A 72,089-nucleotide genomic window follows, 5' to 3' on the forward strand; every position below is an offset into this window, starting at 1 on the left:
TGTGTGTGTGTGTGTGTGTGTGTGTGTGTGTACACATGTATATTTTTAAACTTTTATTACAATATTAATGGTTATACATCGTTCTAATCAATTCTAGAAAAGGCTTCAATTAGCCACCTATATATGTTTTTGTGTTTGAGTCTATCAGTTTTCTGCAGGGAATCATGACCAAGCCTAACAGTGAACTTTGAGTCTCCATGAAGATGATGGGGCCCCATAACAAGGATTCCATGTGTACAATAATAATACCACTAAGCTGACAAACATCACCAAAAGATCATCCTTGGACTACAATCTACTCAGAACAATTTTTAGATGACCAACTGAGATGATCCAGTTTCATAAACTTCTTGAACAAGGACTTGAGATAATCCCTGAATTTAGGCATTATGTAGAAACTGGCCAACATATGATATAGCTACCTTTCCTAAGACTTGACAATTAACCCAAATTTTGTCTTTTCAGAATCCCTTAAAGATGCCTTCATTCACAAACAGCAGGAAGCAATTTTAAGAACATGACACCCTTATTTCCAAAGAGGTGGTTTGGGGCAGGTGGTTTTTGGTCTTTTAGTGGGGGTTTTGGGTTTAGGATAGTTGTTACTGTTTAGGAGGTTTGGTTACAAGTTCTTTTTGTTAGAGTTTAAGAAAAGACCTAAACAATGGAGATTATATTTAAGTTTCTTGTTTGAAAAAAAAAGATATAGAAATGATAGAATAAAGGGTAGATTAGTGAATCTACTATGAAAAGAAAAGAGATATAGATATGATATAGATAAAAAGGTAGATTAATGAATCTATTTTTAAAAGACAATTTCTAGTTTTAAATACTTTACATGGAATTGGATTTTTTATATTGTATACAAATTATATATATTGAGATTAATATTGTTAGAAAATGCTATACACATATTTCTAATCTTGTTCAAGATATTGTACTTGTACAGTTTATTTAACAATGTATGGCATTTGATAATCCTTGAATAATATTATTACTAACTGTTAGGAAATAAAGAAATGAAAGTTAGTAGTTAGACATTACAAATAAACTTGTAGTCATATTAGGTATCCTTTCAAGGTCAAGCAGATATATTTTAGATAGACAGGTCCTCTTCAAACCCTTCAGAGATCTACAGAATATGACATTTAAAATGTCTTAATAACTTAGATTTTTTATGACTATGAGACATGTTTGTTTCTGGCAGCACAAATCTACTTTAGAAAAAATATGAGTATTGAAGAAACTACATATGGGGTTAAATTTCTTTGTGGCAAAATTTAGCCACTGGGCAACAAAGTGCCCTTGAATTGACTGCTGACAATATGCTAACCAAAATGGAAAGGCAAGACACAATACAAAGGTCTACTGAAACTTTTTAAAACAAGTTTGATTGAGGCTTTAGCAACAGGTGTCCTCTGAGGCCAAGAGGAAGCCACCCACAAGCCAAGAAGAATGGACAGCTGAATTCCAAAAACACCAACAATTTCCAGAATTTAAAATCCTGAATCATGACAGGACAATGGTGCAATTCAGGTTTATTGGGTTCATGGAAGACTCACACTGAATGTGAGATTGAGCTGTAGGCCTTGTGTACATCCTACTTTACAGATGAGTCTGTCAGATATTCTAAGCCTGTAGGCTGAAGATGATGCACCAATGGTGCAGAGAAACCTCAGGTGACTGTCCAGGAAGCTTATTGTTTCTGTCAACTCACATTTTGGAAGAACTTATTTGCAATTCCTTTTTTATTAGGTAATATTATTTCCTTCTTGGGTCTCTGAGGGAGCTGAAGATTACATAGTTATAGTTATAGTTATAGATATAGTTATAGTTATAGTTTTCCTTCTTAAAATTTTCAGAAAAGAAACTCACTAAAGAGGTGGAATGTGTATAAATTTGTAGCAATATGTTAAAATAGAAAGTGAATTAGGTAAATTTTGGACTTACCAAAATAAGGTAGATACGGAATATTTTCTCTGAGTTTGTCAAATGCAAATGGCCTAGACAATGTTGATGTATTTTATTGCTTGTATATATTGTATATAGTTATTGTACTTACTGCATATAATTTTTCTTATGCTAGTTATGACATTTTTAATATTTTTATTTTTATTAGAAAAAAGGGGGAAATTGGTGATATTTTATTTGTATGTTAAAAATAAAGTTTACCTGGAGATAAGAGAACATAGATAGTCAGCCATAAACAAAACTCAGGCAGTGGTAATACATGTCCTTAATCTGATAACATGGCAGGCAGAGTCTCTGTGTGTCAAAGGACACAGCCAAGCTTAGTGATACATGCCTTTAATCCCAGTACCAACCATAGAGACTTGGAGGTCTGTATAGACAGGCAGTGATGAGAAGGTGAAGTGTCTGGACTAAGAGCCTTTGAGAAGGTAGAACAGCAAGGCAATAAAACGCAGGTTAGGCAGGAATAAGCTGGTTCTCTGGTGAAGATATGGTTGTGTGGTGAGCTAAGTTTAGCTGGTGGCTATTCCTATTTCTCTGATCTCTAAGGCTTTCTCCCCTGTATTTGACTCTGTGATTCCTATTTGATAATACTCTAGAAATTCATACACATTTACATGAATAAAATGTAATTTGTAATATATTTATACAACTGCACCGAATTAGTGATAATTTTCTAGGTGTAAATAATGATAACTTATAAAAATACGTAAATGTTCTCATGATTTTAATTCTGATATTGAGGAAATATTTATATTTATTGTATTCAAGTTTTATGTAAAGATGTTCTATATGATCAGTATTGACAGTATCTATAATTGTATTTTATAACTACATTATATAGGCCATAAAGTAACAGAAGCTTCAAAGATAGTTTGCAAACAGAGATTTTTTAAAAATTTTTCTACTCACTCCACATACAACCCACAGATCCCCTCTCCTTGATCCTTACACTCCCAGCCCACTCTTCCAATCTACCCCACATCCCTACATCCCCCAAACCAAGGTCTCACATGGGGAGTCAGCAAAGCCCAGCACACTGAGCCTAGGCAGCTCCAAGCCCCTTTCCACTGCGCCAAGGCTGTGAAAGGCATCATACTACAGACATCAGATTCCCAGAACCCTGCCCATGCACCAGGTCAGATCCCATGCCCCCTGCCTGGGTGCCCCCCAAAATTCAAGATAACAACTGTCTTTTCTATCCAGAGGGCCTAGTGCAGTCCCATAGGGGCTCCACAGCCACTTCTGCACAGTATCATCTTGAGTGTGGTAACCCAGACTCAAAAGGACAAACATAGATATACTCACTGATAAGTGGATAGTAGATGTGAGGAAAGGGATGGGCAGACTGCAATCCAGAACTCCAGAGAGGCTAGCTAACAGAGAAAGACTCTAGGATGGACACATGGATGACCCTGTGAAAGAGGAGGATCTACATAAGCAGAATGGATGTGGGGGGTGGCAGAGGGCAAGAAATGGGGGATGAGAACATAGGGAAATGGGAGGGTCAAGCTGGAACAGAGGAAGAGTGGGAGGGCAGCGATAGATGAGGACATCATGGGGATAGGAAGAGGCAGGATTCTGGGGAGGCTCTCAGGAATCCAGAAGGATGACCCCCACCTTGGTCTGCTGGCAGTGGCCTAGAGGTTGCCTGGACTGGTCTACTCTGGTAACCCCTTTAGCAAAAAAGCTAGCTGTCATCATAGAGCCTTTGACCAGTGAATGATGGAGGCAAATGCCAGGATTGATGGGAGAGAGGAGGGATTCTGCAGGTGAGGGACATTGAGATCAGATGCATTTGTTTACATTTTAAAAATTTTATTTTATAATTTAATTTAATTTTTTATACCAGCCATGGATTCCCCTGTCCTCCCCTCTACCCCAGCCTTTCCCTCAGCCCACCCCCTATTCCCATTTCCTCCAGAGTAAAGACTCTCCTGGGTATTCAGCTCAACTTGGTAGACTCAGTCCAGGCAGGTCCAGTCCCCTCCTCCCAGGCTGAGCAAAGTGCATAAGCCCCAGGTTCCAAACATCAAGCTGATGCACTAAGGACAGTTTCTGGCCCACTGCTGGGGTGCCTTCCAAATAATTCAAGCTAATCAACTGTCTCACTTATCCAGAAGGCCCGTTCCATTTGGGGGATCCTCAGCTATTGGTTCATAATTCATGTGTTTCCATTACTTTGGCTATTTGTCCCTGTGCTTTTTCCAATCTTGGTCTCAATAATTCTCACTCATACAATCCCTCCTCTTTCTCACCAAATGGACTCCTGGAGGTCCACCTGGGGCCTGGCCATGGATATTTGCATCCACTTCCCCCAGTCATTGGATGATAGTTCTAGCACAACAGTTAGGGTGTTTGGCCATCCAATCATCAGAGTGGGTCAGTTCAGGCTTTCTCTCCACCATTGCCAGTAGTCTACAGTGGAGGTATCATTGTGGATTTCTGGGGACCTCTCTAGCACTTTGTTTCTTCCTATCATCAGGGAAATGAAAATCAAAATGACTCTTAGATACCAACTTACACCTGTCAGAATGGCTGAAGACAGCTTATGCTGGAGAGGATGTAGAGCAAGGGGAACTCTCCTCCACTGCTGGTGGGAATGCAAGCTTGTACAGCCACTTTGGAAATCAATATGGCCCTTTTTTAGAAAATTGGGAATCAATCTCTCCCAAGACCCAGCTATACTACTCTTGGGCATATATCCAAGGAATGCTCAATCATTCCACAAGGGCATTTGCTCAGCTATGTTCATATCAGCATTGTTAGTAATAGCCAGAACCTGGAAACAACCTAGATGCCCTTCAACTGATGATTGGATAAATAAAATGTGGTACATATACACAATGGAGTACTACTCAGCAGAGAAAAACAATGACATCATGAGGTTTGCAGGCAAATGGATGGATCTAGAAAAATCCTCCTTAGTGAGGTAACCCAGACTCAGAAAGACAAACATGGTATGTACTCACTCATAGGAGGTTACTAGATGTAAAACAAAGATGACTAGACTGCTACTCACAACTCCAGGGAGGCTACCTAGAAAACAAGACCCTAAGAAAGACACAGGGATCGCCCGATGACAGAGAAATGAATGAGATCTACATCAACAACCTGCACATGTGTGGGTGTAATGAAGGCAAGGTTTGAGGGAAAGAGAGTTTAGGGAAGCAGGAGATCAAAGCTGGAGCAATCACAGAGAGGGAGAAGAAGGAATAAGAGACCATGATATATGAAGACCAGATGTGTTTTTTAATAGGAACAAAAAATAGAACAGTCATATGACAAAATTCATTTTTATATTCAAACAAGTATTATTGAAGTCGATTAGTGCTGCCAGGAGCAGACATGTGTCATAGTCATAAAAAGAATCTATGATATTAACACACATTAAATGTCATATTAAGTAGAACTTTGAAGTGTTTGAAGATGACCTATGTATCTAAAATACCTCTTCTTCACTTTGAAATCATACCTAACATGGTTCAGTTTGTAAAGTTGCCTCCTTCCAACACTTGTAATTCTAGAGGTTTACATGATTGAAGGGGACATAACTCCTGTAAGTTGTTACCTAAATCTCTTTCTCTGTTATAGAGAAGTATATTATAATGTCATCCACAGACATGGTTCTGCTGTCGCAGATAGCAATGGAAATGTTCTGAACTCAGCCTTGCATTGTTGTATTATCATGGATGAATTCTCTGAGATAAGGGAAAGAGCTCTAGACCTAATTGTCAAACACATGACTAGGACTAACTTCATGGTTCTTTTCCATGAAGTAATACCTCAAACAATACTGCATTTTTGGATGTATATTCTATGTAGTATTGTATACTAATTTGTTTTTTTTTTTCTGTAAAGTGGCCAGAAGATTATCTCTATCCTCCACATCCCCCTTAACTTTCTTCTAGTCTGGCATGATCACACCAAGAAATTTCAAATACAAATATTTGGGGGGCATAGCCCCCAAGATCATTGGACTTTCTGTTATCTTATGCTGGTCCCTAAAACTAGTAATTAATGGATTCATTCTCCTGCTGTAGAAAGACATTTGGGATGGAAGGAACTGCATAGGGTTTAGAGATTCCCTATGTTGTGCTGTACCACTCACAAATAAAAGCATTAAAGAGCTACAATGAAATACCCACTCAAATGAACACCTGCCCACACCCAATTTCAGTATCTTTCAATTTACTTTTATACAGTTAGAATAGCTATGCTGTAGCCATGGAGCTTTGCTTAGGGTATTACACTGTCACTAACAAGTATATTTTTATGCCCTTATCCACTGTAGAATAAGAAATTGGCAGAGTTGAAGATAGAAGAATAACTAATTTGATATACTCTCACATAGCTAACTTACTGCTGCTTTGCCTAACATTACCTTTTTAGATCTTCTTTCTAAGTGTCATAATAAAGGTAAATTTACCTACTTACATATAAACATTTGAAACTTATAGGATAGGATCTGAATACAAGGAGAGAATTTGATTTTTCTTTCTTTCTGAGTTGGTGGTACATTTTTAATATTATTCATTAAAAGTCCATCAACTTTGTGATTTCTCCCATCACTGTAATTGAATAGTCCATTTTATGTATGAAAACAAATCTGATATGGATTTATCTGTTTATGCATATAAAGCAGGGCTTCCTCTCCTTGATATAATAAAGAGAGCAGCAATAAAAATGGATTTGGATATATATCTGTGGAAGAATATAGGGTTCTCCTGTTACAGACACAGAAGTCAAATAGCTGTGTCAAATACCAGTTGTTTTTTAGTTTTCTTAGAGGATTCCAAACTGATTTCCACAATTGCACTACAAACTGGCTTCCAAACTATTGATTAATCCAGCAGTGCAGTGATTCCAAACTAAATATTAAGAAAGGAAATTTAGAGACTAATCTCCCTGATGAACATAAATGAAAAAAGTCTAAAACATGTTGACATATAAAATTCAAGATAACATTAAAAACATCATTCATTTCCATTGATTATATTTTTTCACTAAGTGGTAAGGTAAGATGCTCTTTTTCAGACCATGTTGAGGACTATTCCTACAAACTTTGCAAACAAACCTGATTGTATCTAGTACAGCTAAAAGCAAGATATTTGAGAAGTTTTGGCTGAAGAACTTTCCTGGTACTGGTGCAGCCTAGAGCTGTTGTGAATGGACCAGCCATGGTTTCAATTTTCTTTGCCACTCAGGGTGCCCTAGAGAATGAGAGTGGAAAAAAGCCACCTTTATTGAGAGCTAGCTCTCTTGTACATCAGCAGGACAAAGGGAAGCCTAGCAAGGATAAGTTGAAATGTGAAATAGTCCTCTTAAAATGTGATAAACTCATGTAGTCTTCTAATTAAACAAAATTCCCAATTTAACATTGGTCAAAAGTTAAAGGACAAGACACCAACTCCTTCACTTTCTGTACTGACATTGTGAGGGGGATGGTAAACACCTGGATACCACAATAAAACATATTGTTTACATACTTAAAATCAGATTTTGAGATTTTATTCCTTATCCAGGCCAAACTGAGTCTAGGAACCACAGAGCAACAATTTACAAGAATAAATTGTGCAAAACTGGGAAAACCCAGAGAAGTGAGGCAACTCATGTTGAGCAGCCACCAATTTTGGTTATACAAAAGAGCAACACAGCCTTTTAAGATGGAGGATAGAGTATAAAAAGCCAGAAAGGTAGACACCAGGACCAGGATGCTCTGGGTGGCTTTGGACTCAAAACAGATTCTACTGGAACCACACGTGCTACAGATGGGTTGAATCCTCTGTGTCTGTACAGAATGACAATCATAGAGCCAATGGACCAGGCCATGAGCAAAGAAAAGAAGATTTCAGGGCACACCACCAGTGCTAAATAGAGTAAGTCACTGATTCCATCTCTCGCTACAGTGGAAACATCCAAAATCTCTTTTTCTTGTCAGATTTTTACTATTCCTTTTAATAAGTGGGTACACAAAGAAAATGACATTTATCAGCAGGTACAAAACCCAGAAGAGGGCAATGGAGCAGCTAATGTACTTTGAAGCTTTGACTATTTTATCATTACAGCAGCATTCCTTGTGGTGGTGACTTGGGAGACACTTAAGAGGCAGGTGGTGCTAATTGACACACTCCGGCCACCTCTTTGAATGTACAAAATTAATCTACACGAAGAATCGTTTAAAAACTGCTTCAACCCAAAAGCTGCCATTGTATTTGGCACTCCTGTAGAGAGAATGATCAAAGTGTTGGCTGCCATTAAGTGCCTGTGAATCAAATTGGTGGGCTTTAATTTGCTTTCTGCATAGTGAACTCAATAGTAGTAAAGAGAAAAAAAAATTCCCAGAATTCCAGCTGTTGTTTGTGACAATAAAATGATTTTGATGGTTATATTCCAGAAGTCTATTCTGTGATTGGGTATGATTTTCTTTAGACAATGGCCAAATCCATTTCTCTGATCAAAATGAACGAAAGTATTAGTACTCCAAAGACATACAGAGAAACTAAGTCAGAATGTTCCTTAGAGCTCAGGAGTAATATCTCAGCCTAGACAACATAACTAGAATTTCTCAAAGCTAATGCTAGGAAAAATTATTACTTACTATGCATTCTACTCTAAGATGTCTAAAAGCCTCAGCATACACACATGTATGTGTGATATGCCTTCATAGTCATAGAATATGGGTGAGGATATTTGGCCTATGAGAACCAATGGAAAGTGAGGAGAGCCAATACTATCAAGCAAAATATAAGACAATAAAAATATATTGATATTTTTGAGACTTGGTATAAAAGAAGATGATTTTAATAACCATAACCAAAATTAAAAACATCAATTGTTAAAGCATATCTTATCTAAAATTAAAAAATGATTAATGAAAAATTTATCATATCATTCAGAATATATCTATAGCTATACAAAAATAATTATTAAGAACATAAAATATATTCTCATCAAGGGTCAAGTGAATGCTTTTATCTTGTCAAGAACTAGCTCTTATGAAAAGTCACACCACAAAGACACACTCACATACAATCTCAGGTTAGGGCTATTAGAGCATTGGGGACATCCAATGCGTTGAAATCACACAAAATGCTCAACAGAATAATAATAGGCGAAATAAGTCAGCAGAAATAACAAAAAAGATGATAACTATCTGAAGAGTGATAGCTAATTAGTAAATGTTTAGTGTCTCTATTGAAACTATGTCTGGGATAAACAGGTACCAGACAGAAGTCTAGAGTGGAAATGGTAGGAAATGGCAGTCCCATCACATCAGTGTAGTGGGAGGAGACTCTAAAGATGCAATATTATTCCTGCAGGAGAAAGTGTCTGTAGCCCTCTTAAGTAGGGTGAGATCCTCTTGAAGAGGTAGGCAGAATCAGCTGTGAAACAATACCAGGCTGGATCAAAAAGCCTCAGGAAGGGAAAAAATGCTCCACTTACTGATTTGCTATGCAAAGACAGTTATCTGGACAATCAACAGGACAATCAGGAACTGCTAGTGAATCTTGAAATTGAAGAAGTTAAAACAAAGTCCAGAGATGAGCTTTGACCTTAGGATAGCAGCAGTTTTCCTTTATCAATGGATTGGGGCAGGGCAACTCCTGAGAAAATGGATATATCAGAAAAATAAAAAGAATTCTAGTTAATATATTCTGAGAAAGATCAGTAGTGTACATTGTCTCTCAATGTGGTTTCTTAGCTTATCATTTTTTTAAAATATGTGATTATGTGGGAATGACTGTGTCTAGTCACAAAAGGTATTATGAGACCCATGAAAAGATAAAAAGAGCCTCCATGTGAGGCCAGTGAAGATGAGAAAATACACATAATAAGAGCACAGAAGAAGAAATATGTCTGGATCACATATGCTTGATATGGATGGACAGATGCTTTAAAAAAAGTGGGATTGGTTCGATCAAAAGACGAAATAGACAAAAAGAATAAAAGAAACCTGCTACTTTTATCTAATTAAAAATTAGTAATCAAAATATGAAAGATAATTAAAATGAAAAATAGTAAAGGAAAATATAGTTGACAACACCAAAGTTAGGTATACTTCTGGGTAAACCAAGAACCTCACAAACTGGCAATGCCTGTAAATGTCACTACAAACACTCAGGGAAACTGGTCACATCTGCTTATGGGGAACAAATACAACAAAAACACCTACATGCCTACAATAATACTAGTCCAAAGTATGACAACAAAAATAAATGTCTTTGTATCATAAAAGAAGTGTGGTGGTTATAATTCACTAATAGTCTTGGATACTTCAACCTGCAGACCACCCACATTAGCCCAATTACGGTTCTTGATCAATTAATCAATACAGACACAGGATAGAATTCTGCATATAAGTAGGTCCTTGAAATATTACAGTATTGTTTTATGCTTCATCTGTTGGGTTTTAAGTGATTTTTCCCTTGTGACATTCCCATGAGATGTATGGGCATGAATTTTTTTGCCTTATTTGAAAATGTACAATTCTCAAAGAAAAAAAGAAACTGAGTTTAGTTTAAGGGGATGAAGGCTGGATTCTGCTCATGAAACTCATGGAATCACAGTTTGAGACTGATATTGCAACAAACATGTTCCAGTTTCTGTCAACACTGATGCTCACTGAGAGATGAGATCACTGAAATGCTCACCAGAACAGTATCACAGACATGTTTTTTGTTGACGTTTTTGCTGCTTCTTCTGACGATCACACACAGAGGAAATAGGCATTTTTTTTAAATTTTTAACTTCTTTATTAATTCTTTCTGAGTTTCACATAATTCACCCCAATTCTGTACACATCCTCCATTTTGCACTCTTGCCCATGAAGTACCCTCCCACAAAAGAAACAAAACAAGCAAGGAAGCAAGCAAGCAGACAAACCAAAAAGAATAAACAAACAAAAACATTTCTTAGCTTCTTTTTTCCCAACTCTCCAACACCTTTTAATTCATCCTGGTGGCATTGTTGACCCCAATGTGTCATATATTATATCCTTTCTTCCTGCACTTCCGAGGGATGCATGCTTTTTATATTTCCATTCTGAAGTTTACATGAAACGAAGGTAATTCAGATAAAATAATAATAATGAAGAGAGATTCTACACATCATGTTAGCTGAGGTGAATATCACATTGTCTTATTACCACAACCCTTCAGGACATTCACAGATGGGCTGCATTATCCTGGTGTTATCCAAAGTCACCCATGGTGGTGAACTTATATTACATTAAGAAAAAAATCAGAGACATGGTTAGGAAAAGTTCAATCTTTCTAATTTATCTTTTACTATGAAATTATTCTTATGCCTTCTTTGTCTATTCCATGGATCTGTTTCTATCCCCAATCCCTTACCAGGCAGGAAAATTTACTCTGGGCTTTCTTCTTTGCTGACTCTGCCACTCAGACTGAAATACAAGGCGTTCACTTAGCTACTTGTCTCTACAGGATGGTGGGTTCATTGGCAGATCTAGTCCCATAAATAAGCATCACTGTGGGAGAGTTAAAACAAAGCAGATGTAGAGGCCTGTGACTCTGTGACCTCACCTCCCTCCAGAACTGTAATTTTCATTTCAACTGTGGTGGCAATGACAGTGAAGGAGCTGGCTTTGGGAACCTAGATCATTTATGAAAAATTTCTGGTTGTTAATTAGCAAAGACACTTTAGAGATCCTAGTGATTTTATCCAAAACAATAAAGTGTTTTGAAGAGGCACTGAGTTTTCATGATCCCTGAAGGCTGACCAGGGCACCTGGGGAAAGAGCTAGAAACTTTGAGTTCAGATTCATGAGAAAGTTAGAGAAGTCTCTATGTCTCTGGATTGCACACTTCACTGACTTCTTCCAACACAAACCAACATAGTTAACTTTTAGAATATTTATGATTTATTACTTAAAACATTGGAGTGTTTTATACATGCATATGTCTGTAGTCAAATGACTATCTCCTTCCAGTTCCTTTTTTATCCACATGACACAATTCCTTTTGATTTTCATGTGTTCCCGAACACAAGGGAAAAAGACTCAAAATTTAAAAATCATCAAGTCTACTTAGTGACAGTACTATGTGTCTAGTAGAGGGGCATCTATGGAATCATGAGAAGTCCCTAAAAATTAGAAATCTGACACACTCTCTCTCAGAAACCGTCTGTGACCCTTAGCTCTTCAGCTAAGAGTGAGACTTCCTGAACACCTTCAGTCTACTGGGATTTTTATAGATTAATTTGTACAGTTTTTGTGCATAGGGTCCTATCAAGTAAATTAACATGTGTAAGAGCTTTGTTCTATCTGGACAAAACCAGTTTCCTCATAATTACCTATCACCAGAAAGGCTTTATCCTGCTTTCTGCCTCTTCTTTCATTATGATCCTTAATTCTTTGGCATAGGAGGTTTTATATAGATATCCTATGTTTAGGTGGACACTTAAGCATATCTTATTCTCAGTACCTTGCATAATGTGGGTCTCTGTGTCAATCCACACAGACTGTAAAAAGCTTCTCTAATGAGTGTTGAGAAATATACTGATCGATCATCATAACGATAAGAGTTTAGTGGCCAGTTTATTACTATGTCCTTTAAGCTAAATAATAGTCTTTCTTAGGTTCTTCCCACATGATGAGCCACTCTGATTCTATCTTAGTATTGGTGGCCATCTTGTTACAATGTCAAAATATATCAAAATACATTCATTTCTGTTTACTGTAAAACACAACTCTTTGGTTTCTGGAATTTGACTTGTTACAAACTCTGACTTTATTTTTTACCTCCATCCTTTTCCAAACATCAAGATGTTCTGCCAATTAATCTTAAATCTGCTCAGATGGTTGCATTCAAGGTTCCTATGTTGCCATATTCCTTAGGCAACTCCAAGATTATGACTTTCCCATATAAAAGGAGTCTAGAAATTTGTATTGTGGCTATTCTCCCAAACCCCACATTAGGAGACACAGCTCCTGAGCCAGCTTTGCTGGGCACAAAAGTAAAACTTGCTTAATTGGATCAAAATTATGGCTCAGCAGTGGTGGTGCTTGCCTTTAATCTCAGCATTTAGGAGGCAGAGTTGGGTAGATGTCTTTGAGTTGGAAGCCAGACTTGTCTTCAGAGGGAGTCCCAGGAGAGCTAAAGCTATAGAGAGAACCACTGCCATGAAAAACCTAACCAATAAAAGCAACATTAACAAAATCTGGGTTAATATCATTATACTGATGGTCTTTGTATTTATTCAGTGGATTAAACACTGAGTCTATGTATGCCCTAGCCCCATATTCATGTCCTTGATATCATCCCAGAGCATGGGTTCTATCATGTGAAATGGACCTTGAGTTCTTGATGAAATTGTCAGTTACTCCCATGATGGTTCATGACTGTATTGAACCAGGCTTTTTGATGTTAATGTTACTATGGTTGATTCCTTGGTGTTTTCATGGAACTAGATTACTGCCTCTGAAATGTGCTGACAGTTCCAATTGTTGCTATCAGTATTTCCTCCCTTCCTCGCATCTCCCACCCACTTCCATTCCACACAAAAAATCTATTCTGTCCCACCTTACCATAGAGATCCTTGTGTCCACATTAATCTCATTGTGTTATTTAGCTTCTCTGGGTCTGTGGAAGGTAGCATGATTATTATTTTACTTTACAACTAATATCCTTGTATAAGTGAGTAAATACCATGGTGTTCTTTCTGGGTCATGGTTTCTTCAATTAACATGATTTTTTTCATGTTCATTTCTTTTCTCAAATTGCCAGCAAATTCCAAAATGTCACTGATTTTAACAGCAGAGTAATATTCCATTGTGTAAATTTCCAAATTTTCTTTATCCATTCTTTAGTTGGGTGACATCCAGGTTGTTTCTAGTTTCTGGCTATTATGAATGAATCTGCTAGAAACATAGTTGAGCAAGTGTCCTAGTGATGGGATGGCCAGGAGTATTATGGTCCTTAGTAGACAGATTTCAAATGTTCTGCAAAATCAATATATTTATTTTAATAGTGGCTGTAAATGTTTGAACATTGAATCTTCCTTGCTTTACATCCTCACCCGCATGAGATGTCACTTGTGTTATTGATCTTAAATTGTGACATGTTTAAGATAGAGTTCATGAGTCATTTTGAATTGCATTTCACTGATTGCAAAATATGTTGAACACTTCTTTAAGTGCTGTTCAGCCATTTCAGACTCTTCTGTTGATAATTCTGTTTAGACCTATACCCCAGTTTTAATTGAATTATTGAGTTTGATGGTATTTAATTCCTTGATTTCTTTATGTATTTTGGGTATCAATGCTCTGTTAGATGTAGACTTAGGGAAAACCTTTTCCAATTCTGTGGGCTGACTTTTTGTGTTATTGACGGTGCCCTTCAGTTTCATGAAAATTCATTAATTGTCTAACCTAGTGCATGAGCTATGTGTTCTGCTCAGGAAGCTGACACCTGTGCTACATAGTTCAAGGCTATACCCCATGGTCTGTAGCAAGTTTGTGGAAGATGATTGATATGGACCTATTTGCATTTTGCTGCAAACAGACATCCAGATAGATGAGCATAATTTGTTGGAGATGCTTTCAATTTTTCCATTTAATAGTTCTGGATTTTTCAATCAAAAATCAGTGGTCCATAAGTGTGTGGATTTATGTCTGGGTCTTTGATTCAATGCCATTGATCAACATTTCTGTTTTTATGCCAACATCATGAACTTTTTATTACTAGACCTATGTAGTAGAGCTTGATTTCAGGGTTGGTGAAACCTCTAGGATTTCTTTTAATTCAGAGATGATGTTTACCTATCCTGTTTTTTTTTTAATTTTCCATATGAATATAAGTATTAGTTTTTCATGCTTGTAAAAAAATGTGTTAGGATTTTGATGAGAATTGCATTGAAACTGTAGATTTCTTTAAGCAAGGTTGCCATTTTTACTGTGTTAATGTTACTGATCCATGAGCATGGGTGATCTTTCTGTCCTCTGATATATTCTTCAATTTCCACCTTCAAAGTCTTGAAGTTTCTATCATACAAGTCTTTCACTTGCTTGGGTAGAGTTACTCAAATATATTTTATGTTAGTTGTGTCTATTGTGAAGGGTGATGTTTCCCTTATTTCTTTCTCAGGCCATTGGTCATATGTCTATAGTTTCTGTTCACTTTCCCAGATTTCTCATTTCCAGAAATAACTCAATTTGTGTTTTTTATTGCTTCATTTTCAATCTGTATGTCTTGAACAGTTTCCTTGGACTGGTTGTTTTGTTAGTTTGTTTGTTTTTACTTTCTCGGCATTATTTTAGATACTTATTGATATCCTCCAATTCTTTGTTTGTATTTTTTCTGGATTTATTTAAGGGGACTTTCCATTTTTTCTTTAAGAATTTCTATCATCTTCATAAAGTTGTTTTTAATGTAGTTTTCTCATGCTTCAGATGCATTAGAATATTCATGAGTTGCCACCATAGGCTAGCTGGCCTCTGGTGGTAAATGCCTCTTATCATTGTGTTCTTCCACTGGCATTTGTGTATCTGTATTTGTGTTGATTATAGGTTTAGATGCTGATTTCTGAGTTTGTCTTTTTTGGATGAGTGTATTGTTTCTTTATTTCTGTTTCCTCTTTGGCCTTCTGGTCATTGTGGCCTGGACCCATCTTTCTATTGCATTCAAGAAATACACCTAAACTTCAAAGACACACAATACCTCAAAGTAAAAGGCTGGGAAAAGACTTTTCAATCAAATGGACTTAGGAAGCAAGCTGATGTAGCTATCTTAATATCTACCAAAATAGACTTCAAACTAAAAATCAATCAAAAGATATAGAAAAGGACATTACATACACATCACAGGAAAGATCCACGAAGATGAAGTTTCAATTCTGAACATTTGTGGCCCAAATTCAAGTGCACCCAAGTATGTAAAGAAACATTAATAGGCTTAAATCACACATTGAACCTTGCACATTAATAGTGGGGGACTTCAACACCCTACTCTCACCACTGGAAAGATCTGTCAGATTGAAACTTAACAGAGAAATAAGGGACCTAACAGATGTTATCACTCAAATGGACTTAATCGATATCTACAGAACATGCTACCCTAACAAAAAAGAATATACCTTCTTCTCAGGACTCCATAAAACTTTCTCTAAAATCAACCACATATTCTGTCACAAATCCCAACAGACTCACAAAAAATTGGAATAACCAATTTTTATCAGACCACCATGGATTAAATTTAGATATCAACAACAAAAATTACAGAAAGCCTACAATTTTAGGGAAACTCAATAATGCTCAAATGAATAACCAATGGGTCAAGGAATAAAGAAATAAAGATTTCATAGAATACAGTGAAAATTGATGTACTACATACTTAAACATATTGGAAACTGTGAAAGCAGTACCAAGAAGAAAATAAATATCACTAAATACCCACATAAAGAAGTTTGGGAAAATGTCACACTACTGACTTAACAGCACACCTAAAAGCTCTATGACCAGAAAGAGCAAAGTCACCCAGGAGGAATACTTGCTAAAAAATAATCAAATTGAGACCTGAAATCAATAAAATAGAAGGAAACAGAACAATACAATGAATCAATGAAACAAGGATTTGGTTCTTTGAGAAAGTAAAAAAGATAGACAAAACCTTATCCATACTAACCAAAAGGAAGAGAGAGAGAGAGAGAGAGAGAGAAAGATAGATAGAGAGAAAGAGAGAGAGAGACAGAATTCAAACATACAAATTCAGAAATGAAAAGGGAGACATAAAAACAGACAGTGAGGAAATACAGCAATCCATCAGGTCATGCTTCATATACCTGTACTCCACACAATTGGAAAATCTAAAAGAAATGGGCCATTCTCTGAATAGGTACCACATACCAAAGTTAAATCAAGATGAGAAAATCAGGTTAAATAGACCAATAACCCCTAAGGAAATAGAAACACTCATTAAAAGTCTCCCAACCAAAAATGCCCAGGACAAGAGGTTTGCAAAACAGAATTCTACCAGATTTTGAAAGATGAGTTAATACTAATACTCTTCAAATTGTTCCATAAATAGAAACAGGAGGAACAAAACCAAACTCCTTTTATAATGCTAAGGTTACACTTATTCCCAAGCCACACAAGGTTGCAACAAAGGAGAATTACAGACCAATCTCCCTATGAATACTGATGCAAAAATACTAAATAAAATATTAGCAAACCAAATCCAAGAACACCTCAAAAAATTATCCACCATGATCAAGTAGGCTTCATCCCAGAGATGTAAGGATGGTACAATATAAGGAAGTCAGTCAATGTAATATACCATATAAAAAATTGAAGGGAAAAAAAACATGATCATTTGTTAGTCCTGAAAAGGACTTTGACAAAATCCAACACCCCTTCATGATAAAGGTCTTGGAGAGATCAGTAATACAAGGAATATACCTAAACATAATAAAGACAATATACAGAAAGCGAACAGACAACATTAAATTAAATGGAGAGTAACTCACAGCAATTCCACCACAATCAGGAACAAAACGAAGTTGTCCACTCTCCACATATTCATTCAATATAGTAGTTGAGGTTCTAGTTATAGCAATAAGACAACAAAAGGAGATCATGGGGATACAAATTGGAAATGAAGAAATCAAACTTTCACTATTTATAGACAATATAATACCATACATAAGGGAAGCCAAAATTTCTACCAGGGAATCCTATAGCTGTATTGGATAGCCATCCCAGCATTGGCCTGGAAGTTCCAACCCCCATTGAGGCTTCGGTAATGGTCATGCCCACAAGGCAGGGCAGAGGAGGAAGCGGAAGACCGAGGATCGAGAGGTCTCTTGGTTCTGGGACCCTGGACGCTGGAGGTAGACCAAGGAGTGTTCTCCAGAGAACACCGCCGGACTGTGCTATACTTTTGCCAGACCCTGCAACCTATCCCTTCATTTGTAAGTTACCCCACAAAATAAACCTCCCTTTTTAACTATGTGGAGTGGCCTCAATAATTTCACCAATATATAGCTAATAAACTTCTTCAGTAATGTGGCAAAAAAAATCAGTAGCTCTCCTATATACAAATGATAAACAGACTGAGAAAGAAATCAGAGAAACATTACCCTCTACAATAGCAAAAAAATAAACTTAAATATTTGGGGGTAACTTTCACTAAGCAAGGGAAAGACCTTATGTCAAGAACTTTAAGTCTCTGAAGAAAGAAATTTAAGAAGATATCAGAAAATGGAAAGATCTCCTATGCTCGTGGATAGGTAGAATCAACATAGTAAAAAAGTCAATCTTACCAAAGCAATATACAGATTCAATTCAATCCACAACAAAATCCCAACACAATTCTTCACAGACTTGGAAAGAACAGTACTTAACTTTATATGAAAAAACAGAAAACCCAGGATAGCTAAAAGAAATCCTGTACAGCAAAGCCACCTCTGGAGGTATCACCATCCCTGATGTCAAGCTCTACTATAGAGCTATAATTAAAAAATATCTTGGTATTGGCATGAAAACTGACATGTGGACCAAGGAATTGAACTGAAGACTTTTACTTTAACCCACACACCTATGCACACCTAATTTTTTACACAGAAGCCAAAACTGTAAAGTGGTAAAAAGAAAGCTTCTTCAACAAATGGTGTTGGCATAACTGTACATCAACTGGCACAGGCACATCTGAATCAAATGGCAGAAGCCATAAAGCCAGCACAGCTGCTTGACAAAGATCCAGCAAAGCTGAGCCACATGATGGCTACCATTTGGTTTTCATCTCCACCTTTTACATACTTGGGGCACTTTTAATATTTGTACAATTTGAGGATATTGGATTGACAGAAAATTCCTTATGAATCACTTATGCATTCTCCCAGGAATGTTGCTTCTAAGCTCACCCAGAAAAGTCCCGAACATACTACTCCCCACTGCCAGCATTTAGGGAGATATCCTTATCTAATTGAAAGTCTTCTTTATGCCTTGGAGGTTGTGACACATAAAGAAGCCAGAAGTCTCTTCATGAGGCTATGAGACATTCTTGAAACATATGTCCCTGTACTTACACTGGAACAAGATATTCAAAACAAAGCAAAATTCAAAAGGTCAACAAGATTTGGTCAGCTATAAGAATTGGCTGCAGTTCAGATTACAAGCCTCTTCCCACTGTACACTCAGACAATTATGTGGCATACAACTCTGCCCTACATAGAGACATATTGTTAAGCAAAGTATGGAGCAGAAAGATGATGAAAGTATGAAGTGTTAGGACCTCCCTCTCTTAGAAATTAGCTCATGTGGCGCCACTATAATGTCATATGACCAAGGAACAACAGAATGCCAACATTAGACATGTAAACAAATTTGATAAAGATATAAATGTGAACACTGATTGTATTATGCCAGAATTTGAATTATAGCTACAGCAGCTTTAGCCTGAGGATTTTTCCTGGGCACTCTGACCACTAAGAGTTAATAATGCATTGCTTGAGACATGGCAAATTGCACAAGGAAGTTGAACATTTTTCGTTTTGGTCTAGTGTCCTTGAAGAAACCAAAGCAACCAGACTGAGCACAGACTGTCATATGCCTCTATATTCACAAAAATTAGGTTATGTGGTTTATGAGTAAGAATGATAACTCTGTTTATTAATGATGTCAAAACTTGAGGGAAAAAGTTTGGAAATTATAATTCTGTTCTGTCATAGTTTATTAATGATTACTAAAAGATGAGCAAAAGGGAGTGAAACACATGTCCAAAAAACAAACAATGATGTGATCTATGTTTTGTATCATGGATATATCCCTGCTAACTAAATTCTGCATAAATAAAGGAACACTCTGGTGGCTAGTCAGTCAGGCTGCAAGATTCTCCTAACCACCATGGCCTGGCTCACTTCCTTCTCCCACCAACTTCGTTATACCCTCTGCAGGACCCATCTACCACCAGGGATGGCTCCTGGCAACAAACATGCAGAAGATTGGAAATAGATCCATATCTATTGCCATGAACAAAACTCAAGTCCAAGTGGACCAAAGACCTCAATTTAAAACCAGTTGTAGTGAATCTGATAGATGGGAAATTAGGAAATTGTCTTGAATGCATTGGCATAGGAGACCACTTCCTAAGTATAATACCATTAGCACAGTCACTGAGAACAACAATTAATAAATGGTACATCCTGAAACTGAGAAGCTTCTGTAAAGCAAAGGACATAGTAAATGAGATAAAACAACAGCATACAGAATGGGAAAAGATTTTTGTCAACCCCACATGTGACAGAGGGAAGATCTCCAAAATACATAAAAATTCAAGAAACTAGACATCAAAATACCTAACAGTCCAATTGAAAAATAGGCTATAAACCTAAACAGAGAATTCTCAAAGGACATTCAAGGATTTTCTCAACATCCTTAGTAATCAAAGAGATGCAAATCAAACCCATTCTGAGACACCATCTTACACCTGTCAGAATGGCTAAGATCAAAAGCACTGTAGACAGATTATGTTGGAGATGATATGGAGCAAGGGGAACACTCCTCCACTGTTGGCACAAATGCAAAATGGTACAGACACTTTGGAAATCAGTATGGCAATGTATCAGAAAATTGGGAATCAATCTACCTAGAGACCAAGCTGTACTACCCTTTAGCATATACCAAAGGAATGCTTAATCATACTACAAAGACACATGTTCAACTATGTTCATAGCAGCATTATTTGTTACAGCCAAAATCTAGATGCCCCTTAACTGAACAATAGATTAAGAAAATGTGGTACATATACACAATGGAATACTACTCAGCAGTAGCAAACAATCACATCATGAAATTTGCAGGCAAATGGATGGAACGTGAAAACATAATCCTGAGTGAGGTAACCCAGACTCAGAAGGACAAATATAGTGTGTACTCACTCACTCATAAGTTAATATTGGTGTAAAGCAAAGGATAACCGAACTACAACCCATAGCTCAAGAGAAGCTAACTAACAAGGAAGACCCAAAGAAGGACACAGGGATTGCCCTGGGAAGGAGAAATAGATGTGATCTCCATGAATAAACTGGGGATGAGGGGTGGGCAATGGAGGGTAGGAAAAACTATAGATACTACTTGTAACAAGATTTTTCTCTGTTTTGCTATTCTTTTACATGGTTCTCTGTTTACTTTCAATATCTTTTGGATTATTTTAGGAAACAGAAATGTTCAATTAAAGGTCTTTTTAGAAAAGCAATTACACAGTCTCCTTCTAAAGCTCTGTGCACTGATTTATTGTCTCTATGGACATGAGGAACAATCGATACTCTAAGTCTTCCATGCTCTTTGAGTGATTTTGTTCCCCATTATATTGTGCACTTTAATAAACTTATCTTGGTTCAGAAAACAGAACAGCCACTGGATATAGAGGCCAGAAAATGGTGGCACAAACACCTTTATCCTAGCACTCCAAAGGCAGAGATCCATCTGGATCTCTGTGAGTTCAAAGCCACACTGGAAACAGCCAGGCATGGTGAGAGATGCCTTTAATCCCAGGAAGTAATGGCAGCGAGCAAAAAGGTATTTAAGGCATGAGAACCAGGAACTAGAGACTGGTTAAAGCTTTTAGACATCTTAGCACAGTTCAGCTGAGACTCATTCTGGATGAGGACTTAGAGGCTTCCAGTTTGATGAAACAGGATTGGTTGAGAAGTTGGTGAGGTGAAGTTAGATGTGACCTATTCTGTCTCTCTGATCTTTCAGAGTTCACACAATACCTGCCTCCGAGTTTTTTATTAATATTACCCTTTAAGATTCATGCTTCAATCTTATGGCTCTTTTAATTATGGTTAATCTTACACTCCTCCTTTACAACTCTGACCTGCCTACTTTTGTGCAAATTTATTTCAGGTTTCTTTTCCACATGATTCTCATTTTTTCCTTCATCTCTTCTGGGGTTACTTGAGCAGTGATGCCTGATACTGTATCCTACCCATCCTTGAAATGTCCATTATCAATGTTGCATGACACTACGGTCATCACATTCATCAAGTTCAAAGTGTAACACATGCTAAAAATTCCCTTTGAGAACATAGGAAGAGAATGAGAGATGTTGACTTCTGAGCTTTTGGTCTCTGATTCAGTTAACATAATTACAGAAGTAGTTTTGCTTCAAAGACATTTAAGGTTTTAATTGATATGCCTAAATTGTATATATGAAACTCAAATGTCCCTAAACTTTATAAGATGTAACATAACAGCACATTACAATTTCAGATTTTTCAATTTTGTGGAGTGCAGGCTTTTGAAGTTTGACCTGATGATTCTCTTGATTCCCTCATCGTCTGCTATTATGTCCCCTTTTTCATTTCTGATTTTGTTAATTTCGATGCTCCCTCTCTGCTTTTTGGTTAATTTGGATAAGGGCTTAACTATCTTACAGATTTTCTTAAAGAACCAACTCTTTGTTTCATTGAATCTTTATATTGTACGCTTTGTTTCTATTTTATTGATTTCAGCTCTCAATTCAATTATTTCCTGGTATCTGTTTCTCCTGGGTGAGTTTGCTTCTTCTTGTTCTAGAGCTTTCAGTTGTGCTGTCAAGTCACTAGTGTGAGATTTCTCCAACTTCTTTATGTGGGCATCTAGTGCTATGAATTTTCCTCTTAGCACTGCTTTCATATTGTTCCATAAGTTTGGGCATGTTGTACATTCATTTTCATTGAATTCTAGGAAATCTTTAATTTCTTTATTTCTTCCTTGACCCATTGGTGATTCAGTTGGTCATTATTCAGTTTCCATGATATTGTATGCTTTCTGTAATTATTGTTTTTGTTGATGTCTAACTTTAAGCCATGGACATAGGAGATTATTTCATTTTTTTTTTATCTGTTGAGATTTGCTTTGTGACCAAGCATGTGGTTGATTTTAGAGAAGGTTCAATGGGGTGCTGAAAAGAAGGTATATTCTTTTATGTTAGCATGGAATATTCTGTAGATATATATTAAGTCTATTTGAGTTGTAGTATCTGTTGGTTCCCTTATTTCTCTGTTAAGTTTCTGTCTGGCAGACCTGTCTACTGGTGAGAGTGGAGTGTTGAAGTCACCCACAACTAGTGTATGGTGTTTGATGTGTGATTTAAGCTTTAGTAATGTTTCTTTCATGAATGTTGGTGCCCTTGTATTTGGGACATAAATATTCAGAACTGAGACTTCATCTTGTCAGATTTTCCCTGTGTCCTTCCCAATCTCTTTCAATTGATTTTAGTTTGAAGTCTATTTTATTAGATAATAGGATGGCTACACTAGCTTGCTTCTTAAATCCATTTGATTGGAATGTCTTTTCCCAGCCTTTTATTTTGAGATAGTGTCTGTCTTTGAAGTTGAGGTGTATATCTTGTATGCAGCAAATGGATGGGTCTTGTTTTTATATCCATTCTGTTAGCCTGTGTCTTTTATAGGTGAATTGAGACCATTGAAATTTATAGATATTATTGGCCAGTTATTGTAAATTCCTTTTATTTTTAGTAGTAGTGTTGTATGTTTCTCTTCTTTGGTATTTGTTGGTATGGGACTATCTATTGCCTCTGTTTTCATGAGTGTATCTAACTTTCTTAGGTTGGATTTTTCCTACAAGTGCTTTTTGTAGGACTGGATTTGTGGAGAGATATTGTTTAAATCTGGTTATATCATGAAATATTTTGTCTATGTTGGTTGAAATTTTTCTGGGTATAATAGTGTGGCTTGGCATCCATGGTCTCTTAATATCTGCAGAATATCTGTCAAGGGTCTTCTGGCTTTTAGAGTCTCCATTGAGATGTCAGGTGATATTCTTATGGGTCTGCCTTAATACGCTACGTGGCTTTTTCCTTTGCAGCTCTTAATATTTTTTTCTTTATTCTTTATATTTAGTAGTTTGATTATTATGTAGCAAGGGGTCCTTTTTTGGATCCAGTCTATTTGGTGTTTTGTAACCTTCTTGTATTATTGGCATTTCCTCCTTTATGTTGGAAAATTTTTCTCCTATGATTTTGTTGAATATATTTTCTGTGCCTTTGAGTTGGTATTCTTCTCTTTCTTCAATCCCTATTATTCTTATGGTTTTTTTTTTTTTTGGTTTTGTTTTTTGTTTTTTTACGGTGTCCCAAATGTCCTGGACATTTTAGGTCATGACTTTGTTGGTGTTGGTTTTAGTGTTTTCTCTGACTGATGAATCTATTTCTTCTACTGTATCTTCAAAGCCAGAGATCTGCTCTTCCATCTCTTGCATTTTGTTGGTTATTCTTGCATCAGTAGTTCCTGTTCACTTACTCAGATTTTCCACTTCCAGCATTACCTCAATTTGTGTCTTTTTTATTGACTCCATTTCAGTTTTGAAATCTTTAACTGTTTCCCTCACTTGTTTAATTGCTTTCTCTTGGCTATCAAGGGATTTGCTGATTTCTTCCCATTTTTTGTTTGGCTTTTCCTTGATTTCTTTAAGGATTTTTTTTCATTTCTGCTTTTAAGATCTTTAATGTCTTCTTAAAGTCATTTTATGGTAGATATTTTCTGTTTCTTCTGTGTAGGGATTTTAAAGTCTTGCTGATGTAGGTTCTGATAGAGCCATATTGGTTTATATGTTGTTGACTGCATTTTTTTCACTGGCCTCTACCTATCTCTTGATCCACTTTGTGCAGGAGGTGTCTGTGTCTAAGGGAGCCTCTCGGTCTGATTGATATTCTTGATCCAGTGGGAGCTCTTGGTCTAGTTGATGCTGATGAAATTTTTGTCTTAGGGAGCAGCTCATAGTCCAATTGGTGCTAGTGGGCTCTGTCTCAGGGAGTAGCTGCAGTCTTAGCTTGTGGTAGATGGTGGTAATCTGACCTATCTGCAGGAAGTCTGCATGCCAGCTGGCCTCTTAGTTCAGTTGGGTGCTGGCAGGCTCTGTCTCAGGGAAGAGTTGCAGTCTCTGAAAGTGGGTGGGATTTGGGGAGGTGGGGCTTGGGTTACAGGGTCTATGGGGGATAGTGGTAGTCTGTCCTGTTTGTAGGAGGATTGCCTTCAAACTGGCCTGAAACTGGAACTGCAATGGGTGGGGGTGCAGGAGTGCAGAGTTGTGGCCCTGGTCCCAAAGCCTATGGGCTGGAGTGTTCAGGTATGAAGATAAAGACTCACGTCCTGGTCTAGACAGGTGTTGGCAGGCTCTCCTAGTCCAGTCTGGTTCTGGCAGGCTCTGTCTCAGGGAACAGCTGCAGTGTCAGATTTCTACTTCTTGTCTCATGAGCGTTGAGATATAGAGATGCCATGGCATGTGGAGTTGAGCTACAGAATGACGAGTTCACTGCTTGAGTGCACCATGGTAGACTACTGTCACTGTACACAGTGGATTCTTCAAGCCATGCAGCATGGTGTATGATGGATATAGCTTTTGCTAGTGAAAAAAAATTCTGTACTACACATTGCTGGATGGAGGCATGGACCCAACAACTTTCATAGTCAGTGGAAATCAATGCTCCCAGAGCTGGCAGTGAATTTCCTCCACCATATTGGGAATCTAAGGTGGGCAGATCCAGCAGCCAAGGCTACTACCTTGATCCTAGCCATGCAGTTTGGTAGTTTATAATCTTTTCTGGTTAGAGAAAGATTATAGATTCACAATAAGACAGAGTCAGATGAAATAAAACTCAAAACAGTTTACATTGTGTGTAAAAATGCACATAGGTTTGGAAAACAGAAGAAAAGAAGGATAGACAATTATGTAAAGAAATAGCAAGTTTTAAAAGGTAAAGTCTTTAAAGAGAAAGTAAAAATTAATATAAAAACAAGCCACGTAACAGTGGAAATAACACAGAGAGTCTGGATTATACTGTTTGGGGGATTTTTAACTGTAGAAAAACATTTAATTATAAAGTCTGCTTGGTTAAACCAATATATGTAATTTAAAGATAGCCTGACTTTATAATTAGGATTGAAGGATACTTTGGAAAGGAGTATCTGTTTTTATTTCCACAGGTAGTGAGAGGCTATGGATTTGTTCCAGGTTACAATGGATCATATTTCATCAAGCCAGAACATGAACAGTTGAATTCCTATCAACAAAGGTTATAGCTGGACTTTCCAGGTCTTGATGATTATCTCAAATTTTTTCTGGATCCCCATAAGACTACCAGCACCCCCATCAACAGGATGTAGCAGCGAAGACTATGCCTGCAATTCCAAAATTGGATTATGCATGTTTGTCTTTGTTTAGGTTGTTGGTTACAAATTGTTATTGGTTATAGTCAACTTCTTTCTAAAAGAAGAAAGGGGGTTATGATATAAAAATATAGGATACAAATACGATAAGTGGGTAGATTATTGAATCTACTTTTAAAGAGAGACTTGTTTAAAATGTTTTACATTGGCATAGATTATAGTTTATTGATAAAAACTTAAAGTTAATTTTGTTATACTATACATATTTCTACACTTGTTCAAGGTATTATATTATATAATCCATTTAAATTGTAATTAGTAATTAAGAGATACAGATTAATAATTAGTCATCTATGATAATCAAATTTAATTTTTCTAGGTATACATAGATAAATTTCAGTTAGGTAGGTAATCTTCAAACACTTCAAATGTCTGCAGAATACATCATTTAAAATGTTTTAAAAACTTAGAATTTTCTGGACAATAAGAAATGTCTGCTGCTGGTAGCACCAATTACTTCAAGGCAGATGATGGTCATTGAAGAAACTCAATATGTAGCTTGCTTTCTTTGTGGCAAAAATTAGCCACTGGTCATAAAATGCGCCCTTGTGCCAAATGATTGACAGCATGTTGTATAAACTGGACATACAGGACCCATACATAAGAAGGTGACCACTGCAATTTGCAAGGCAAGATCATCTTGTAGGTTACTTCTTCACAGAAGAAACTGCCAGATATTCTACAGGACACAGAGGTGACTGAGAGACTTTAGACCTATAGGCCGAAGAAGGATTACCCAACATTGTAGATGAACTTTTGATGACTATTCAGGCAAGCAGCTGTCTCTGTCCTTTCCAGAATTTTGAAAGTTTCTTACAATGCATTTCTTGGTTACTTAGGTAATTTTGTATCCTTCTGAGGTCTTTGATATAGCTGAAGACAAGATAGTTATGATTATAATTTTCCTAGGTTATTATAAAAGATAAGTTAAATATGAAACCCTAGACTCACAAATATAGGATTAATAAAATACTTTCTTTGAATTTGCCAAATATAAATAGACTAGATATTATAAATGTAATTCTTGCTTGATAATTTTTGTTAGATATAATTTTATTATGTTAAAGTTAAAACTGTCCTTTTTGATTAGATAAAGAAGAAAAAATGATGGGTGATATTGTTCTGTATGCTGTGAATGTGTTGATAAATAAAATTCTGATTGCACAATATCCAGGCAAGAAGTATAGGTGGGATAAGCAGACAAGGAGAATTCTGGGAAGAGGAAGGCTGAGTCAGGAGTCACCAGTCAGACACAGAGGAAGCAAGATGTGAAGACAGGACTGAGAAAATGTACCAAGCCACATGGCTTAACATAAATAAGAATTATGGCTTAATTTAAGTGTAAGAGCTACTCAGTAATAAACCTGAGTTAATGGCCATACAGTTTGTAATTAATATAAGCCTCTGTGTGTTTACTTGGGAAGCATGAATGGAAGAGATTTGTTCTGACCGCCCACCAGCTGAGAAACAGGAAAGCTTTCAACTACTTTTGGGACCCATTGGGGGCTGTCTAACCCACAATCCTGAGATTAAGAGTTTCATGCTCTACCAACTAAGCTATTTTGCTTCTGTGTTTTATTACACATGGCTGTAGACTTGCGCCCAATCTGTAAAGGTGCCAGTAGCTATATAAAATGCCTATTCTTAATAAAATTGATCATGGCCATGAAGAATCTTTGAGTGACTCCAGATAAGTAAAGCAAGCTATGCTATGTGGAAATTTCACTTTCATAGTGCATATATAATTCCCCTGCTCCTAAATTAAAATAACAATGTGTTCCCTAAATTGTAACAGAACTGTGGCACTAAGTAATCCAAGTCTTATTCCTACAAAGAAATTTCTACAGGTTGTGTTTGACTTACTGGAAAAATAATTTGGATTGCTAGTGTGTGTGTGTGTGTGTGTGTGTGTGTGTGTGTGTGTGTGTGTGTGTGTATGTATGTATTTGTGTGTCTGTGTATGTTAATGTCATTTTCTATTGGTTTAATGAGTAAATTTTGGGGATATTGATTCCAAAATTCAAAATCCACCCATAGCATCCCTTTTCAGCATTATTCACTCTTCCCCAGATTCCATACACTCTTCCAGCTCCTTGAGATCTTTGTGTCCTAACACCCTAGGAGAGCAGAACCCAGGAAAGATTTCAGTATGTATTTGTGGTCTTTCAAAACAGATGGAAAGCTTCTCAGTTTGTGATGGGAAGAAGGCAGTCATATGGTTGTAACTTCAAACTGACCACAAGGAACATTGGGTCTCAGCATATTAATATGTCAACCATAATCAGATGGTATGATGGACTCCCTCTTACATGAAGACAGGCTGTCTGTCACATTGACAACTAAGTGCCTATCTAAGTGTCATCACAAAGAAATCTATTTTAATAAGTGAATCTTGATTTATTCCCTCCAGCCTTTGTTAGTAGAGTTCATTAGTAGTTTTCTCTTTCTTTAAAGAAACTAGCAGAGGTAAAACACATTAAATGTCATATTCAGTAAGTCTCTAAAGTGTTTGAACATGACCTACAGAGAGACTGATGATTGATAACTCCTCAGCATTATTAAGGTTCAGAAACCTGTACATGAGGTGCTGTTTAATCCAATTCAGGTCTTCTGAGAACTATTTGCTATTGTCTTAACTGTAGGTCTGTACCAGTAAGATGGAGGTGGGATCTCTGTGATTGTAACTTGTCATCATGGTGCTTAGAGGTTCTCTTCTCTAACCCTTTGATAATACCTCAGGCCCTATTCAGTGAGATGCTGCAATGCATGGCAGCCATGGTGAGATAGGGATGTGGTTTCCTATAGACTTGAGACACCTTTGCTTGACTGTATGAACTCCACTTCCAGAAGAAATCAAGCAATGGTTTTCTTTTTTCCTAATATAAATCTCAATGCACATTGGATATTAAGAGGCTATTATCTCTTTGTAAAGGGAAATAATAGTACTAAGGAAATAATGATGAATTTATGTGTATAAAATGTAGAAAAGTCAGACATCTGTAGATACCAATATCAAGTAATTCTAATGGGGTTCTCTCACTGTACCAAATATAATTTTCATTGTTGAAGCTGGATGTTTATATTACTAATCTTTGAATTTCTAATTGTTAGGCATTATTTTTTCTTCTGGGTACATATATTCCTTGGCTGTATATACAGAAATAGTACATATTTTCATTCTATATACATGCCAATATTAGATACTGTATTTATCTATGTGAATAAAATTCAATTGGTAATATATTTATAAAACTACACTGAATTAGTGATAATGTTCTAGGTGCAAATACTGATAACATAAAAAATTATATAAATGTTCTCATGACTTCAATTCTGATACTGAGGCAATTTTTACATTTATGGTATTGAAATTTTAGGTAAAGATGTTTTATATGATCAGTAATGACACTTTCTATAATTGTATTTTTTCTACATTATATTGGCCTACAAAGCAATTCAAGCTTCAATAGAATAATTTGCAAACACAGATGCAGTTTTTAAATGGAAAAAAGAAAAGAACAATCATATGAACAGAATTCATTTTCATATTCAAACAAGGATTATTAAAGTAGATTGGTGCTGCCAGGAGCAGACATGTGTCATAGTCATAAAAAGAATCTATGATATTAACACACATTAAATGTCATATTAAGTAGAACTTTGAAGTGTTTGAAGATGACTTGTGTATCTAAAATAGATCTGCTTCACCTTGGAAACATACATAACATGGTTCAGTTTATAAAGGTGCCTCCCTCTAACCTCTGTAATTTCAGAGGTTTACATGATTGAAGGGGACATGTCTCCTGTGAGTTATTATATAAACCTCTTTCTCTGTTATAGAAGTATATTAGAATGTTATACACAGACATGGCTAAGCTGTCCCAGACAGCAATGGAAATGCTCTGAACTCAGCCTTGCTTTGCTGTATTATCATGGATGAATTCTCTGAGACAAGGCAAGAGCTATAGACCTAATTGTCAAACACTTGACTAGGACTAACTTCATGGTTCTTTTCCATGAAGTAATACCTCAAACAATACTGCATTTTTGGATGTATATTCTATGTAGTATTGTATACTAATTTGTTTTTATTTCTATAAAAGGGCCAGAAGATTGTCTCTGTGCTCCACATCCCTCTTAAGTTTCACCCAGTCTGGTATGATCATGCCAAGAAATGCCAAATACAAATATTTGGGGGCCATAGCCCCCAAGATCATTGGACTTTCTGCTATCTTATGCTGGTCCCCAAAACTAATAATTAATGGATTCATTCTTCTGCTGTAGAAGTACATCTGGGATGGAAGGAACTGCATTGGGTTTAGAGATTTCCTATGTTGTGCTGTGCCCAAACATAAAAATCTAATCTATACCTTATATGTAACCTCATGGGGCTCCTCTGATATCATTTGTTTGGGATTCATGATGCAGGCCAGTAGTTACATGATACTTATCTTGTTGAAACACAATCAGAAGTTCCAACACATGTATAGAGTTCTGACACCAGAGCTACCCAAATCATCCTTATCCTGGTGAACAGTTTTGTGCTCTTTTATGTCTGACATCTGAAATATGTGTTTAACTTTTATTACTGGAATCATTAGGTAGATGGTCATTGCCATTGTATAAACAGCTCCATGATTCCCAGAATTTTGTCTCTTTCTGCTCATCAGGCACTGTACCTCAGGTTCAATGCTCTGCTGCACTTGCTAATATCAAACAACACAAATCAGAGTTCCAATATTTACATTGCCTGCCCTCTTTCTAATTTTTTTATCATCTTATCATTCCTATAATCAAACACTTACTGAAAATTCATCTCTACTCTGGACAATATCTAAAGATGGATGTAATTGTTAAAACAATTACCATTTCTTTCAATGTGATCCTAATCCATAAAGAAATGAAGTTGTCATAGCAATTAAGAGCATTAGGAGTATGTAGCATAATCAATGAACATGCTGGCCTATAATTTTTATATGGATTTAAATGTGGGAGTAAATAAATGAAGTGTGAAGGTAGTGAGAAAGGGCCTGTATGTTCTGCTTCTCTGTTATATAGACAGAATTTAATCTCTCAGCATATGTACTGACCCTTGTATTTTTTACATTTCCACTACTTGTAAGTTGTTCTTTGAGATTTAGTTGCAGTATATGTGTTATTGATTTATCAAATTTTGGCTCAGCATCCTATAGTCAGTGAGCTGGACAGTTAGTCCTATGGGTCCTAACCTTTGGCTATAAGTTTGTAATATTTGACATTTATTATGCTGAGATATTATCCCTGTATATCTTGGCATTCCTTGGCATTTGTGATGAAGGAATTCTGGATTTCGTTAAAAGTATATCTGACACCAGGGCTGGCAAAATGGATTATTCCATCAAATCCATCCTCTCAGAACTCAGACAACCCTATGGGAGAGGAGGCAGAAAGTGTGCAAGAACCAGAGGGGATAGGTGACATCAGAACAAGGCCCTCTGTATCAACTGAGCAAAACTCTGAATTCACTGACACTGAAATCACAAGCAAGGGACTGCACAGGTCTTCATCTAGTCCTCTCCAATACGTTAAGCTTTCCATTTAGTATTTTATGGGCCTCCAAAGTATATGAATGAGTGGGTTTGTTTTGTTCAACCTGGATGGGATTTATTTCATCTTGTGTTTTGTCATTTTTTGTTGTATAACAGAATACTTCTTTTCTAATGACAGAAAGGAAGTTGGTAAGATTGGGAGGGGAGGTGTGAGGAACTTCGAGGAGTTGTAGGAGGAGAAGCTTTAATCAAGATATATTGTATAAGGAAAGAAACTATTTTCAATAAAAGGAAAAAAGAAAATACATTTTGTGGCATCTAATTAGATAATCAAGTGATATCTTTCATTGAGTCCATCTCTGTGATGTACTACATTTAAGGTGGCCATAGCTCAGCTATTCTTATATCTTTTGATAAATTGTGATACCATTTTATTTTATACTAAAATCACTTTATTGTAATGAGCTCATGAATACATACATTAAAGAGATAACATTGCAATAAATACTCAAAGGGACACTTGCCCAGACCTAAGCTCAGCATGATTCAATTTAGTTCTATACAGTTAGAAAAACAATGGTGGAAGACATAGAGTTTTGCCTAGGGTTTTACACCGCCACTAGCAATTTTATTTTTATGCCCCATCCACTCCACAATAAGAAAATGGCAGACTTGAAATTAGAAAAATAATTAACTTGATATACTGTTCCATAACTAACAAATCCTTTTACCTGCTCCTTTGCCTAATGTTACCTTTCTTGATCTGCTTTATACATGTTATAATATACTTATACTCACCCATTTACCTATACACATTTGCACATTAATGAATAGGATTTGATCATGAAAGAGAACATGTGATTTTTTCTTAGTTTGTGTGATCCGGGTTAATGTTATTAGCAACGTCCATCAATTTTCATACAAATTTTAAGATTTCTTCATTCACTGTTGTTGAGTAATAGTCCATATATGAACACAAATTTGATTTTGGATTTACATGTTTATTAATATATATGTGGGTTCCTTTTCATTGTTATGGTAAATAGAGCAGCAGTAATCATGGATGTGCATATATCTCCATGGAGGAATATGGAGTTCACTGGGTATATTCCCAGGAGTGTAATAGCTGGGTTTTAAAGTAGTTCCATTTTTAGTCTTTTGATGCATGTCCTCAATGGGTGTATTAATTGCCTTCTTAACTCTTTTCTTCTTCTTTTTTATTAAGAAATTTTCTCTTTATTTTACATACCAACCATAGATTGCCTCCCCTCCCTCCTTCCATTCCCTAGCCTTCCCTCCACCATCCCAACCCATATTCCCCCCCTCCTCCAAGGCAAGGCACAGTGGAGAGCCAGCAGAGTCTGATATACTCAGTTGAGGCAGATCAACATACCTCTCCTTGAACCAAGGCTGTGTTGATACCAAACCAGGTAACAACACCACAGCAACAAAGAAAATTTACAGACTAATATCCCTAATTAACATATTGCAAACAAAATTCAAGATAACATCAAAACCAGCATTCATTTCCATTGTTTTCTGTAGGAGATGAAAGATATTGATCACATTTTTTTTTGAAAAAGTTGCAAGGGAAGATTCTCGTTTCTGAGACTTTGTTTAGGACTGTTGCTACAAGCTTCAGAGCAAATCAACCTAATTGTCTATCATGGAGCTGAAAACATGTATTTTGTAAGTTACGGCTGAAAAAGTTTGTGGGTACTGATGCAGAGTAGAATAGTGATGAATGGACCAGGGCCTCCTGAAGCACAACTTCATGGCCAAACATGGTTTTAGTTTTCCCTGCAGTTAGACTGTAGGACCAACAAGCTGTCTGTAAATTAACAAAGTACTCAGGATTCCCTGGCAGAATAAAGGCCAGAAGATGGGCAGCATTCTTGAGAGAATTTTTTGCTTTATCCTTTGGACATCAGCTGGACAAAAGGAAGGCTAGCAGGTGTAAATCAGAGTGATATCATCCTCTATACACTGGGATAACTTCAGGGACACTGCTAATACAACCAGCTAACAAAGGTCTGTGACTCTTCATTTGGTTAATAGTTAAAAGACAAGGCATTACCTCCTTAACTCTCTGTACTGACTTTCTGAGAGTGACATGTAAGTAAACACCTGTATACCACATAAAACATATCATTTACACACTTAAAATAAGAACAAGTAATTTTTTTTCATGATCCAAAACAAGTGAGTCTGGGTACAATGGAGTTATGATTCATAAAAACAAAGGGTCCAAAACAGGGAAAACATAGAGATGTTAGGAAACTGATGTTCACCAGCCACCAATTGGAATTATGCAAAAGACCAATGCAGCCTTGTAAGATGGAGGAGAGAGTATAAAAAGCTAGAAATGTAGACACCAGGACCAGGATCCTCTGGGTGGCTCTGGACTCAAAACCAGTTCTGCTGGAACCACAAGTGCTATGGATGTGTTGAACCGTCTGTTTGTGTCTGTACAGAATGACAATCATGTAGCCACTAGACCATGCCATGAGCAAAGAAAAGAAGATTTCAGGGCATGCCACCAGTGCTGAATAGAGAGAGTCACTGATTTCATCCCGCCCATCAGTTGAGCAGTATCCAAAGTCCCGTTTTCTTGTCACGTTTTTACTATTCCTTTTGATAAATTGATACACAGGGAAAATGATATTTATCAACATGTACAAGACCCATAGGAGGGCAAAGCAGCATTCAATGTATTTTGCAGATTTAATTATTTGAGCCTTACAGCAGAGTTCCTTCTGACTGATGGTGATGGCCTGGAAGATACTCAAGAAGCAGGTGGTGCCAATGGACACACTCCGGCCAACTCTTTGAATATATAAAATTAATCTGCATCCAAAATAATTTAGAAATTGCTTCAATCCAAAAGCTGCCATTGTGTGTGGCACTCCTCTAGAGAGAATGATCAAGGTGTTGGCTGCCATTATATGCATGGTAATCAAATCTGTGGGCTTTAATTTTCTTTCTCCATAATGAACTAGATAGTAGTAAAGAAGGGAGAAATTTCCCAGAATTCCAGCTGTAGTTTGTGACAATAAAATGATTTTGATGGTCAGATTCCAGAAGTCCATTTTGTGATTGGGTATTATTTTATGTAAATAATGGCAGCCAAAGCCATTTCTCTGGTCAAATGAATGAAAAGTATTAGTAATCCAAAGAGCTATAAATCAACATGTCCTTTAGATCTCTCAAGTACAATCTCAGCCTGGACTACATGTCAAGAATTTCTCAAAGTTAATGACAGGGGCAATTATTTCATACCATGCATACTACTGTAAGATATCTAAAGGCCTCAGCACACACATGTGGCTGAGGGATATGCCTTCATAATGATAGAACAGGCAGCATTATGGGCTATGATATTTGGCCTATAAGGAGCAATGGAATGTGAAAGCCAATGCTATCATTCATCATGTAAGAGAATGAAAATATACTAATATTTTCTAGAATTGGTATAAAAGAATATAATTTCAATAGCTATAAAAAACTCAAAGACATCAATTCTTTATATGTATCTCATCTAAAAGTAAAAGATGAGTATTGAAAAGTTTATAATGTCATTCAGAATATATCTAGAGTTATACATAAGAAAAATTTTATTCAGAGCATAAAACGTATTCAGATGATGGGGTAAGTGACAGCTTTTATCTTATGAAATTAAGAGCTAGCTCTTATGCAAAATCACACCAAATAGACACACACACTATTGTGCACACTGAAGTCAGAACTGTTAGAGCATTGGGGACATCAAATGGAATGAAACCCCACATGATACTCAACAGTATAATAGTAGAAAAAATAAGTCAGCAGAAATAACAAGAAGAGAGTCACTATCTGAAGAATGACAGCTAATGGGGAAATGTTTATTGCCTCTATTGAAACCATGTCTGTGATATTCAGTCAGTACTCAGAAGTCTAGAGTAGAAATTGTAGAAAAGTAGGCAGTTTGTTAAACAGCCCTTAAGTGTAGATGGAGGAGACTCTCAGGATGCAATACTATTCCTGCAGGAGACTGTGTCTTTAGCCCTCTTTAATAGGGTGAGATCCCCTTGAGGATAAAGGCAAAAACAGTTATGAATTAGGCTGAACCAAGGCACCTCAGGAAGGAAGACATTACTTAACTAATTTGATATGCAAAGATGGTTAGCTGGACAATGTGCAGTGCAATCAAGAACTAGAGAAGAATTTCCAGTGAATTTTGAAATCTAAGGAAGTTAAAATATAGTGCAGAGATGAACTTAAGAACTACCAGATAGTAGCAGTTTCTCTTTATCCATGCTCTCTCTGAATGGAAACTCCCTAGAAGATGGATACATCAGAAAATAGAAAGTATTCTATTAAGTGAGTTACTACAGGCCTTGAAGGATCAATGGTGTATATTGTGTCCAATGTTGTTCTTTTTTACCATTTTTAAAATATGTGATTATGTGGGAGTGACTGTGTATGAAGGCCAGAAAAGCTAGTATGGCGCCCATAAGAGGATTAAATAGAGACTCTATAAGATGCCAGTGAAGATGAAAAAAAAAAAAAACACAATGACAAGAGCATAGAAGAAATATTTCTGGGTAGCATATGCTGGATACTGGTGGATAGATGGGAAAAAGGCAGGATTGCTTAAATCAAAACACTAAATAGGAAAAAGCATAAAAGATAATTTTAATCTAATTAAATATTAGTAGCCAAAATACAACAGATAATTAAAATGCAACATAGTAAAGAAAAATATAGTTGACAACACCAAAGTTAGGTATAATTCTGGGTAAACCTAGAAGATCACAGCCTGGCAATGCATGTGAGTGTCACCACAAACACTCAGGGAAACTGGTCACATCTGCGTATGCGGAACAAATACAACAAAACAATCTAGATGGCAAAATGCCAGTCCAAAGAATGTCAACCAAAATCAAGTTCTTTGTATCATCAAAGACAAGTGATAGTGATAATTCACTGATAGTCTTGGATACTTCAACCTGCAGATCACCTACACCTGCCCAGTTACAGTTCTTGATCAATTAATCAGTGCAGACACAGGATAGAGTTATGTATATCGTCAGGTCTTAAATCATACAGTATTGTTTCGGACTTATTCTGTAGGGTTCTAAGTGATATTTCCCTTGTGACATTCCCATGATAAGTATGAGTTTGGGCTTTGATTCCTTATTTGAAAATGTACACATCTCAAACATAAGTGAAATTGAGTTTGTTTTAAGGTTGTTGAAGGAATTGCTGCTGGTGTCTGCACATGAAACTCATGGAATCACAGTTTGAGACATATATTGCAACAAACATTTTACAACTTTTGTCTACACTAATGCTCACTGAAAGGTGAGATCACTTAAAATTTCACAAGAACAGTTTCACAAACATGTTATTTATTGATGTTTTTGCTTCTTCTGACGATCACACATATAGGAAATACGATAGTTTTTAAATTTTAACTTCTTTATTATTTGTGAGTTACACATAATTCACCCCAATTCTGTTTACTCCTCATCCCTCCATTTTCCCCCTTACTGTGCAGGGCCCTCCCACAAAAGAAAACAAAACAAGGAAGGAAGCAAGCAAGCAGAGAAACAAAAACAAGAACAAAAGAAACAAAAAAAATCTCTTAGCTTCTCCTTTTTTCCCACCTCTCTAACACCTCTTCATTCATCCTGGTGGCATTGTGGACATCAATGTCTCATATATTTTATTGTTTCATCATATTAACTTTACTAGCAAATGTTCATTGCAATGAGTCACTGGTCTGGTTCAAGGCACCTGGTTTATTGTATACCATCATCAGTGGATTCTCACTGGAACTCCTCTGGCATATTCCATGCCTGCCCTGAGTCTTGGAGATCCCTGCAGTATTGTTTCATGGGATCAGTCTCTTCAAAAGCTACAGCATGACCTAAATAGGGTAGATGTCAGTGTGTGCCCGGTTGTTGGCCTGGGTAGTAACTGAGCCACACTTTGTGGATCACTGAGGCCACCCACCTCAGGAGCGGCAGAGTCAAATCCCCTATGCCTATGCCTTCAGCATTGGTTCATCCTTGCCTGTGATGAGGGGTGGGATATATCTCTCTGTAGTGCAAGGGCCAACTATAACAGTTTAAGATACACAATGTTTAATATGAGACAAATGAAAACTCAACATCCCTGGAATCTTTTTAAAGTTCTACCTACCTGGAGATGTGTTTACTGAGAGTCCAGGAACATTTCTAGGAAAATGACAGCAGTGCTTCTTTCTCATAACATCTGGGAAGATGTAAAAAGGACAAATATTGTGAGTGTCATCACAATGGTCACATCCATTGATATCCTGTATTCTGCATGAAAATATTGTTTAAAAATTTTGTAAAGAGTTAAGTGTATAATAGAAAATATAATTTTGTGAGTTAATATAATTTATGTATATGTGTAAAACAGCAATGACAATTTATGATTCACTGCTATACTCTCAGTTTGACATCTTCTTTGATTTAAAATTGTATAATATAGACTTACCACTATTTCCATTGTCAAGAACTGAACTTAGAATCAAAAAGGGTGTGTGCCTCTTTAAATCCAAAAAGTGCTTAGAGGCAGAGTCAGTATTGAAGGGACATGACCATGGCTATTTGGCACAAGCATGGCCATCTCAGTCTATGCTAACAAAGCCATTTTGGGAGGTCTCCAACATGATTCAAACTTCTATGCAGTTTTTGTTCCTCATTTGATTTTTGTTCACTTTATTGGTATTCATATGTATGGTTTTAACTTTAAAATGTTTTCATCAGGGGTACTAGAGATGTTGCTCAGTGGTAAGGAAAATGTGTTGTTACTGTAAGGGATTTGTGTTTGGTCCCTCACATATACCTTACAACTACCTGTGACTCCAAATCCATGGGGTTCTCTCACAGTATAGTGACCTATGCAGGCACTGCATTCTCAAAGAGCTCATGGTTAATGCAGACACAAACAAATATGCACACAAAATGAATAAAGACATATAAATCTCTTTAGAAATAACTTCAATTTGACATGAAGGTTTATCTCATTGGAAATGTCAAGTTCCAGTGGTTCTGAGCTTTAAGTGAAGAGCAATGTTCTCAGTGCAGTCTGATATGAAAGAAAACTGCCCCATCTCCCAGTTTAATTTCAGAAGCACAACATGGACATGATGTTTATGATGCATAGGAAGTATAAATTGTTGTCATTACACAGATAAAGGCTATAGTTGATAATACAGAGGAATTATTAACACTATTAATCTGTACAAAGTATAACATGAAACACTAATATGTAATTAACAAATAATAGCATGAGAAGAACATTAAGTTCCTAAACATTTCTTTTAAAAGTGAGCATGTACTTGATGCTTTTTTTGTGATTTTTCATGACTGGATATCACTATGAAGCTGGGGCTGCCCTCAAACTCCCTACATAGATACTGTTGGGCTCAAATTCACAGATATATGCTTTCCTCTGCCTCCCAGGTCCTGGAATGAAAGATTTTCACCACATGTCTGGCTTATTTGCTTATTCTTATATCAATGAATCTATTACAATGATATTTATGATGCATTCAAATATAGGACTGCATGTGAGATAATAAACTGCAATCTGAATAATGTGAAACCTTAAATATTGGCCAGAAAGATTTAGCATACTAAATGGTAGTACCAAATTAGTTGACAGAACCCTGGAACATCATGCACAAAGCTCTGTCTTCCTTTAGCAATAAGGATAAACAATGAGTGAAGACATGCCATCCAATCATGCTTAATAATAGAGTATTATGAAACCAGGGAAAATAACCCAAAATACACTTGGTACTGGCTATCCATGTCTGATACTCATACTGGACCTTCCCTTCCATTTTCCTTTTCCATGTACAAGAGTTAGAGTCTTCAAACCAGTCTTTGTAGCAATGGCCATTCAATACAGATTCAGTTTTTGCTTCTATAACCAGATAATAAATTTAGTGTCATATGGGAACTTTTACTTCAGAAATCTAGTCAAATCCTGCACTTCCTAGGGAAGTGCGCTTCTTATAATTCCATTCTAATATTTATTTACTAGGACATGAAACTATGGTAAATTCAACTAAAATAATAATACTGAAAAGAGTCTATACATCATGTTAGCTGAAGTGAATTATTATATTTTCTTATTACCAAAATGTTTCATCACTTTAATAGGTGGGCTGCATTGTGCTGGTGTTACCCAAAGTCACCCTTGGGGGGACTTACATTGCATTAAGAAAAAACAGGAACCAGGATAGGAACACTTTGATCTAACTCATCTCTTACTTACGCAGTTATTCTTGTGTCTTCTTGGTCTATTCCATGGATCTGTTTCTATCCCCTATCTCATTACCAGACAGGAACACTTACTCAGACCTTCCTTCTTTACAGACTCTGCCAATCAGAATGAAGTGCAAAGCACTCACCTAGCTTCTTCTCTCTGAAGGATGGTGGGTTCATTGAGCAGATTTAATATTATTTATAAGCATCACTGTGGGAGAGTCAAAACAAGGAGGATGTAGAGGTCTTTGACTCTGACCTCACCTCCCTCCAGAACTGTAATTTTCATTTCAACTGTGGTGGCAATGACAGTGACAGAGCTGGCTTTGGGAATCTAGATCATTTATGAAAAAGTTCTCATTGTTAATTATCCAAGACCCTTTAGAGTTCCTAGTGATTTTATCCAAAGCAATAAAGTATTTTAAGAGGCACTGAGTTTTCATGATCCCTGAAGGCTGACTAGGGGACCTGAGGAAAGAGCTAGAAATGCTGATTTAAGATTTATGAGAAAGTTAGAGAAGTCTCTATGTCTCTTTGGATTCCACACTTCACTTATTTCTTCCAACACAAACCAACATAGTTAACTTTTAGAATATTTATATCATTTGTTACTTAACACTTTTGAGTGTTTTATATATGCATATGTTTTAGTCAATTCTACAAATTATTTTCTCCTTTCAATTCCCTTTTTATCCACAGACTACTATTTCTTTCAATTTTCATGTGTTCCTTAACACAAGCAAAAAAAAAATCAAACTTAAAAATCAACACGTCTACTTAGTGACACTACTATGTGCCTAGTAGAGTGGCATCTTTGGAATCATGAGTAGTCTCGAAATGTTACATATCTAACACATTATCTCCCAGAAACCATCTGTGGCCATTAGCTCTTCAGCTACGAGTGGGACTTCCTGAACACCTCCAGTCTACTGGGATTGTTCTTGACTGATCTGTGCAGGTTTTGTACTTAGGGTCATAACAAGCAAATTCACATGTACAAGGGCACTGCACTGTCTGGACAAAACCAGTTTTCTTGGAATCAACTACCACCCTAAATGTTCTAACACACTTTCTGCCTCTTTTTTCATAATAATCCTTGATTTTTGAAGGAAGAGTGCTGTAGGATAATGCTTTCTACACTGTTATAATAAAATGTTGATTGGCCATGAGCCATGTAGGAAGTGTAGGTGGAATAAATAGAAAAGGATAATTCTGGGAAGAGAAAACCTGAGTGTGAAGATGCCAGCCCACCATCCAAGGAGCAGCATGTAATGGCACACATGTAAAACCATGTTACATATGGCAACATATAGATTAACAGAAATGGGTAGTTTAAGTATAAGAACTAGTCAATGATAGCCCTGAGCTAATGGCTGGGCACTTTTAATTAATATTAAGCCTTTGTGTGATTATTTTATAAAAGGCTGTGGGACTATGGGTGAGATAGGTGTCCCAACCACAGGCCAGGTGGGACACATAAAAAAATTCAGCTACAGGAGAGGTATTATAAAGATGTCCCATTTTTAGGTGGACCCTTCAGCATATCTTACTCTCAGTACCTTGCATACTCTGGCCTTTGTGTCAATACCCACAGACTGAAAAAAGAAGTTTTTCTAATAAGAGTTGAGAGAAATAGTAATCAATAGGTATAAAGATAAGAGCTTAGTGAACAGTTTGGTATACTTTCTTTTACCAGAATAATAGTACTAGGTTCTTCCCAGGCAATGAACCAGTCTGACTCTATTTTAGTATTGGTAGCCATCCTGTTACAATGTCAAACTAAGTTCATTTCTATTTACTTTAAAACTCAACTCTCTGGTTTCTGGAATTTGACTTGTTCCACACCTTAACTTTATTTTGACCTCCATCCTTTCCCAAACCACAAGGGTTCTGCCAGTTAATCTTAAACTGCTACATGCTCCTATATTTTGCTTGTAAGGTTCCTATGTCATCCAATTTCTCAGGCAACCTGAAGATTATGATTTTCCCCTATAAAAGGAGTATAGAAATTTATCTTGTGGATGTTCTCCTAAGCCCCACATTAGAGGACACAGATGCTGGACCAGCTTTGTTGTGCAAAGAAGTAAAGCTTGCTTAATTGGATCAAAATTATGGTGGGGCAGTGGGAAGTGGTAATGCTTGGCTTTAATCCCAGCATCTGGGAGGCAGAGGCAGTGGGATGTTTGGAGTTTGAAGCCAGATTTGTCTTCAGAGGGAGTCCCAGGACAGTCAAGGCTACAAAGAGAAACTCTGTCATCAAATACCAAACTAATAAAAGCAACTACAACACCAACAAAATTTGGGGTAATATCATTATACTGATGGTCTTTGTATTTATTCAGTGTATTTACCACTGAGTCTATGTACCCCCATAGCCACATATTCTTCTCCCTGATAATACCCCAATACATAGGTTCCATCATGGAATGTGGACCTTGAGTTCTTCATGAAAGTGTTAGTTACGCCCATGATGTTCATGACCGAATTGCACCAGGTTTATTGATTTAAGACTTCTTCCTAATTTTTTTCTCTCAGATTCAAAGTAACTAGATTCATGTTTAGGTATTTGATCTACTTGGACTTACGTTTTGTGCAAGATGACAAATATAGTCTATTTGCAGACTTCTACATGTTGATATCCAGTTATGCCAGCACCATTTGTTGAAGGTGCTTTCTTTTTTCCATTGTACAGTTTATGCTATTTTTTTTTCAAAAATTAGGTCTTCATACGTGTGTGGATTAATGCCATGATCTTCAGTTTGGTTCCATTGGTCAGCATGTTGGATTTTGTGACAGTACCAAGCTGTAGCTCTATAGTAGAGCTTGAAGTCAGGAATTGTGATGCCTCCAGAGATTATTTTATTTTACAGGATTCTTTTGGCTATCCTGGGTCTTTTGTTTTTCCATATGAAGTTGAGTATTTTCTTTCCAAGTCTGTGAAGAATTGCATTGGGATTTTGATGGGGATTGCATTGAATCTGAAGATTGCTTTTGGTAAGATTGCCATTTTTACTATGTTAATCCTACTGGTCTATGAGCATGGGAAATCTTTAAATTTTCTGATATTTTCTTCAGTTTCTTTCTTCAGGGACATAAAGGTCTTTTCATAGAGGTCCTTCACTGGCTTAGATAAAGCTACCCCAAGGTATTTTGTATTATTTGTGGCTATTGTAAAGGGTGATGTTTCTCCGTTTTCTTTCTTAGCCCATTTGTCATTTGTATATAGGAGGGGTACTATTTTTTTCTGGTTAATCTTGTATCCTGCCACATTACTGAAGGTGTTCATCAGCTATAAGTGTGATGTCATTGTTTTTAACAGCAGAGTAATACTCCATTCTGTAAATGTACAACATTTTCTTTATTTATTCTTTACTTGGGTGACATCTAGGTTTTTCTAGCTTCTGACTATTGTGAGTGAAGCTGTTATGAACATAGTTGAACAAGTGTCCTTGTAATGGAAGGAATATCTTTGGCTAAATGCACAAGAGTGTTATGTTCTTAAGGAAGACAGTTTCCCAATTATCTAAGAAACCAACATGTTTATTTCAATAGTGGCAATAAAGTTTGAACTCCCACCAGCAAAGGAGTATTGTTTCCTGCTCTAAATCCTCACCAGCATGTCACCTGCATGATTGATCTTAGCCATTCTGACAGGTAAGAGAATTTATGAGTCATTTTGAATTGCATTTCACTGACTGTAAAGGATGTTGAAATTTTCTTTAAGCATTGCTCATCCATTTTAGATTCTTCTGTTGAGAATGCTGTTTATATCTCTACCCCATTTTTAAATAAATTATTTAGTTTGTTGATGTTTAATTTCTTGATTTCTTTGTGCATTTGTGGTATCAGTGCTTTTTTAGATGTTGAGTCCTTAATGTTGAGGTATGCTTTTTTGTAAGCAGCAGAAAGATGGATTCTGTTTGCTTATCGATTCTGTTTGCCTATGTCTTTTTAATTGCGAATTTAGACTACTCACATTGAGAGATATTAGTGAACAATAATTGTTGTTTCTTGTTGTTTTGTTGTTGTTGTTGGTAGTGGTGGTGATGGTGGTTGTGGTGGTGGTTTTGTGTGGATGGTATGATTGTGCAGGTCTGTATGTTTCCATTTTGTGCATTTTGTAGGTGTGAGATTATCTATTTCCTATGTTTTTGTTGGTCTATTTAAATTTCTTTTGTTGTTTTCCTTCTAGTAAACTCTATAAAATGGATTGGTGCGTATATATTGTTTAAATTTACATTGTCATCAAATATCTCATTTTCTCCATCTGTAGTAAATAAAAATTTTCCTGGGTATAGTAGTGTGTGCATGTATCATTGGTCATTTAGAGTCTCCAGGACATCTGTTCAAGTCCATCTGGCTTTCAAAGTCTCTGTTGAGAAGTTGGGTGTATTTCCAACAAGTCTGTCTTTATGAGTTTATTGGCCTCTTTCCCTTGAAGCTTCTAATATGCATCTTTATTCTTCATGTTTAGTGTTATCATCATTATGTGGTGTGGGAAATCTGATCAAATATATGGGGTATTCTGTAAGCTTCTTGTAGCATTACAGACATGTTTTTTCCTCAGGTTAAGAATCTTTCCTTGGGCTGGAGAGATGGCTCAGAGGTTAAGAGCACTGTTTGTCTTCCAAAGGTCTTGAGTTCAATTCCCAGCAACCACATGATGGCTCTCAACCACCTGTAATAAGATCTGGTGCCCTCTTCTGGCCTACAGGGACACATGCAGGCAGAATACTGTATACATAATAAATAAATAAATCTTTAAAAAAAAAGAATCTTTCCTCTGTGATTTTGTTAACTATATTTTCTGGATTTTTGACCAGGAATTCTTCTTGTTCTATTTCTATTATTCTTAGGTTTTGCCGTCTCTTCATGCAGATTTCTTGGAAGTTTTGTGATAGCAATTGTTTAGATTTAATATTTGCTCTGACTAATGATGAATCTATTTCATCTATCGTGTCTTCAACATCTGAGGTTATCTCTTCCATTTCTTCTTGTTGTTCTGTTGATGATATTTGTGTCTGTAGTTCCGGTTCACTTACCCAGATTTTCTATTTCCAGAAATCCCTCTGTTTTCATTTTCTTTATTGCTTCTACTTTGAATTTTATATCTTGAAAATTTTCCTTGGCCTGGTTGTTTTTTCTTTACTTTCTTGGCATTATTTAAGGGATTTATTGATTTTTCTCAATCCTTTGTGTTTTCCTGGATTTTTTTAAAGGGATCTTTTCATTTCCTATTTGAGAATCTCTACCATCTTCATTAAGTTGTTTTTAAGGTAGTTTTCTTGTGCTTCAGATGCATTGGGATATTCATGTGTTGCTACAATACATGACTATATTTTTATTCTTTTGGTAAATTATTACACAGATGTTGTCAATTGTATTCTTAAACTGGCATTTATGCATCTGAATTTGGGTTAATTTTATGTCTAGGTGCTGATTTTTGAATTTGTCTTTGATGGATGGGTGTTTTATTTATTTGTTTTCATTCTCTCTTTGGTCTTCTGTTCTTTGTGGCTTCAGTTTCTGATAGACAGTGTAAACTCTGATCAGGAACAATTTTCCCTAATCAGAGGTCACACTGCCCCCACAAGTTGGGGTCTCTCCTGTCTAGCTTAGCCTTTGGTTCATCATGGAGTTTCTGTTCTTCTGAGTGCTATAGCCTGTAGCTGAGCAATGAAAATCTGCCAGAATTGTGGGCAGAGCCCTGGCCACTGGGAAGTTGGTGAGATAAGAGAGGGCAGACCTTGAAGTGAGATTTGGGTAGCTGAATCTAGTGAATGGGTCACTCATTTGGCATGTGGGTCAATCATCTGTTCTTCAGAATTGTGTGGCCTGTACATGAATAGGGAAAATTTAGAGAAGTTTGTCATGCTAGATTTGGGCATAAGTCCTTGCTTCTGGGTCAGTAATGGGGTAGGAGGGAGTGTGTGGTGGAATAAGTCTTAGAGAGCTAAACTTAGGTATTAAGGCAGTTCAGCTGGCAAGTATTTCACTCACCAGTTCCTCTGACTGATGTGGTCTGCAACTGAGAAGCAGAAGTCTACTGGGGTACACAAGTTAATTTTAAGTTGATGGGAAAAAAAATTTTAAAAATGGACCTTGTTGTGAAATAGATTCTTCTATTAACTTCTGTAACATGTAATTTTGGTTTTGAAACTTAACTATAGTTACATCATTTCCCCTTTCTCTTTCCTCCAAACAGCCATTCCTACATATACCCCTCAATTGCTCACAAATTAAGACCCTCTCTTTAACTGCATAGATACACACACATACACGCACACACACACACACATGCATACTCATCCACACCCCCACACATACAACATTTATAAACACAACCTAATTTGTCCATAAAGTATTACTTGTATTTATTATTTTTCATGACTGATTAATTGGGTTTAGATTGCCAATTGATAGGCTGATAGGCTCTTCCCTGGAGAAGACTATTTCTTCTCTTCTCAGTATTTTTGTGTGTGTGTGAAGTTGTGTGTCTATGGTTGGGGCCTCATAAGATTCGCCCCTTCCATTTTTTCATGTCTATCAATATTACCCATTTTAGGTCTTGTTTTGGAAGCCACATTGATGAGACTTCATGGGTGAAGCTTCTCTGACATTTCTAGGAGATGCACTACCACAGAAATCTTCTCATTCCTCTGGCTCATATAATCTTCCCAACCTTTCTTACACTATGATCCTTGAGGCTTAGGCACAGTTGTTATATTGTAGATGTATCAGATGAGGCCAAGCAACACATGGCCTATTGTTTTCAGAAATTTTGTTTGTTATAGTTCTCTCTAATGGACTTCATCTGTTCCAAGCCACATTTCTTGGATGAGGTATGAGGCCTGTTCTTATCTTTGGTTATAAGGTTAAAAATTTGCAATGCAGTTAGAAATCATGCTGGTTTAATAATACGTTAGTACTAGATTCTTTTCTAAGACCTATGACCTCCCTATTTATAAGTACTTGGCTTGGTGTCAAACACAAGAAAAGAATTCCTTCTACAATGCAAAAATATTTCAAATTTTTATGCAGCCATTATAAACCTGAAGGCAAAGCCAGACAAAATATATTTTGGCATAGACATGGTCTCTTAAGATTCTACCACCAATTAGTGAATGGTAAATTAGAAAGATCATTATCCATACAAGCTAGATTAAAGAGGATTGGCAAAGCTTCCCTTTGGATTCTGAGAGTTTGTGAATAAATAACCTATGTGTGAGAAAACTCATAAGAAGGCTTCCTCAGCTCAGATATTTACAACTTGTGACTTCTCACATACACACACCTGCTTTGAAAAAAAGAGTCACATTTTGCCATGGGTTGCACATAGTGAATATGATGAGGTTCTGGATTTCAGTGGTAGCTGTATAAGAGAACATCACCCCATCTAAAATTTATTGTAAGTGTGTCTGTGTGTCTGTCCTTTCTTCATTCCTTTACCCACTTAGCCAGGGTTCTAGGGCACAAGCTTCATGAAACCTGACAAAGGGCTCAGAGTACAAGCCAGCTCCTCAGAAAGCTTCAACTAAGAGTGAAATAAAACACCCAACATGTTGTTCTTTCAGGAATTCTGTCTCCAGCTTTAGAAATGTAACTTATACAGACTTAATATACCAGTATTACTAAGAAACATAAAGCAAAAAATTTTAGATGTGTTAGACATATTTGTGAGTGTTTATGAACATAGGATGTGTTACACATAACAAAATCTGTTTTAGACCTATTTTACAAGAGTGAATTTGATGCCTGACATTGTCATTTTCGATAAAAGACCATGGCTTGGTAAAGCATAACCTTACTGTAGAACCTCTTATTATTATTTTGTTTTGTTATCATGTTGTCAAATTGTCTACTTGGTATTATTTTCAATGTAGCCTCGAACTCATGGATATCCAGATGTATCTCTGCCTCTCAAGTGATAGGATTAGGATTAAGGGTGTGTGCTACCACCATTGTACTCTATGTCTAATCTAGTGGCTGGTTCTGTCCTATGATCCTCAGGTAAGCTTTATTAGGGTACACAATATATCACCATATTTAACCTTTTTGTCTAAAATAATAAATGAAAGTTATAACTAATATAAGAAAAACTATATACAATAATTATATACAATATATAAAATCAATGGTTACATTAACAATGTCCAGTTCAAACATTTGAAAAATTTGGAGAAAATACTCCATTATATATCCTATTTTTGTGAGTCCAAAGACTTGTACATAATTCTCATTCTATCTTAACTTCTATTACCAACCAAAAATATCTTTTGATATCTTTCAATCTTATACACTTTACACATCTGAAGTGAATAAAAAGGAAAACTGCAACTATACCTATCTAATAATCTACTCCCTCAGAAAACCAAAATGTTAACTGAGTAAGCAGGAAGTACAAACAAGAGACTTGCAAAAAATGTGAAAAATGACAGAAACAGCTGGCTGCCTTGACAATCACCCAAAATTTCTCTGCAGTTTTAGGGCATCAATCTTTAGCCTACAGACCTAGTACTTCAGACAGACTCATCTGTGCAGCAGGATGTTCTAAAGGGCCTTTCCACCTTGTAGGAACTTCTTTGCTGTTAGACTCATAAAAAAGAAGAAATCTCATACTAGTCATTTAACAGCATACCTGAGAGCTCTAGAAATCACACCCTCCCAAAATCAGATAGCAATGGATATTCAAACTCAGGCCTGAAAGCAATAAAAAACAACAATAGCATTATAAAAATAAATGAAACAAAATTTTTGTTCCTTAAGAAAATCAATAAAATTGACAAACTTTAATCTAAAGAACTAAATGGCTGTGAGACAATATCCAAATTAATAAAATTAGATAATATCATAAGGACATACTTTAAAAACATCTACTCTACCAAACAGGGAAATCTAAAAGAAATGGATAATTTTCACAATTCATAACACTTATCAAAGTTAAATTGCAATGAGATAAGCCCGGAACTCCCATCTAGACCAGAGGTGAATACCTGGAATCACACCCAGAGAGAGGCCTGCCCCTAGCTCCCACCACTGGGCATCAGCCATGCCAGGGAAGACATGCCCAACTTGGCCTAAGTTTCTGGCATTTGGGGAGCCCAGCAGAAAGGTTCCACTTTTCCAAGACTGCAGGAAGACCCTGTAATCTCCACACCCTGCCCTCACACAGATCTGCCTGATACTCCATTGACTTCCTAAGACTTAGAGACCAGCCACCAGCTCCCATCCCACCCTGGAGCTCCCATCTGGACAAGATACAGAAACCCAGCCACTTCCTGAGACTCAAGACCAGCTCCCACTCTGCCAGCACTCCCATCTGGACCAGAGCACCCATCCAGCCCAGAGCTTCTATCTGGACCAGAGAGAGGCTTCTTGAATCTGTCAGCTCTGTCTGAACCAAGTGCACTGATAAGACCAAGAATGAATCCTCGAGGAGATGGGCAGACATCAAGGCAGAAGTACATACAACAAAATAAAGAGCATTACACCATCACCAGAACCTGGCCCTCCTCCAACAGCTAGACCTGAATATCACAAAATGGAAGAAGCAGAAGAAAACAACATAATGAATAACATCATGAAGAGGCTAGAGGCTCATATAGGAGAAATCACAAATAAAGTGAAGGAACAGACAAACAAAAAATGGGAAGAACACAATAAAAACTAGAGGAAAGGAAAAATAAAGCAGAAGAAAACAATAAATCACTGAAAGAAAATCATGAAAAAGCAATGAAACAGATAAGTGAAACAGTCCAAGACATGAAAAAGAAAATGGAAAAAAAACGAAGAAGACACAAGCATAGGGAATGCTGGAAATAGAAAATATGAGTAAACAAACAGAATGCAAGAGATGGAAGAGAGAATCTCTGGTGTTGAAGATAGGGCAGAATAATTAGATTCATCAGTCAAAGAATACACTAAAGCCACTGGACCAGAGGTGAGTGCCTGGGGTCACACCCAGAGAGGCCCACAACTAAGTCCCAGGCCTGGGCACCCAGCCTTGGGCACCAGCCATTCCAGGAAGACCTGTCCAACTTGGCCCCAGTTTCTGGCCATTTGGTTGGCCCCACAGGAAGCCCCCCTTTTCAAAAGCTGCAGGCAGACCCTGCAATCTCCACACTCTGAACCCACATGCATCTGCGAAAGACTCCAGCTACTTCCTGAGACTCAGAGACCAGCTCCCAGCTCCCATCATGCCCGATCTCCCATCAGGACAAGTTAAGGAGATCCCAGCCACTTTCTGAGACTCAAAGACCAGCCCCCAGCTCCGATCTGCCCTAGAACTCCCATCTGGACAAGAGCTTCCATCCTTCACCAGAACTCCCATCTGAACAAGAGGAGCTTGCATCTGGACAAGATAAGGAGACCCCAGGGACTTCCTGAGACTCAGAGACGAAGCCCCAGCTCCCATCCAGCCAGCACTCCCATATGCACCAGAGTACCCATCCAGCCCAGAGCTTCCATCTGGACCAGAGAGAGGCTCCCTAAATCTGTCAACTCTCTCTGGACCAAGTGCACTGATAAGTCCAAGAACGAATCCACAAGAAGATGGGCGGATGTCAAGGCAGAAGTACATACAACAAAATAAAGAGCAATATAGCATCACCATAACCTAGCCCTTCTCCAACAGCAAGACCTGAACATCACAGAATGGAAGAAGCAGAAGAAAAAAACCTTATAACTAACATCATGAAGTGGCTAGAGGCTTATATAGAAGAAATCAAAAATAAAGTGGAGGAACACACAAAGATAAATTAAGAAGTAGTCTTGAACACATTGGCATAGGAGATCATTTCCTAAATATAACACCAGTAGCACATATACTGAGATGAACAATCAATCAATGGGACCTGTTGAAACTGAGAAGCTTTTGTAGAGCAAAGGACACTGTCAACAAGACAAAGCAACAGCCTAGAGAATGGGAAAAGGTCTTCACCAATGCCACATCTGACAGACAGCAGATATCCAGAATATACAAAGAACTCAAGAAATTAGACATCAAAATGCCCAACAATCCAATTAAGAAATGGGCTATAGAACTAAACAGAGAATTCTCAACAGGGAAGATCAAATGGCTGAAAGACATTTACAGAATTGCTCAACATCTCTAATTATCTGGGAAATGGAAATAAAAATGACTCTGAAATACCACCTTACACCTGTCAGAATGGCTAAGATCAAAAACACAGGAGACAACTTATGCTGGAGAGGATGTGGAGCAAGGGGAACTCTCCTCCACTGCTGGTGGGAATGTAAGCTTGTACAGCCACTTTGGAAATCAATATGGTGCTTCCTTAGAAAATTGGGAATCCATCTCCCCCAAGACCCATCTGCAGCACTCTTGGGCATATACCCAAGGAATGCTCAATCATACTACAAGGGCATTTGCTCAGCTATGTTCATATCAGCACTGTTCGTAATAGCCAGAGCCTGGAAACAATCTAGATGCTGCTCAACTGAAAAATAGATAAAGAAAATGTGGTACATATATACAATGGAGTACTACTCAGCAGAGAAAAACAATGACATCAAAAAGTTTGCAGGTGGATGGATCTAGAAAAAAAAATCATCCTGAATGAGGTAACCCAGACTCAGAAAAACAAACATGGTATGTACTCACTCATAGTAGGATACTAGATGTAAAAAAAGGTGACTAGACTATTACTCACAAGTCCAGGGAGGCTACCTAGAAAACAGTGCCCTAAGAAAGACACAGGGATAGCCAAATAACAGAGAAATGGATGAGATCTATATGAACAACCTGGATGTGATTGGGGGGAAATGAAGTGCACGGTTTGACGGAAAGAGATCTTAGGGTATCAGAAGATCCCAGCTGGATCAAGAAGAGAAAGGGAGAACAAGGAATAACATACCATGATAAATGAAGACCACATGAGAATAGGAATAAGCAAAGTGCTAGAGAGGTCCCCAGAAATCCACAAGGATACCTCCACTGTAGACTACTTGCAATGGTAGAGAGAGTTACCCAAGTGACCTAGTCTGGTGATTGGTAGGTCAAACAACCTAAACTGTGGTGCTAGAATTTCCTCAAATAACTGATGGAAGTGGATGCAGAGATCCTCAGCCAGGTCCCAGGTGGAGCTCCAGGAGTCCAATTGTAAAGCAAGAGGAGGGATTGTAAGAGCGTGAATGGTTGAGACCAAGATTGGAAAAAGCACAAGGATAAATAGCCAAACTAATGGAAACACATGAACTATGAACCAAAAGCTGTGGAGCCCCCAACTGGATCAGGCCCTCTGAATTAGTGAGACAATTAAATAGCTTGAAATGTTTGGGAGGCACCCAGGCAGTGGGACCTGTCCTTAGTGTATGAGCTGGCATTTTGGAACCTGAGGCTTATGCTGGGACACTTTGCTCAGCCTGGGAAGAGAGGACTGGACTTGCCTGGACTGAATCTACCAGGTTGAGCTGAATCTCCAGGGGAATCTTTGCCCTGGAGGAGATGCGAATGGGTGTGGGCTTGGGGGAAGGGGGGGGAAGGGGTGGGAAGGGGAACACAGGGGAACCCATGGCTGATATGTAAAAATAAATTAAATTATTAAAATTGCAATGAGATAAACAATATAAAAGGACCTATAAACAGTAATAGTGATTTTCATAATGAAACTAATATAGGTGAATAACACAGAAATGTTCAATATTCTAGCAATAAAAATAAGACAAAAAAAGTTGAGATTCCATCAGAACGTAGTGTCATAAACTGTCAGAATGGCTATGATCAATAAATGACAGCTCATGCTGGCAAGGATTTCAGTAACAGGATAATCCTCCATTGCTTTTTAGAGTAAGAACAGCCACTATTGAAATCAGTGTTGTGGTTCCTCGGAATTTTGAGACTCAATCTACCACAAGACACAGCTATACAGCTCTTGGGCACATAACCAAAGGATTTTTAATCCTGCTACTGGAATACTGCTGAAAAATGTTCAATTTTGATCTAACCACATTTGTCAGAATTTGGAAACAAGCTAAATGTCCCTCCACATAAAAATGGATGGATAAAATTAGGACATTTGCACAATGGAGTAATATGCATCTCTTAAAACAATGACATCATGAAATTTGAAGACAAGTTGGTGGAATTAGAAAAAAGTTCTTAGTTGTGTGGGTCCATCCCTCACCCCCAAATTTCACGCAGAGTACTCTTGAGTGGGAGCTTTGGAAAATATTAGTTAGAATGATAGATGGGCGTGAAACAGATAAAAAATACAGGATAGCCTCCAGAGGGCCTGTAGCCTAAGTCATGCCTCAACTGTCATTGTCCTAGGGTATTTAAAGGAATCCAAGGAGTGGAGCAAAAGACCTCCCCCCAGCACAGCCAAGTGCAGACCCTCTCAGACACCCATGGTCCAATCATCCTCTCTATGCAGACCTGCTTGGTAAAGCCACTAGGAACCTGAAAATATGCTCCAATGGGTAGTCTCTTTTAATATATAAAATACCACTCCACATTAATAGCTCACAGCAATCTCCCTAGCTGTCACACCTCAGTAGAGGAAAATAGAGATATCATTTCTTTTTTGAAATGTGTCTAAGTTGACTACATCAGTCTTAGTTGCATCAAGCACTTTCTAAATCAATAACTCTTGATGCAACTGTATCAGACTTATACAATCCCTTAGCTTTATCATTAACACTAACAGGTTAACATAATTCTAATATAAATATTGTCATACATAGCTATAATTCTCTTAATCTTGTATCTTAAAGCAAACTATTAATAGAAGCATTTGAATGTCTTGCTAACAAAGCATAAAATAAACTTCTGATGTAGTTACATCAAACTTACTTTCTTAACTTCATCAAACTATGATGTATCAATATTTTATATTATTATATTTGTGTTTTAATTTTACACATCAGCCATGGGTTCCCCTGTCCTTCCCCATCCCACCACCCCCACCTTTTCCCCACCCTCTCCCCTCCATTCCTATGTCCTCCAGGACCAAGACTCCCCTGGGGATTCATTTAAACCTGGTGGATTCAGTACAGGCAGGTCCAGTCCCCTCCTTCCAGGCTGAGCAAAGTGTCCCTGTGTAAGCCAAAGGTTCCAAACAGCCACCTCATGCACTAAGGACAGGTCCCGGTCCCACTGCCTTGGTGCCTTCCAAACAGATCAAGCTATTCAATTGTCTCACATATCCAGAGGGCCTGATCCAGCTGGGGGCTCCACAGCCATTGGTTCATAATTCATGTTCTACCATTAGTTTCGCTATTTGTCCCTGTGCTTTTCCAATCTTGGGCTCAACAATTCACGCTCTTACAGTCCCTCCTCTTTCTCAAAAATTGGACACCTAGAGCTCCACCTGGAGCCTGGCCGAGGATCTCTGCATCCACTTACATCAGTTATTGGATGAGAGTTCCAACTCGACTGTTAGGGTGTTTGGCCATCTGATCACCAGACTAGGTCAGATCAGGCTTTGTCTCAACTATTGCCAGCAGTCTACAGAGGATGCATCACTGTGGACCTCAGGGGACCTCTCCAGCACTCTGCCTATTCCTGTTCTCATGTGGTCTTCATTTATCATGGTCTTTTATTCCTCATTCTCCCTTTCTGTTCTTGATCCAGCTGTGATCTCCTGCTCCCCTAAGCTTTCTTTCCCTTAAATCTTGTCCTTCATTACTCCCATTGTCGTCCATGTTGTTCAAGTAGATCTCATCCATTTCTCTGTCATTGGGTGATCCCTGTGTCTTTCCTAGGGTCCCATTTTGTAGGTAGCCTCCCTGGAGTTGTGTAGCAGTCTAGTCATCTCTGTTTTATATCTAGTATCCTCCTATGAGTGAGTACATACCATGTTTTTCCTTCTGAGTCTGGATTACCTCACTCAGAATGATTTTTTCTAGATCCATCTATTTGCCTGCAAACCTCATGATGTCATTGTTTTTCTCTGCTGAGTAGTACTCCATTGTGTATATGTACCATATTTTCTTTATCCATTCTTCAGTTTAAGTGCATCTAGACAAAGCGACAGCCTACAGAATGGGAAAAGATCTTCACCAACCCCACATCTGACACAGGGCTGATATCCAGAATATATAAAGAACTAAAGAAATTAGACATCAAAATGCCCAACAGTACAATTAAGATATGGGCTATAGAACTAAACAGAGAATTCTTAACAGAGGAAGTTCAAATGGCTGAAAGACATTTAAGGAATTTCACAACATCCCTAATTATCCAGGAAATGCAAATCAAAATGACTCTGAGATACCACTTTACACCTGTCAGTGTGGCTAAGATCAAAAACACAGAAGACAGTTTATGCTGGAGAGGATGTGGAGAAAGGGGAACACTCCTCCACTGCTTGTGGGAATGCAAGCTTGTACAGCCACTTTGGAAATCAATATGGTGCTTCCTTAGAAAATTGGGAATCAATCTTCCCCAAGACCCAGCTGCAGCACTCTTGGGCATATACCCAAGGAATGCTCCATCATACCACAAGGGCATTTGCTCAGCTATGTTCATATCAGCATTGTTTGTAATAGCCAGAACCTGGATGTATCAATATTAATAAGTTAACATAATTCTAACACAATTATCTCATATACTTACATCCAAGAAAAATTTCTTTTTTGGAATTTCTTACTCCAGACATTTATTTGGATCAGGGTAAGTATTCAGTTATAGTTAATAAAAGTAATTTGTACTTATGATGCAAGATACAAAATTCCTCAGAACCATAAATGTCATGATTTTACCAACATTAGTGTCTTCCCATTGCATTATGGATCCTGTCCACACATCCTTCTAGGTGTGCTTTTGCACAGCAGATAAGAGACACCAGGCCTTAGGTAGCTTGGGAATCTCCTCTTCAGATTACCTTTCACTCCAGCCTAGGTGAGAACTTTAGCCTCTTACCAGAGGATGCACTTCTTCTGTCTTTATTATTTTGCAAAAACAATTTCTTAATACAACTATACAAAAATTACATGGGCTGAAGAATATTAACACCTCCATTTATTTATTTTTCTTTATTTTTTTTAGAAAAAACCCTCAACTTCTTTATTTAAGGAGTTCCATTTTCATGCAGTTCTATTTTTACATAAAATGTTCCATAAATCATCAACACTGATAGAGTCTATACCAGAATTTATTATTTGAATTTAGGGACTTAAGAAATGAAATGGATAGTAATGATTTCATTACAAGGGTATATATATTCACTCAAGTAACATTAATTTTTTTTTAATTTAATAGAATGAGGAACATTATCATTCCCCCCGTTGCCCTTTGTTTCTATTTTTTAGAATAAAAACAAAACTCAACTTCTCTATTTAAAGAATCCCAATTTTAAGAAGTTGTTTTTTTACATAAAAAGTTTCATAAATCATCAGCATTGATAGAAATATATATATATATATGTGTGTGTGTGTGTGTGTGTGTGTTTTCCCTAGTAATGAAATCATTACTGTCCTTTTCATTTCTTAAGTCCCAAAATTTACATAATAAATTCTGGTACAAGCCTTCAGGGAAAATTCCATAACCCAAACATTTTTGTAGTTTTATCTCATTTTTTTAAATTCAAAATATTCAAATAAATTCTGGTATTAGACTTCCATTTCCAAATATTAAGAAACATTTCTCACAGCCAAAAACATTTTGTGGTTAACAATTTTAGTTCAAACAAGTGTCTCTACAACTTTCCCTCTCAGGCCAGAGACATTTTTGGTTACAGTAGCATTTTATAACAATTTTCCCTTCAGGGTGAAATCTATTGGTTCCTTAAGAGCTAGTTGGTGCAAAGTCCTCTCCGAAGAGACTTTCTTTCAGGGGCTCTGGTGTCTGCCATTCTTAGAAGCTTCTGGAGCAACAACTCAGACTTCCAGTTTGCATTCTGCTATGGATGCTGTTTTCTGCATCCCACAGTACATTAAGCATAGATTCACATTCAATATTTATACTTTTTCACCAATCACATTGTTCATATACTGATTTATAACTCTTGCAAGCTTATCTTAAGGACACTCTAAAGGAATACCTTAGCAATTACACTTCTTATATTCATACAAGCTTATATTCTCAAGGAAACTCTATATGACTACCTTAGCAAATATACTTCTTGTATTCATATTACATGTCTTAAAGAAATTCTATAGATCTATTTAAAAAGTTACATTCATAAGGAAACTCTACAAGACAAACTTTGCAAAGTTACTGTTTGCTCTTAACTAACTTACACTAGAAGAATATCTTAGCACATGCCCTATAGGGCTATCATTAGCAAATATTTAACTTAGAAAACACATAAAGATTTTTTAACATTTACATTATCTTACAACAAAACAGAGAGTAATTTTCTTGGGACTTCATTTCAAATCCCCAAACAGAATGAGAATAAGAGCCTTCTAAGGGACATAACGTATTTCTAAGTGACTTAGTACATTGTACAATATAGTGTCATTATTAAGGCTGTAATCCATGGGGTAAAGTTATTTTTTAGAATTGTCCCTTTACCCAAATTCATAACAGCTTCTTTGTGCCATAATTCAGGCAAATGTTTCTGTTATAGCAGAACTTTTGTTTTGATCTACCAAAAAGCCTTGTCTTAGATTGGGGGTGAAATTCCCATATTAAACTAGCATATAGCTCTTAGCAAAATTTTCTTGCACAGCTATTAGGCAATATAAACCACTGTCTCAAATGAGCCTTTAAAGACAAAAGTACCATAATGCTGAACTCTGTTTTCCTACAATTTTCATTAGGGCTCTCACTCAACAAACTGTCAGACAATTTTCCTCTATCTTAATTTTTTAAAAGCTGTATTTTAAGTTTACTGTGAGCATTTTTTTAACTGAAAAACATTTCTACGCAACTGCATCATCTTTAGTGAAAAAACGACTTTAACCAGAATGCATTTCTCAATATCAGTCCACTATTATAGCTACCTTTCAGACTCAATTTCCCATAATTCTTTTCAGATCTGACAGGCAAATTCTGTTTTCCTTTAACCAGACTGGCTTTCAAATGAGCTTTTTTCTACACTATTGGAGATTTCTTGAGTCGAAAGAATTCTGTTCTTACTGAGCTGGGCTTAATAGATGTGTTTTCTAGCATCTGATACTGACCCCAGATCAGAATCACACCTGCCTCAATAGCATGCATTGAAGTGGGCATTCCACATAAGAAAATTTCCTCAGGGCTTGTGCATTTTCCTCAATCAGACAGTGAAAAGGAACAAAAGCACTTAGTGCAAACTTTCCTACAGCTCCATCAGAGACACTTTCCCTGATACATATCTCATCCTGCTTGTTATTAAGGGAGGTTTTTATTATCCCTATGCTTTCATTAGGACAGATATTTCCCAGATCAGATATTTCACCTGTCCCTGTCCCCAAGTGGGTTGTGTCCTTCTGTCCACATTTGTTGAGAAGGAGCCTATTGCCAGAGGCAAAATTCATTAGGGTTTTACTCCCTCACCTCACTGGGAGTCAGTGGGGGGGATACTGAAAGAGCTTGAAACAAAACTTGTTTAGAAAGTTTTATTCCCTGATAGAAAAGAAAGCTTTCCTGGATAGTTCTCCATCCTGTTCTGGCTCAGATCCTACCCCCAGACAGAGTTTCTGATGCTGCTGAAGCTGCAGGCAAAGCTCAGCTTAATTGTGGTTGTTATGTGAGCAGCTTCCACAAGCTGCCCTACACTTTCCTGATTGTCTTTTGCTGTGGGATGTTCTGTATGTTAAATGTGTTGCTCTGATAGGTCAATAAATAAAAAACTGATTGGCCAGTAGCCAGGCAGGAAGTATAGGTGGGACAAGGAGAGAAGACAATTCTGGAAACTGGAAGGCTGACCCAGGAGACACTACCAGCTAGTGCTGTGAGTACCCACATGTAAGATACTGGTAAGCCAGGAGCCACATGGCAAGGAATAGATTTATAGAAATGGGTTAATTTAAGATGTAAGAACTAGATAGCTAGAAGCCTGAGCCTTTAGGCAAAATAGTTTAAATAAGAGTCTGTGTGTTTATTTTATAAGTGGGCTGCAGGACTGCCAGGGATTGGCAGGAGCAGGAGAAAACTCCAGCTACAAATGGCACCCAATTGGTTTGCAAGAATTTCCACCTAAAACCTGAGGAAAAAATATTAAATGGAGCCAAAAACAGCTTCCTAGTTGTCAAGTTAGCGGCTGCCTGTGGGTTTGAGCTATCCCATGGCAGGTTCGTGGCCCGTGTTATAATGATAGGATAAAAGGGTAGATTATTAAACCTACTTTTAAAGAGTAACTTGTTTAAAAATGTTTTACATTGCTATGAATTTTAGTTTATTGATACAGATTTAAGGTTAATTTGGTTATTATATATGTATATATACTCTCATTTGAGGAATTATGTTTATGTAACTCATTTAGATTGTAATGAAATACAGATTAATATTTAGTCTTTTATGATAGTCAAACTTGTAGCATGTTAGTTAAGTTTTCTAGGTATACATAGATATATTTCAAATAGATAGGTAATCTTCAAACACTTCAAAGATCTACAGAATATGGCATTTAAAATGTTTTTAAAAATTTAGACTTTCTGAACAGTGAGACATGTCTGCTCCTGGCAGCACCAATTTACTTCAGAGTGGATGATGGGCATTGAAGACACTCTATATTGAGTTTATCTTCTTCTTGACAAAAATAGCCATTTGGGCAAGAAACTATTCTTGCCTGGACTGCTTGAAAAAAATAATCAAGTGGACATGCAGGACCCATAGGAAGGTGACCACTGAACTTTGCTTGGCAAAATGGTCCTTCAGGTTAATAACTAAAATACTGATTGGCCAGTAGCCAGGCAGGAAGTATAGGCAGGACAAGGAGAGAAGGGAGTTCTGGAAACAGGAAGGCTGAGTCAGGAGACACTGCCAGCCACCAAGATGAGAAGCAGATGTTAAGATATCTGTAAGCCACAAGCCACGTGGCAACTTATAGATTAATAGAAATGGGTTGGTTTAAGATATAGGAACAATTAGCAAGAAGCCTGCTACAGACATACAGTTTATAAGAAATATAAGTCTCTGTGTGTTTACTTGGTTGGGTCTGAACAGCTGTAGGACAGGCAGGTAAGAGAGGTTTGTCCTGACCATGGGCCAGGCAGGACCAGGAAAACTCTAGCAACAGTCTTTAGTTAGGTTCTAACTGTCAGAGATTTCTGACTGCTTTCTACTGGCTAGAAGACACAGAACTTTAGCAAAGAAGATTTGCCATGTTGTAAGAGGTTTGTTGTTTTTTCTTAGAGTAGAACTTACATGAATTCCCACACTAATATCTCTAGGTAATACTTATTTTTGTCCTTTCAGAAAGAGAAACTTAGAAAGTTCTGAAAGCTGTTCAGTCTTTTAGATAGAGATTAAGATTTTTTAAAAAAAAATCTTGAGAGAAAGACCACAAAGTTGTTTTTCCCAGAAAGCTTTTAGTTTGAGAGAGAAATATAAAGCTTTTCCCAGGTTGTCTGTTCTCTAAGCTATTGGTGAAATTATTAAGGCCACTCCCCAATTTTGGGTACAAGCTTGTTTTGTAAATTCTGGTTAGCAGATTCCAGAGAGAGAATCTTTTTATGTAAGTCATGGCCAGCAGATTCCATAGACAGAATCTTTTTCTATAAGCCTTCATTGCTATCTTTTAAAGCCTGTATCAGTCCCAATAATGACTCATATTTGTTCTTATTATTAAACCAGTGTTTGAACACTGTGTGAATTATTACAATGAATGTCAAAATGGTACAGGTCAGATATGTCTTAGGGAGGTCATATATTTCCAGGAAAATGTCATTCATCATACAGGCAAAAAAGGTTTTTAAATTCTTGTGAGGCAATGTTGTCAGCCATATTACAAGAATTACTCAAAATTTGTTAGTCAGTTTTAAGGTGTAAAATTATCAAGTACTTTTACTTGAAAGAAGTTTACCTTTCCGTGGTTTTGGGGGGGTGCAGTAGCACTTTTCAGCCAGCAGGAGGCGTTGGGATAGCTCCAAAGCAAGGCCTGCTGGCGACCTTGGCTGGCCAGCTGAAGGCAGGAGCCAAGATGGCAGGGAGCCGGCACTCAGGGAGGAGTGGGAACGCCTCACTCACAGAGGTTTTCGCTGGTCTAGGGGCTAAGCTAGGGAAGTGAGACAGGACTAGTGGATCCCTTTTTCAGGAATGGAACTGTGTAGGTGTTCCCTGGTTAAATGGAACTTTGCAGGGGGGTTTAGGTACCCGCCAGCTAGGGAGGAAGCTGAGGGAGGGAGCTGCCTAGGCCTTTGGAATTTGCCCCACGTGAGCGCCAGATATTGGTGAAATTATTAAGGCCACTCCACGTAATTAAAAGGGAGGTTTATTTTATGGGGAAACTTACAAATGAAGGGGTAGGTTGCAGGGTCTGGCAAAGGTATAGCACATTCTGCCTGGTGTTCTCTGGAGAACTCTGCTAGGTCTACCTCCAGCGTCCAGGGTCCCGGAACCAATCAAGAGAGCCCTCCTCCTGATCCTTGGTCTTCTGCTTCCTCCTCCACCCTGCCTTGTGGGAGTGACCATTACCAAAGCCTCAATGGGGGTTGGAACTTCCAGGCCAATGCTGGGATGGCTACCCACTACACTCATCTTTCGCCTTCATGGTCAAGAGGAAACTAACACTGTTGGTATGATGTTGTAAAAGTGCTCTCAGGCACTGCTGGTGGAGCAGAAGATTTTTGTTTCCCTCTACACCTGCAGGGGAAATCTCTTTCCTCTGCTGCTTGGACTTAGTGTTTAGCTTCCACAGGAATCTTTTTTCTGTCTGATAGTCTCAAGGAAGAGTTTTTCTCTGCCTCTTAATCTCAAAGAATATAGATTGTTTTTCCCAGTTTATGTTCCTAGCCCCAAAGTTAGAAAAATACTTAGTTTGTATGTCTAGTTGTCTATTGTATCCTAAGTTTTCTTTATGCTATTTCTCTTATTTTTTTCCACAGTGCCTTACTCTAAATTTCTTCCTGCACTACTTTGCTACACACTGCCTTCCTTATTTTTTATAGATAGAAATTAAGAGAGAGACAGAAAAAGAGAAATTTTGATAGAGGAGATTTTTGTGCTGTAGCTTTATACTTGGGCATCCTTTCAGTCCATTTTTTTTTCTTTTTTTTCTTGAGCATGAAACTCCCTGCTGTATTTAACATTTTTTATTACTAAACAGGAACTGACCCTCCTCTTTAATTGGCATGTAATACCTCTTACTATTGCCAAGTTGTCTGGATATTATTATTATTATTATTATTATTTAGAAAGGTTCTGTGCCTTCTCTTGGGAAGTGCAGTTTGTTAGTTTGCCATGGCCAAATTCCATGTGATGGTTTTATCTTGTTATATTTTATTTTGTTATGTTTTGTTGTGGTGTCTTAGAAGCCTGTTCATTCCCTGTGACAGAAATGGGGTGGATCTGCACGGAATGGGAGGTGGGAAGGAGCTGGGAAGTGCTGAGGAAGATAAAGCTGTAATAAGGATACATTACATGAGAGTAGAATTTATTTTCAATAAAATGTTCAAAAAGAAAAAAAAACAAAGATTTTTTTTCTGTCATCTAATATGATTATCATGGGATTTCTGTCTTTGAGTAAATCTGTGCCTTACATTTACTGATGGCTATATATTGAACCATTCCTGCATCTTTGGAAAGATTGTGATACTGTGTCACTTTCAAGTAACCTCAGTTTATTGAAATAAATTCACTAATAAAAGCATTAAAGTACAACAATGTAATAAGCAATAACAGCAACATTTGCTCAAGCCAAAATTATGTACATTTCCTTGAACTTTGATACAGTTAGAATAGCCATTAAAGACATTAAGTATTGCTTATGGTTTTGCAGTGTCACGTCCAATTGCATTTTATGACACTTGCACCAGAAATAGTAAAAAAAAAAAATACAAAGTAGAAAATAGAAAAATAATTATTTTTTATTCTCTTTTATGACTCCTGGATCCTTTTATCAGGTCATCATCTAATACTACCTGTCAAGCTCTCCTTTCTAAATCTTATAATGAAGAAGTTATACTTATACTCATGTGCATATATACCTGTAGACAATATTGGATAAGCTATGCATATGATGGAAAACAAGTGATTTTTTATGTTCATTTTGAGATTGTGACCTGGCTGAATATTATCCATTATAAGTTCATCAATTTTGCTACTCATGTCATAATTTTTCCTTTCAATGTAGTCAAATAATATACCATTTTGGACCTGAAAATAAATTAAATTATCAATTTATGTGTTTATGTACATGAACATGCTCCCCCCATTTTATTGTCATAGTAAATAGAGCAGCAATGAAAATGGGTGAATAGTTGTCTCTAGTGTAAGATATGGAGTTCTCTGGGTATATGCACAGGAGATGAATACCTGAGTCAAATAGTACTTCCAATTTCAATTTCTTGGAGAAACTACAAAATTGATTACTATAATTGCTATATTAAATTCTCCCAAACTGTTTTGGTGAAGAGGGCATTACACTGATGCCACAGGATATAAAGACAGAACAACAGTAAAGGAAGGGTAAAAGTCAATTTCCCTCAATATGACAAGAAACACAATAAAACACTAACATACCAAATTCAGATTTACAGGAAGAACCTCAATCATTTTGAATTGGTTTTTGTACATTGTAAAAGATGCTACTCCTATTTTTTTTTTTGGTATTGGTGCAGGCTAGAGCAATTGTGATGGGTCCTGGGTCCCAGATCACAATTTCATGGTCAGGCACTATTTCAGTATTCATGAATATAGATTATATTAAACAGACTGACTGTGAAATCTCCAAGCTGCCATATTTCCCTGAGACAATGAAAACACAAGGAGGGCATTTTTTTTATGATCATTATGCTGGCTCTTTTGCATATCAGGTAGCAAATGCAAAAGTCTCACAGCGTCAACTTGAAGTCTACCATGGAATTCACAGAATAGGATTGGCTCCTGTAGGCTGCTGATTCAGCCAGGTGACAAAATGCTAATATTTATTTCAGCTAATCTTAAAAAAAATATACATACTACCTACATAATTTTCTACATTGACATTATCAGTGAGACAGAGGAGAAACACTGGATATCAAGCAAAACATATTGTTTCAATGGTAAAATGAGATTAAATGAATTTAATTCCTTATCTGAAACAAACAACCCTTGGATACAATAGAATAATGATATGGGAGAAAAATGGTAGAAAAGATGGAAAAAAGAGAGAAATGAGGAAATTGAAGTACATTAGCCACCAATTTTGATTATATAAAATATAGACATCAGGATCAGAATGTTCTGGGTGATTCTGGATTCAGAGAAGTTTCTGATGGAACCATGAGTGCTACGGATGTGTTGAACCCTCTTCTTATGCCTGTAAAGAATGACAATCATGGATCCACTGGACCAGGTCATGAGCTCAGAAAAGAAGACCTCAGGCAACACCAGAAACAGTGCATAGAGTAAGCCAGCAATGTCACCCATCCCTGCACTGTGGCAGTATTCAAAATCCCATTTTCTGTTCACATTGTTTCTGTGGTTGTTGAAAAATATGTATGCATAATGAATGAAATCTGTAAAAATTAAGGTCAAATAGAGGAGGAAAATGTAGCAGCCAATGTTCTTTTCAAATTTGACTTTATGTTCTTTCCAAGAGGATTTCCTAGGGCTAATGGTCAAGACCTGAAAGACACTCAGGAAGCAGGTGGTGCCAATGGACACACTCCTACCAATTCCTTGAATGTACATTAGGAGCTTACATCCAAAATCATCCAAGAAATACTTAAATCCAAAAGCTGACATTGTTTGGGGCACTCCATCAGAAACAATGATCCAAGCATTGGCTGTCAAAAGGTGCATGAGAATCAAATCTGTGGGCTTTAATATGCATTTTCTGCAGTAAATGACCAGATAGTAGAAAATTAGAGAGACATTTCCCAGAATTCCAGTTGTAGTTTCTGATAAAAACATAATTCTGAATGCCAGAATCCAGAAGTCCATTGTGTGATTTGGCATAATTTCCTTATGACTATGGAAACGCTATTTTTCTGCTCAAATAATTACTGACAAATATTTACAGTCTGCAGTGGAGGAAGAAGCCTTTATTGATGGGACTGAGAGACTAAAACAAAAGGTCTTTTAAGCTCTGGTGTTCAAAGCCAGTCTGACCACTTAAACTGAGCTCATCCTTAAAATTTGACAAGACTAGTTTCTTGCCGTGTATGATACTGTGAGATGGCAAAATACCTCAGAGCATACCTAAGTTAGAAGGAGTACCATCAAGTTTTGTAGAAAATGGAACATTCATAATGATGTGACATTGGCCCATGAGAGAAAATGAAAAGTGACAGCCCAAACAACAAAATATATTACAAGACTTCCAGATTATATGGATATTTTCTAGTCATAGTATCAAAGCCAATGTCAATTAAGTCTAGAAAAAAATAAATACATTATTGCATAATGTTTATTTCATCTAAAAATAAATTATATGAAATGAGCGATTTATAAAAGCACTCAGAACATAGCTATGTTCTTCTGACATGACAACGTGTCTTTCATCTTGACTCAGGGATAGCCATCTTTGGTTTAACCTGAAACTCACCCTCCCTTTCCTACTCACTCCAGGAAAAGTATCTTGGAAATGTACCCAACCATATTCTACAAAATGAGTGTTTAAATACCCTAAATAACTGCATGTTTTAGCTTCTTTTCAACTGCTTGGTAGCTTTACCCCCCTACCCACCCCTGCCAAATGCGAACAAGAATACACTTGTCCTATATGTTTGCCTTTAAATGCTCCCTGTGAAATGAATTTGAGGTTTCACTCTGATATATTTTCTTTCCAATATAAGCAAGTCCACTTTATTCAGAATCACAATTTGAAATTTTGTCATGCTGACTGGACTCTGGGTCTTTATCCTGCAACAGACTAAGAGAAAAAAATTATTGAATGCACAATATTCATTAGCATGATGCTTTAAGTGACAAGTTATATCATGATTAGAAATGACTTTAGGAAATCATACCACATAGACACACACGTTAGCATTTGCATGTCAGGGCTGGTAGAGAGATGGGAATATCTTATGATGACATCTGACATAATGCACAACAGTTTGAAGTAAGGCAAAAATGCTACAACTGTTTAAGTAGAACAAACAGGCATCCATGTCAATAACTCCTGTCCTAGGAGTAACTTCTGCCTTAGTTATGGTTTCTAGTGCTGTGTAGAGATAACTTGACAAGAGGATTTCTTACAGAGTAAAATATTACTTTGGACTGGCTTACAGTTTCAGAGACTTAGTCCACTATCCTCATGTTGTAAAACATAGCAAAATGCAGCAGAGTGTTCTACATCTTGATCTGCAGTAGCAGGAAGTGAACTTATTCCCACACTGAGCATAGCCTGAGCCTATGAGATGGACCTCAAACATCAACCCAAATAATCACACATACCTCCATCTAGGCCACTCCTACTCTGGCAATGCCACATTTCCTAATAATGCCATACTTTTGCCCAAACATTCAAAACATTAATCTATGGGTGTCATACTTATTCAAACCACTAAACTACACTGCATGGCTCCCATTGTCTTATACCACAATATAATGCAACATGCACTCAATCCAACTTCAAGAGTCCTCATAGTCAATCGCAGTCTCACAATATTTTAGTCTAAAGTTAAAATTCATGCAATTTCTTAAGTATAATCTCCTATTAAATCAAAATAAAAAATAGATCACATATGTCTAACATATGCTGGAACAGTTGAGAAGATGGAGGATAATGAGAGATTGGATGAGAGCAAGGTGCAAAAACCTCATGGGCAAATTCAAATTTTTCATCTCAATGTCAAAATGCTTTTAGATCTCCAACTTCTTTCAGCATTATTGACTGCAAATGACTTCTCTGTCCTAGGGTTGTTCCACTACCTGTTAGTAGGTCTGTTGGGCAGGTATCCCATTGCTCTGACATCTATAACATAGAGGGTCTCCATAGACATCTAGGATTCACCTTCACAGCTTTACACAATGTTCTCTCCAGGCATCAAGATAAGCACCTACATTTAACATGATTGGCCTCAGCAGCTTTCCAGTCCATATCCCCTTTCTTCTATGCTTGACTCTAAAGCCAGAGCCACATGTTCTAAGCTGCCAGGTTCTGCTGCTTGCTGGGGCTGGAACATATATAACCTTGAAACTTCACCAGCTTTATTTTTCCATGATTTCCTTCACTCCTAATCTTAGATGTCCTTAAACTTCCTCTGCATTACAGGCTGGCCTTGAAGTCAGAAATCTTTCAATTCCACATTCAACAACTTTCTATTTCCTTCATTGCCTTATCTTGGCTAATATGAAACATGCTCTGTAGACCGGCTGGCCACATACTCATAGATCCACAGGCATCTGCTTTTAGAATCTTATGATTATTGGTGAGCACAACTACACCTGGTTCTAGGGCTTATTTATTCTTCTCTTGTAAGAGTTGGAAATGGACCTGAGTAGGATTTTGTTCAGAGATCTTTTTTCCCCATTATTTTGCTTCTTAATCTATTTATTTCCTTGAACAAAGGACTTAGCTCCATTCCAAATCCTGATGCTGTTTTTCTCCTCAATTTGCATGTTTTGTATTTTCCTTGCTCAGCTTGCTCCTTTTTATTATAAATCTGCAAAGCAGTTACCACTAATAGACACAAGACAGTGAATACGAGGCTGCTTTGACAGTTCCTTTGCCAATGGAATTGATCCAAAAAGTCTTCATTTTAGCCTCATGTAAATTTTACTAGCATGGGTAAACAGAACCAACATTAATCACCAAAATGTCACAAGACCAATATCTAGGACAAATACTAACATCCTTCCCCTCTTAATGTTCTTGAGATAAGCCCCCATTTTTCAGATCATCCTTAGGACTATTGTCTTCCAGGATCCTACTATCATGGCCCATGTTCCTCACTTAAAGCATTTTACTTCTTTTATAGTCCATATTCCCAAAGTCTGTATTAATATAACAAAATCATGGTGGGCCTTATCACAATAATTCCCCAATACCTGATAGCCCTTTCTGTCATAGGATTTCTATTGCTGTGAAGAGAGCCCATGTCTACAATTAAACTGCCTTACAGTTTAAGAGGATTAGTCCAGTATCCTCATTTCAGAAAATATGGCAGTGTGCCACCAGATATGGAAGTAGAAAGGCAGATAAGCGTTCTACATCTTAAGCCACAGACAACAGAAAGTGAACTGAGTCCCACAATTGTTATAACTTGAAAATAGAAAACCTCAAAGCCCCACACCACAATGACACTCTTCCTCCAACAAGGCCACTCCTACTCCAACAATGCCACTCCCTATAGTTCAAACATCCAAATGAATACATCTCTGGAGAACATACATACCTATGCTAACCCTCACAACAATCAAAGTACATACCTTTGTGTCACTGAAGAAATTTTGAGTTTACAACTCAGTAATATTCTTGGGACCATCACCTGCACATCACCCCCTTGTGCTCTGTAACAATTCATTTTCAATTAATTAGTAGACACATAATAGATTTCTATAAGCATACAGAATATTGAAAATCTTACACTATTTTTTTTTTCCTATAGCTACTGGTTTCCAAGTATGTTTCACTTGGGAAAATGCTGTGAAATATATAACCTTTATAACCATGAATTTTAGTCCTTAAAGTGGAACAGTATGAATCACAAACAAAAGAAGAAAATGAGTGTGATTTCAGTAAATTGCTTTAATGGGAGCTGACACTTGTGCATAAAATGTCATGGAGTCAGTGTTTCATAACAATATTCCAACAAACACCACCTGATATTTGTGAACACTGATACTGACTCATATATTAATTCATTCCAATTTTAGTCAGAACAGTATCACAAACAAATTCTTTATATAAGCTATTGCTGCTTCATAAGAAGCTCAGAAACACAGGAAATTTGCCACTTTAGGAAATAGACAGTTCAACAGCAGACACATGAATAAATAACATCCAAGGAGGCTTTTCAAAGTTCTACATATTGACCTTTTTCCTTTGCTGAGATATCAGACACATTTCTAAGAAACTAATAACAATGGACCTACCTTGATGCAGCTCTGAAGACAGAAAAATTACAAATGTCGACAAGATGTTTTAACCTGAGACAAGTTATAATCTTAAAGACACACTGAATGACAATGACCAAGAAATATCTGTACCACATCTAAGACAATTGAGTATTCAGGGTCCAACTGCATTTAGTGTATTGAAGTAAGGAGAAATGTTAAAGAAAAGAAACAATGACCAATGAACACTACTGTATGAAACCATTCCTATGCACAGATCTGTGAGCTCACTCTGCCCAATTATAATAATGAATATTTGCCTTCAAAGCCACAGTATTCTGCACATGAAGACACAGGAAGGACATGTCACATTTAATGAACTCTAATATTCTCACTAGGAAATAGTCTCTTAGATTATCTGTTAAGAATTGAGCATATAATGAAAAATAATTTTTATCATTTAAGTGTATATATTCCAGATAGCAGTGACAATTGATTAGTCACTGCTATCTTATATATTTGACACTTTCCTTGATTTTTTCTAAATGAATAATGCAGACACCGTCATGCCAAGACCATAGAAAAACTGATGATAAATGACTTTTTAAATCCAACAGCTGTTTGGTGGCAGCATGGATATGGGAAGGTAATGAACATGGATAGCATGACACAAACACAGTCATCTCAGTCTGGGATCACAAAGCCATGAGAGGTGTTCTCAAACACATTTACAGTTTAGGTTACCCATGTGAAATTTTTGTTTTGTTGGAATGTAACTACATGAATTTTGGTGAAAGTCTCCAAATCAGGGGACTAGGGAGATGGCTCAGTAGTAAAGAATGCTTGCTGTTGTTGCTGACGACCTGGGTTTTTTCCCAAGCACACGCTTGGTGGCTCACATCTAACTGCAATTCCAGGTCAGTAGATACTAGCACTCTTATGGTCACTATAGGCAATGAATTCCCATATTGCACGCATATGTATACAGGCAAACCGTTCATACATACAACATGAAAATAAAAAGTAAATACATCTTCTTAAAATTAAGTTTCTGCTTCAGCATGAACATTTTCTCCTCAGGAAAACACAAAGTACACATAAGACTTTCAAGATATAATTAAGTACAGTGTTCTAAGTATTTTATGGTTAGACATCCAGAAAAATTGCCCCAACTCTCAGTTTAATTTCACAAATATGAGATATACTAGGAGTTTATGATTCCACAGGAAATATGCATTGCTATTACTACAGAGATAAAGGCTATAGTAGTAACTAATGAGGAATTACTAACATTTTTACACTGCACAAAATCATTGTGAAATATGAACATGTGAACAACAAATAATTGCATGAGAAGAAAATTAAGTGACTAAAACAATTGACTCAAAATTCTGCATGTATTTGGTAATAATTTGTTGTTTTCTTAAAGTCAGGGTGTCATTATATACCTCTGGCTGTTTCTGGAACTCTCTATTTAGATCATGTTGCTCTCAGTTTCACAGAAAACTTCATACCCATGATTTACAAATGATGAAATAAAAGTCACAAACGTCGACAAATGGATTATATTATTATTATATTGATTTACTGATTATAATGAAATTTATGATTATCTAAAATTTAGATAATGTATATTACATTATAACAAAAATCAGAATATGTGATTCCTTAAATATTGTCCAATGAGATATAGCACTAGCATGTATAAAAAGTAGCCAAGTAGTAGATCCCAGGCCTGCAAATCACATTAGAATAATCAACATTAGAATAAGAATAATACATGGGAGATAACTCAAAATGGAAATACAGGGTAAAAATTGATCCGTGGAACAAAGAGAGAAGACACAATAATAATTTCATAACTTATCTGCCACCAAGAAATGCAGAAGGGTTCCTAAGCTTGTCCAGTCCCTGTGGTTCTTACTCTACTATAAGTTCTACACTGTGGGTGACTGTGAGTATAGCAGGATAATGCAGGCCATGTGAGACGGTGCTGAAGGAGTATTGAAAAGGTCAATGTGAAAATTCACCCTACACTCCATATTGTGTTATTGTCTGGGAATTAATATAGTCCTGGTTGTCACTGACCAATAGTTACACTCTACTTTCCATTCCATGTGATCCTCCCAAATTAAAGAGAAAGAGTTTTCAATCCAGTTAATTGACCACTGGCCATTCAATACAAAGTTATGACTTCCCTGTATAACAAGGTGATACATGTAGTGTCACATAAGAATACTTTTTTTTTTTTACTCCAGAAACCTATTCATATTTGCTCCATTCCCAGAATTGTGTGCTTCTTATATTTCCATTTTATTGTCCTTTGTGGACACAAAATCATAAGTTCACTCATAATAATACTTCAAAGATAATCAACACTCATGGAAGGTAAGCAGAATTATCACTTTGACTTATTACAATAGTCCTTCAGCACTTTTACAGGTGGCCTGCATTACCCTACTCTACCCACAGTCACTCTTGGTGGGGACTGTACATTGCAATAAGAACCTACAAGGAGGTGCACAAGGTTAGGAACACTTCTATATTTCTCAGACACTCTTTAGTTATTGAATTATGCCTGTGCCTTCTCTCTCTGTTCCACAGATCTGGTTCTACCACAGAATCTCACTATCAGACATGAGCACTTATGTAGGTGTCACCCTTTAACTAGATTTTCCACTAAACCTGAAATACAAAGTACTCACCAGGCTTCATCATCCACAGGATGGTGGGGTAAATGCTGATCCTGACTCTTAAGAAGCAATTGCAAGAGAGTCAGCTCAAACCTGAGGGAGAGGTCTGTGACATCATCTCCTTCCAGAACTGCAATTTTCATTTCATCTGCAGTGACAATGATAATGTTGGCTTTGGGAAACAAAATAACTCATGAAACTTTCCCAGATGTTCATTAACAAAGTTGCTTAAGAGTTTCTTATTATTATCTCCACAGAGGCAAACTGTTGTTTGTTGCCATTGAGTTTTCATGATTTCTCAAGACTGTGTAAGTCTCCTGTGGATGGCATTAGAAAATGTGAGGTCTGTTTCAAAGAAAGTTAGTGAAGTTTCTCACTGACTCTT

At 37.0% G+C, this 72,089-nt stretch overlaps 1 protein-coding gene and 1 pseudogene across 1 annotated transcript; both read right to left on the bottom strand.

Moving 5' to 3' along the window:
* Positions 1-7,342: 7,342 nt before the first annotated feature.
* LOC118597438 lies at positions 7,343-12,739 on the bottom strand (annotated as a pseudogene).
* Positions 12,740-33,874: 21,135 nt separating this feature from the next.
* Positions 33,875-34,786, bottom strand: LOC118597520 (vomeronasal type-1 receptor 4-like). Its single transcript, XM_036209137.1, has one exon. The coding sequence runs from the start codon at positions 34,775-34,777 to the stop codon at positions 33,875-33,877; it is 903 nt and encodes a 300-aa protein (XP_036065030.1). The 5' UTR covers positions 34,778-34,786.
* Between the last annotated feature and the right edge of the window lie 37,303 nt (positions 34,787-72,089).

This window comes from Onychomys torridus, chromosome 1, assembly GCF_903995425.1.
Source record: "Onychomys torridus chromosome 1, mOncTor1.1, whole genome shotgun sequence".
NCBI lineage: Eukaryota > Metazoa > Chordata > Mammalia > Rodentia > Cricetidae > Onychomys > Onychomys torridus.

What these genes read in the sequence shown, in the direction of transcription:
- LOC118597520 (XM_036209137.1), bottom strand. Translation starts at nt 34,777, where the DNA reads ATGGACTTCTGGAATCTGACCATCAAAATCATTTTATTGTCACAAACT.